Genomic DNA, 72089 nt, shown 5'->3' on the forward strand with positions numbered 1-72089 from the left:
CCTAGACTATATGTACCGTCACCGTAGTTCAGATACCACTTGCAATTTGGAAAAATGGTATAAAGGAGACTTTAATCTTACAAAATGCAAAAACCCTAGGTGTTCAAACCATGAAACAACTTACAAAAAAGGGGGCTTTTTATTTGAAGAATAAGAACTTAAATCAGATCGGATAAACAAGAGGTATTGAAATAAAATCCAAGTAAAAAAGATACTGTAAACTTAGTCCACACCAAACCCTGGAGAAAATCCATTAATCTATTCATTTAAAGAAGAAGAAGATGTAACTGAAAAGCCAAACTTACAAATGCATACTAATAGCATTACCATTAACACCTATGATAAACTTCCCAAATTAAGCATCAAAGCTGAATAGGAAGGCAAAAGAAATTGAGCAATCCATTGAAACTAACCTTCCCTGACTGAGCAAGGAGGACAGACGTATTAGTCTTCTGACCATGGTGCTGTTGAATGGTCTCTAACCCTGCAATTTTTAATGGAGATCTCATAAGAAATTTGGGGAAATTTCAAACCTAGGGCAAATCACAGGGTATAAAATTACCTGAAATCAAAGATCCTTCTCTTCTCGATTGTTGAATACACACATATATGAGAAGGGCTACGCCTATCGCTCGTCACCCGTCAAATTGCTCAGTACCTCATCGCCCGTCGTCCGTAGCCTGAGAGGATAAGGGCTCTCAGAACTTCCATCTCAGAATAACGGGAGAGGAGAGGAGCCATCGATAGTCATCCTTCGCGTTCCAAGTAGTCGTCGTCGGAGAGGAGAACCGTCGTTGGAGAAGAGGACCTTCGTCGGAGAGGAGAACCTTCGTCGGAGAGTTCATCTTCGTTGCTCGCGGCTTGCATACCCAAAACTAAAACATATGAAAGGGGCAAATAGGCTATTTTGGAATAAAGGTATGTGAGGGCTTTTTGGGGTTTTCAAATTGTTTCAATGAAACTAACGGCTTAACCCAAATAAAATGCTAACGATGTCAACTTTTTGGGTTTAAATGTAATTTTTCGATTTTCAAGGAGGATTATGTAATTACGGCAAACGACAAGGGAGGTTGATGTAAAAAATCCTTTTATAAAAGAACAAGTTTTCAGAACAGAATCGTTACCAAACGGGCTCTTACTCAAGCTTATGATTTATAAAATCTCCTTTTTATCCCCCATTTTCCTCATCAAGGACACGAGTCAACTCAACAATAAACCGAGATCGTTGAGTTGTCGAGTCGACTCGTACAAATCAAAGTGTTGGGTAATCAATTTCCGGTTTTACCCTTTCTTGATGGGTCGTTAGAGAACGTGGCGTTATCTGCTTCAGTCGTCAATAAATAAAGCGATTTTTCCTTTTCTGTTTTTTCACCTTTGTTTTGGCGCTACCCATTGAGATTACAGAGACCGTTTAAACTCTCTCTCTCTCTCTCTCATGTTCACAGGGTTTTCTTCTCTTCTTCATGCCTTGAAAAGCCTTAGCCTGGTTGTGTTAAGTCCCTGAGAGTTCCTAATTCTCAGGTTCATTGATGCACAGAGTTCTGCAATTCCTGCAAATCTCTTTGCCTTCATTCTTTATTTAGACCTTTTTTAAAGAGATTGCTTGTTCTTGGGATTGAAGGGCCCCTTTTCCCAAATTTGGGCGAAAATGGGGTCCAATCCGGTGTCTAATTACGATTGGGTTAACGATGTTGGAGGTTCTGACGCAGAATTCAATTGGGCTCTTGACGGTTTTAACGATCTTCCCAATGTCGGGTACAATTCGACCTCATATATCTCTCAACTCCAAGAAAAGATTTTCCGCTATTTTTTTGTTTTTCATTTGGTTAAATGTTGTGTTGTCTTCTGTAATTACTAGTAAGTGCTTGTTCCTGCACAAAATAGTATATTGCAATATTTAAAATAGTTGACGACTTCATAACCTTTGATTGATTTTGCTAATGACTGAGGCAGTGTGGAGATTGCGGATGGATACGGAGATTTTGGTGGGGGTGTCGAGAACAACAACTCCAGGAAAAGGTGAATATGTTCTGTACCCATTAACCCTGTTCTTTTTGTTTAATTATTATGAGTTTTACTTTCATTCTAGTGTTCTAATCAAAAAGTGGGGTAGCTTTATTTTTTTCAAATTTTGCCCAAAATTTATGTTCGGTTTTGGGTGAGTAGAATCATTGTTCATTGGCTTATGCTGCTAGTCAGTTCAGTTCCTGTCATTACATTTAATAGGAGGAAAAAGGGGAAAGGGAAGGAAGAAATTGCTACTCTTTATGGTCGTAGATCAGCTCAGCTGTTCCTTCTGCGACCTAAATTTATCCAGGGCACAAATTAAGTGAGCAACAGCTTAACTTTACTCCACCCTAGTGGGTGCTAGCACGCGGTGTTGTTTTCCAGCTTGTTTTGGCACGATTATGTCTCTTGATTTGCTAGTCTTTTTTGAAGTCATAGTTCTGAAATGGGGTTTGAATTCAAGCAAGAAGCCAAGATTTGAGGCTTTGGATTAGGTTAGAATCTGGGATCTGCTAGTACATTCCGAAAAAGACTGTTATGGGAACCCTCGGCCTAAATTCTTCTGCCTTTGGATTGCTGCTCATTGTCGCACTTGAAGATGTTTGGTGTGTTTTTTTTCCTCAAAGTTTTGCTTCTTTGGATGGTACACAACTTACTCCTGAAAATTACTTCTTTAGAGATTTTTGGTCCAAGTCATCTTCATCTCATGTGTAATTGGACAACAGCTCTTTGGTATTGTATAGGTATTTTTACAATTTTCATGTAAGCTTTTGACATTTTGAAATTCAATTTCATCTAGGCTGTTGGTATTGGGTATGAATGTATGATGACATCGTATTTCACTTTTAGTTATTCAAGAGATCAATGGTTTTTGATTCCTTCTTGCAGACTTCTTGGGAACTGGTTACCTGTATAATATATTTCTGGCACTTTATTTTTTCTAATTGATCTCTGCTGTGTTATGACTGGTATAAACAGTAATCTTGAAGCTGATTACTTTATATATTATAGAATTAAATTGAAAGTAGAGTTTTTGCAAAACCATTAAATTATGTCATCTATCACTTCATACAGCGAGTCACTTGATCGATGACTGATTGATTAGGATGTGGTACTGCATTTCGAGAACAGGTCCTCTTTACCTGGATGGTGCTCTTTCTTCATGACATGGATCATTCTCATTGAAGTAATTTTGAAGAATTTATATGTTCTTGTGTCATACCCTATTGCTATGGTATTCTATAGGGAGAATGTTTATTTTCCCCTTACCCATCAGAAATTTATTTTACCTTGAATAGCTTGTTATTCTGTGGTGGATGGCTTTGCCATAGATGCTTTTATGAAATTTTTACATGAGGTGAAGAACTTCCTCTTTTTTTCTTTTTTTTCTTTTCTAGCATTCTAAGAGACTTTTTCCCGAGCTATCTTACCCTGATTTATAACTGACAGGTGTGGTTTATTACTTGCTTCTTCTATTGTCTACTGAAGCTTTGAAGTCACTGGTAGGCTGTCCTTATCTTAGAGACATTATCTAAAGTCTGTGAAGTAGTTATTTGATGTTCTACACGAGTGCAAATGGAGCTATGGATTATCTGTAGTGTAACTAGGTTTCTTTCTTAACGCTGAGTACCAAGGGCAAAAGGACAAACGAAGTGGAAGGTTTTAAACTTGATTTTTTTGGAGATCAGTGTTCAAGAAGTTCAAAGGGATCTGAAGCTGATAAGATTGTCCAATTAGGTCTCAGAAGACTTTAAGTTGGCCCATGGATGGTTTGTATGGGCCTTGGGCTTTTTATTTTTAGATTATTAATGTAATGGGCCTTTTTTATAAGTCTACTATTAGGGTCTTAATTCCATACACAGGATTAAGTATATAGATAAAAGGGTGCCATGTGCTGTGAAGTAAGTTAGTTTAATCTAGAAAGAGTCACTTTTAGTTAAGTGAAATTTTATGTGTTATTGTTGGTAGTTTATGTTTGTTTGGAGTCTTCCATAGCATGTATTTGGTCAGTTTTAGTTAGTTTTTGTTTGGGTAGCTTGAAAGTTGAAATGACAATTGTTTATTTGGTTTAAGAGTCCTAAAGTCAGTTTATTTAGTCTTTACTAAAGGGTTTTAATCCTACACGAATTTTGATGGATGGACTGATTTGATTTGAATTATTTGGTTGTTACCAATTTATTGTTTTCTCTCTCCTCCCCACGATTTCTCTTATTCTCTTTTCTCTATATTGAGATCTCCCATCTTCTTTTTTGTTCCTTACCTACAGTATTCTGGTTACAGGTTTCTTTTCTGGATTAGGAGTTATTTGACTCCAGCTTATATTTTAATTGTGTGTTAGACTCCTAGATGGATTAGGATGCCAATTAAAGCAGTTCAATAGCTTTAGAGTTGTTTTTAAACTTTGTTTTCAGTTTCAGACCAGGAGATGGTCGAAGTCATTCCAATTCCAGCCCTATATGTTCTTTCCAGTACTTTCCAATTTTTATTGTTGAAATTAAGTGGTGATGATGTTTAGCAACTATGGTGACAGTTAACTAGTCATGGTGATGTTTAGTCATTGCTATTGTTTATACTATTAAAGCTGGCTGTGGGTTATTAAGCCAGCTGGGGTACTCATGTTATGTACTTAAAATGACCTTTATCCTAATTTTCTCTGTTATGTTGTTATTATTAATATAATGGCAGAGCTCACAGTTAGATCACTAGTGTAACAGTGAGCCGGGTTTCTCCTCTTCGACTTTTTCCTCTTCTTCTTCTTCTTCTTTCGCTCTTTCTTTCTATCTTCTCACAGGTACTGGTTTTACTTTTCTGATTTGTCACATTTATGAATAGGTGTAATGGCATATGGAGCCCCCACCCCCAGTGATTTGAGAAGTTACACAATTTAGATTTTCTGAAAATTCCGAGTGGATTTATCAGGCTATAATTGGTGGATTCCAAGGGGTTTAGGTGGATTCTTGGTCTGCTCTATCTCTATCATCATTCTACTTTATTCTTTTAGTAAACACGTCAGCTTATTCCTTCTGTCTAGTACCTGCGGCACTCTTGTTCTGTGAAGTATTTCCTGCTAGTTTTCAGTGATATTTGTGAGGCTCATTCAGCTATTACAGAAGACAACTTGACTAGGAAATCCTACCTGTCTGTTCTCTTTGCTTCGAGTTATCAGTTTTCTCCTTTAAGCTTTGGTGATGCTGGTTCTGCTAGTCAGTTATAGTTTCTACGTTTGGAACTACATTTGCATTGCATTATTTGGTATCAGACCTATGACCACTAACGTAGGTGATGGGGGGGATGGAAATAATGATATTGAAAATCTTCAAAACTCCATTAACTAACTGTTTGAGATGGTTCAAAAACTGTCAGAAGATGTTTATGTTCTGAAGCAACAAAGGAAGCTACTCTTGAAGCTCTAAGCGAAGATGAATATGAACAATCAGCCACCAACAACTCTAGAATACTGGGTCGAGCAACTTATAGACCACCACCTCAATAGATATCCTTGGAAGATGCCATACAAACGATTGTTGAGCCTGGTAATTACAATAGGAGGGTGGATGATTTGAAGAAACTCAAACTTGACATTAATGAATAGAATGGAACCTAAACCCTCAGGTGCTTAATGATTTGTTTGTCTCTCTCGATGACTATCACTAGTATGATCTGACTGAAGAAAGGAAACTGAAATTTGCTCGGGCCAAGCTTACCAGTCATGCCAAAGAGTGGTGGAAAAGTCACAAACAACGCCTATGTGTTTGCCAGTCTCAGCCTACTATGTTGGAGGAGATAGGAAGAACTGAAGATCAAGTATCTCCGAGAGACATTCAATGCCATAATACGTGATAAATTCAACACCTTGCGGCAAGGCAAATTATTTGTGGCTGATTACATGGAACATTTTGATGCTCTTAGCTCCCATGCTGGACCTAATAAGAATGAGCTGCAGCTGATTTCATGCTTCAAATTAGGTCTGAATCTGATACTCAAAGGGAGATTAATGTTCACAACCTCTGTGACATTTACGATTGCTTGCAGAAAGCACTATGAGCTGAAGAGAACTTAAAGCAGCCCTTTATGAGGTTTGTTTCTCAAGCTGAGGATATTGGAAAGTATCTACTGCATACTAACAAAGGAATACTTTTGAGCATTAACAAAGGGAAGGGAAAAACATCTATGAACATTAGCAATGGCATTGAATGCTATTACTATTACAAGATTGGGCATACAGCCAAGTTTCTTCCTATGAAGTGGAAGACCAATGCATACCCTACTATAACTGAAGAAGAGGATAATTCAGCTAAAGAATTTGATGGCTATCCTCCAGATGAAGAATGAGAATATGAAGATGATGATGAAGAAGAGGATACCAATGGAGTTGACGTGGTGACAAGGATTCTAGTGGCTGAAACCAAAGGTGAAGATTGGATGCATCATTTCATCTCCTATGCATGCATGGCGAGTGGAACTAAAACAGCTGCATTCGTTGTGGACAGTGGAAGTAGCATTAATGGGGTATCTAAGGCCTTCATTGGTTGGGCCAAGTTACCGATAAAAAAAGCCCTACAAAATCTCACTGCTTAATGGAAACAACTTAGAAGTAAATCAAAGCTGTATGGTTCCACTGAAGGTTCATGATATGAAGAAGAAGTTTGATGTGATTTGATCTCGATGAAGCTCATAGATCGTTTACTGGGAATTCCATGGATATATGTTAATGATGTGATCGTTGGAGGATCAATAATCTATGCATATTCAAGTTCAAAGGAAGGTCCATTAAATTCAATCCTATCAAGATACTGGCAAAAATAGCAAGGAAGAAATCTCTTAAGGCTACAGTCAAGAAGCCAGAAGGCAATGATAGGAAGATACATGCAGTACCTCAGAAGAAAATTACTGAGACCAGCCAAAATAGATTTATTCTGGCCTTACAAAAGCACCCAGCGCTTTCATGCGAGTTATGACTCAGGAATTACGCCCTCTCATTTGTAAATTTCTGGTTGCCTTGATATTCTGATCTACAGCAAGCAGGAGGACGAACATATTGACCCTTTGATACAAGTGATGATTAGAGTATTAAGGGTTCATCATATCCTCTCCTCTAAGTGTGTGGAAGCTGATCCCTGGAAGGTCGAAAGCATCCTAGATTGGCCCATTCCTAAAACTCTTTTTGAAGTTAGAAACTTCCACGGGTTACCATCCTTCTTCAGAAGACTTATACAGAACTTCAGTGCAATTATGGCCTTCATCACATAATGTTCGAAGAAAAACTAAGGGAATTTGAGTTTATCAAGAAGAAGATGGCTAAAGCATTTGGAACTACATTTGCTATAATGTGTCTCTAGGTGTTTTAACTTTGAAAAGGTGTGTAATACAGTGACTTGAAAAACCAGGGACCCGGACATGTCTATTTTTATTGTAGACGATCTTTTATGTCTTATCTTCATGGCACTACATATAGTATGCTCTCTCTTCTCTCTCCTTTCTCGTTCTCATTTTTCTTTTTAAAAAAAAAATAATGTGTTCTTTCTGCTATTTTAAAGAAACCTTCTACGTACATAGGTTGTGCTTTATGTGAACATGAGAAGTAGGAGATATGCTTTGCTTAATCGGCCCCATGACCCTCAAATCTAACTATCAGCGGAATATGTTTTACAAGAAGAAGATTTTCAACCAGCACTGTATCAACATATTGTTAACATGAACGATGGAGGCCCCACCATTCATCCGATATCTCTCTCATTCAAAATATTTGATAGCTTTGATGGTTAACATGAAGGATCCTAGCCTTCTTTATGTATGCTCAATATTCTCATTTTATGATTACAAGATCAGTTGATTCATTGGCTGTGTGCAAGGTTTGCATCAGAAAGTGCTATATTTTGAATGTTGTCCAAGTTTTTTTTCTTATGTATTAGTCCTTACATATGTAAAATTTGCAGAATGAGGGATGAATCATGCACAGGAATTAGGTCTAAAGCATCTCGGGAGAAAATGAGGAGAGACAGATTGAATGACAGGCATTTATTTCTCTTTACCCTAACTGTTTCCCATATTCAAACTTGTTAATTGTTTTTAAGTTCGATAGCAGAAAACTCTCTGCTACTTTTTTTTCCCCTTAATTTTCCTCTAATTTTTTTCTTTGATGTTTGCATTATTTATCATGAACCAATATTAGGTTTTTGGAATTGGGTACTGTTCTTGATCCTGGCAGATCTCCTAAGAGTGATAAAGCTACTATTTTAAGTGATGCCTCTCGTGCTCTGGTACAGCTTAGGACCGAAGCACAGCAGCTGAAAGAGGCAAATGAAAAGCTTCAGGAGACAATTAAAGATCTTAAGGTATCTGTCTCTTCTTTGATTCTCTTTACTCTTTTATTTATTTATTTTTTAAGATATGAAAGTAAAGTATCTTAGAACATTAGAGTTTAAATTTTCCTCTTAAATTACCACCTGAATTTGAAAAAATAAAAAATAAAAAAGGTAAGAAACTGTCCTGGCAAGTAGAAATGTCTAGTCTCTTTAGGGTTTTTTTTTTTTTTTTTTTTTTTTTTTTAAGATATGAAAGTAAAGTATCTTAGAACCATAGTTGTCAAAGCGTCGCCTAGGCATACAGGCTCCTTTTTTCAGATAGGTGCTTTGTTGGTGTCACCTTAATTTTTGACCCCCTCCAACGCCTTGGGTCGCCTAGCTCTTTGATAACTATGCTTAGAACATTAAATTTGAAATTTCCTTAAATTACCACCTGAAATTAAAACTCAAAATAAAAAGGAAAGGGAAGGGAAGAAAGAAGGAATGTCCTAGTAAGTAAAAATGTCGAGTATCAATATCTGTAAGCAGTTGATAATGGTCTTAAGTCTGATTCAGCTCAACTAAGCTTTGTCCCGCATACTTAAGTTGGCTAGATGTTTTATGTTCCACCATTTAATGCAAGAGTAGATTACAAGTAACTAACTCCGCAATTTATAACCCCAAAAATACAAATAGGAACAAAAAACAAAGAAATAATACCATCAAATAAACCCCCAAGGATACAATACCCATATAGGAGCAAAACCAGCCCGATAGGAGAGAGAAAGACCTTCTATAGAGCTGGAGAGAGAAAGGTGAGGCTATGTCTATGGGAGTCCGATTGAGCTGCACTTTTGGGTGTAGATAGTCCCTAGGGAGGGTACAAAAACCCCCTAAATATGAAGGGCTTCTGACGGTTGGTTATGGAGTTATGCACTTTCTTGATTTTCAGACCTAGGAGAGAGAATGTGAAGAATTCTGCAGGAACAACAACTAGTCTTCTTCAGATAACCTTCAAGAGAGGATCGATTGATCTTTTTAGAGTATAGAACCAGTCCTCCAAAGGTTCTGCAGATCAGATCTCAAACTTGGGCAGCAATGAGGGTCGATTGGCTTCAAGAACAAGAACTCTTTGGCTGTCTGATTCTGATTTTGTATGCTTTAACAGGTCTGAACTTCTAATAACAATAAACAGAAAATAAAAATAGAAAAAGAAGAATCGATGGAGGGTTGAGAAGGGTGAAAGAGAATAAAGTTATGGGTATCTCACCCCTCAGGTTTTGGGTATCACACCCCTCAAAGGTTTAGGCAGCTCACCTCTCAATAACAGTTTTTTTAACTAAAGAGTAATTACTCAATAATTCATTCATTCAAATCTCCAATTATGAGTACATAGGCTCCTCTATTTATAGAGGGCAGAATAGCAATCAAACTACTTAAGAGCTAGTTTCCCAATAGGACTAGACACTCCTACTACGACTAGGAATTTAAAATAGGACTAGGACTTGACTTTATGACTCCAACATGGAGTAGGACTAACTAACTAATAGTCCATATAGGACTTTACAACCGACCAATGGCCTAATGGGCCTTTATTGAATTAAATAGCAACTAACTAAACTAATGAATTAAATCCCGTTTTTCTACCTTCTACCCATATTTTAGGCCCATTAAAGTGGTCCATGTCAAAGAAAACCTATGGGATCAAAGGCCCAACACATATATAACACAACCCAAGGCTTATTTGCAACAAAATAAGCCCAAGTGACTTATCTACGTCACCATTCCTCTCCATTTGTGGGCGTATCTTCTGTAATATATGTCCCTGATGAAGACCATTCTAACGAAGTTCTCTTCAGTTTACGTATGTAACTGCACCATTTCCCACTCGAGTTGGCTACCTCAATTCAGAAACCAGCAATTCCTTGATTTGTAAGTTGCGTGTAATAGTTTATACTTGTCATTGGGTTCTCTATATAGTAAATAGCTGAGATAGTAGCAGCCTTCGTAGTTTTGAACATTACCGCCCTTCATTTTATCCTTCCTCCGAGTAATCCAAATAAACTATTTTATTCCTTTTTACATATTTTTCTTCCATTCTTTAACTCAGTTTACGTTTCTTTTGATTTGAGGTATTTTTTTTTTTTTTTTTTTATCATGAATTCATCTATTGAAAGTCAAATGGACTGCAAAGTAGACCTTAGAAGAGCTCTGATATGGATTGATTCCATGGTATTCCATACAGCCGCAGGAATCAGTCTAGGGGTGGTCCATCACCCTAAATTGTGGACCCACCAGCTATGTGGGCCAGCCTCCATCGGGTGGGGGTTTTTCTGGTTCTCTCAAAACCAGTTCGTGGGGTTTTATTCTGCCTTGGACAGCAAGCTTCTAGTAGACTTTTGTTTCCTTTTTGCTTAAAACAACTTTGTTTCCCTTTTTTGGTTATTTAGTCTAGGACAAGCAAGCTTTAGTTACTTGTGTTACAAGTCTCAGTTGTTTTAGGGACTTTCCTTTTCTCTTTCTTTCTATTTTTGGGTTCAATCCTTGAGCCTAAATAATGTAACAGACCCAGGAGGTCTTCCCCATGCTTTAATGAAGTTGAATGGCTATTGTTTTGAGCAAACATTGTCCTGACAGAGGCTGTGAGGAGAGAGAGTCCTTGTGGGTGATGCCCGGGCTGAGATAGCCACCTATACCCATCCCTTACTATCCCATTGATTCTTTCTCTTCTCCCATTTTTAGTTTTTGTTTCTTTTTTTTGTTTTTTTTTTTTTTTTTTTTTTTTTTGTTTTTTGCTATAAGTCTATAACTGAGGCTAACCGAGTCCTGTTGAAACCATCCTTGAAGACTACCAGAGGCTGCTGTCTTTGCTGCTATCCTGAGAAGGTATACACACCTGTGGTTCCCAGACATCGGAGTTTTCTTCCAAAACCTTGGTTGATGAGTTGATCTCCCCCTCCTTGAAGCTGTTCAGTCTGTTCTTTTGGGGGCTTATTCCTCAACCCAAGAGCGGCACTTGACCTATAGTGGGGCCTGATCCATGGCCAGTTTGTGAGATCTGAGAAATCTCCCAGTTTGACCTAATTCAAGAACTCAGGTAATCTGTATTCTGTCCAGTGACTTGTTCTGATATTTGGCGGATTGTTTCACATTATTAAGACCTAATTTCAATTGGGATTTGAGCCTCATTCTGTTGGCTGTTATGGTCATTCTGTTTTCATTCAGGTTTCTGGGTTTGTTCCTATTTTGAGCGCAGCCGATTTTGAGTTTTGGGGTGCTACTTTTATGCCTATTTAGGCAGGGTTTTAAACCACCATTGTAAGGTGTTATTGGGGGTTAATGAGAGGATAGTTTACCTACTGTTATTGACTGTTGCATATACTGATAAAAAAAAAAAAAAAAGAGCAACCCAGTGCACGAGGCTCCTGCTACTGCAAGGTCTAGGAGGGGCAAGTGTGTATGCAGCCTTACTCCCTGGCTTCACAGAAGAGGCTGTTTCCAAGTTTTGAACCTGGAAACAGAAAAGAGCAACCCAGTGCACGAGGCTTCTGCTACTGCAAGGTCTGGGAGGGGCAAGTTGCATATACTGATATCAGTACCTAAATCAGCACTTCATTTGAAGTTGTTTAGTGATCCTAACTGGGGTTGGGTAGTTCCTATCTAGCCTTACATTAAGCTTTATATCCACAACAGTGGTTTGTCCATTGTGTCAATTTCCCAAATGAGATTCACCCCTTTCATTGTTTCATGCCCAAGACAGTACTGATCCTAAATGTCTGGTTACATGTTTTTTAACATACAATAATATTGATGTCACTTATCTCAATAGTCTAAAAGAAGGCAGGTCATTAGGTATCGGCATCTTTCAAGAATTGAATATTTTCATTCCATCAAGTGTAATGTAATCTCCAGCCTAGCTAATAGCTAGTGGATACCTAGATCAAAGTTCATCTGGATTTGTGAAAGCTTCTTTTGATTCAGATATTGATATTCACTTTGACATCCACAGGTGGAGAAAAATGAACTCAGGAATGAAAAGATAAATCTGAAGGCAGAGAAGGAGAAATTAGAGGAGAAGGTTAAAGCAATGAGTCTACCACCAGTTGGATTCATGCCACACCCTATGGCATTTTCTGCAGCTGCATTGGCTGCACAGAGTCAAGCTGCCTCAAACAAGACAGCAGCCCCCTTCCCTGGATTTCCTGGTGCAGCCATGTGGCAGTGGATGCCTCCTGCTGTTGTGGACACCTCACAAGACCACAAATTACGACCTCCTGTTGCCTGATGAATCAATGGGTATTAAATTCCTCCCCCTCCCCACCCCCCCCCCCCCCCCCGCCTTAATGGAACTTGGTGGCTCTTGTTGCTATCATGATTTTTTCGCCCCGGATAAATATTCTAATGTCATTGCTGAAGCTGTGAGACACTGGCACACTGCAAAAACATTTTTATGTGAGACATTCTGTAGTTTCCGTGCTATTGTGTTTTTTGTTCTCTCTCTCTCTCTCTCTCTCTCTCTCTCTCTCTCTCTCTCCTCTTCAAATGACAAGGAAGTATATTTGCATATGGGGGACTTGGGGGTGGGTTTGATCAAATAATAGGGTGGTGTCCTACGCCACGGGTGGCGATGTTATGATTGGCCAAGGTACATCAACAATTTCATGAAGCCTTCACATATGGGAGCTGATCCATTTAGAGGAGCATCTGTGAAAGAGAAAAAAAGAACACATTTTCATGAAACCATATATTTACTCTTCACATGCGGGGAGCTGGCACATGTAACGTTCTTTGACCATGGCACCATCTACCCCGTGCTAAAGATGCGCCAATGCGGCCTCCCATTAGTGCACATATTGGCATGTACTTGTGCTAACTGGGTAGCATTATCTTGCCCAAGAAAATTATGAGAGCAGAGACGGAGATAGATTGAGCTCCTCTGTGGCGCAACACAGTGTCCGGTGCACATCCAACGATCAGAAACGCCTTGTCACGAAACCCAAGGTGGTCACACGCAGCCCAAGGAGTTGTTAGGCATTGGATACGTGCCGGACATTGTCTTGCTCCACAAAGGAGCCAAATCCAGAGGGAGAGTGGGTTAACAGATGTAAGTACGGGTCGTGGGTCGGTAAGATGGGAAAACCTTTTTGTAAATTTACACTCAACCCGACTGGCGACTGTCGCGGTTTTCTTTCTTTTTTTTTTAGGGGGGGTGGGGGTGGCGGGGTCTGTGGGGCGTGGGTGGTTAGTTGGGGCAAAAGACTTTAATTTATAACTACTGCCCTCGTTCTCCATACAATCCCAGCTAAATGCTTGCGACCGCAGCCAGTAGGCTCACCATCTTACTATCAAATTGTCAAACCGTAAAGCACCTCAAGCAGATTCACTCTCTCTTCATCACCAAAGGCCTCTCACAAAACTTCTTGAGAAGCAAGCTCCTCCTTTTTATTGCAAGCTCTCTACCACAAGACCATCTTGCCTACGTTCTTTCCCTCTTCAATCAAATCGAAGCTCCCAATACCTACCTATGGAATACCATGATCAGAGGTTTCTCTGCAAGTTCCAAACCCGAAATGTCGTCCGTTTTCTTTGCAAAAATGCGAAGAGAAGGTGTACTTCCGGACAGACACACTTACCCTCTACTTCTCAAAGCCTTTTCCAAGTCAAAAAATGGAAACCCAAATCAGATTCATGGTCAAGTTGTGAAATTTGGTTTGGACTGTGATCGTTTTGTGCAGAATTCACTGATTTCTTCTTATGCAAATGGTGGGTTCGTTGATTTTGCATGCCAGATGTTTGGTGAAATTCCTGAGAAAGATTCGATTGCTTAGACGGCGATGATTGATGGGTTTGTTAAGAACAATCGAGCTAAGGAAGGGATTGAATTTTTCATGAAGATGAGATCTGAGGGTGTAAGGGTTGATGAGGTAACTATTGTTAGTGTTCTCTGTGCTGTTAGGATGGTAGGAGATGTTTGGCTTGGGAGATGGATTCATGGGTTTTACATAGAATCAGGGAGAGTGAACTGGGATGTCTATGTTGGTAGTGCCCTTTTGGATATGTATGCCAAATGTGGTTGTTGCGATGATGCCCGCGAAGTGTTTGATGATATGTCTAAGAGAAACGTGGTTTCTTGGAGTTCTCTGATTGCAGGTTATGTGCAATGTAATAGATTTAAGGACGCTTTGTTTGTCTTTCAAGATATGCTTCTAGAGCATGTTAAGCCTAACCAAGCCACACTTACGAGTGTTCTCACCGCTTGTGCACAATTGGGAGCATTGGATCAAGGCAGATGGGTCCATTCATATATTGATAAGAATAAGGTTGAAATGAATATTACCTTGGGGACATCACTGGTAGACATGTATGCAAAGTGTGGATGTATAGATGTGGCATTTACCATTTTTGAGAAGCTACCTCATAAGGATTTGTACCCTTGGACTGCTATGATTAATGGGTTGGCAATGCATGGGCATGCCTTGAGCTCCTTGAATCTCTTCTCTCAAATGTTAATGGATGGTGTTCAACCCAATGCTGTCACCTTTATAGGTATTCTTTGTGCATGTTCTCATGGAGGTCTTGTAGATGAAGGCCACAGGCACTTCCGTTCGATGAGTCAAGTTTATGGTATTGAGCCTAATGTTGATCACTACGGTTGTCTTGTTGATCTCTTGGGCCGTGCAGGCCAGTTGGAGGAAGGATTGAAGTTTATTAAGAACATGCCAATTCAACCCAGCCCTGGTGTATGGGGAGCTCTCTTTGGTGCCTGTATGATTCATAAGGATTATGATCTAGGTGAAAGCATAGGAAAACATCTAATTGAGCTGCAGCCTGATCATTCTGGTAGGTATGCACTTCTAGCTAACTTATACTCCATATCTCACAAGTGGGATGAAGCAGCTTATGTTAGGATGCTAATGAAAGGGAAAGGGGTGGAGAAGAAACCTGGATGTAGTTGGATTGAAGTGAATGGTGAAATACATGAGTTTATAGCATTCGACGAGTTGCATTCTCGATCTAAGGATTTATACAGGATTTTAGATGACATTACCATACAAATGAAGCTTGTAGGATATGTGCCGAATACCGCACTGTTGGTACTTGAATCGATTATAGATTGAAATAAATCACTATATGCTTCCTCACTCTACTCTGAGTTTGATTTGGGACTTCAAATTCGTATCAAGTTTTCAGGACTAACCTAGTTTGGTTCTCCCATATGATACAGTTTGTATCTCATTCCATGGGCATATGTAAATTGCCCTTGTAAGATGGATAAGTTTTCCTTCTTGGTTTACCTCATTTATGGGATGATAGATCAAACATTCTTAATTTCTTAATGCCAACCTTAATTCCTTTCTAGAGATAAACTAATTGTTAGACATAAGTACCCAATGTTGAGAATTACAAGATCGATGTTGTTGAGATGCACTCATTGAATGAAGGAAGACGAACTGATGAAGAAGATCGACACCGATTGTTGAAGCCAACGAACTAAACAGGTTGAGTCGTATCAAGATAGACACTCTCCTTAAGGTTTGAAACGCCCCCCCACAGTAGTACAATTGGGGATTCTTACGTTTACCTTTAAGATAAAACAACCATTCATCTTTGTCTGATTGTACACAGACTATGATCCTTTGTGAGAGTAAGGCTAGGCCCAATAGTTCAGAAAAAACAAAACCAAACAATAATGGATAAAACCAAAAAACCTTATTTGAAATAGGATTGTCAAACTTTAGATAGGAGAGGAAGTGGCACCTCCAATGGGTGTTGCCAAAAGCTATGTCTCTTCCATAATACATGTTTGTTGACCATTCAGACATGCTTTCCAATAGTCACACCTATTAGTCGCCTAGGTGCCTATTAAAAAGAGACAAACCTCTCCAATACACACTTTGATGAAACAAAATAATATTTTGAATCTTTAATTTTTAAAATTATTAAAAGATTCCAACAATCCCCCACAAGATTCGAAATATTCAATACAACCAGTAAAAGCCCCCTAAAGTTTAAAAAATTGATGAATCTTTTATCGAACTATTAAGCGTATGAGACACAGTAGAACACTTCATTACAGGTGTCTCAGGATTTTAACCTACACTAGGTCTGATGAACTATGCTACAGAGTATAAATAAAGTCAGCTTACTTGAGCCTTTTCTCATCGTCGTAGCCGACTAGCCCATCAACCATATTATACCAGTCGATCTTAACTACGATCCCTTTATGAAATGGTCATTTTTTTTTTTTTTTAATAAAAGGTGGCCATGTCCCCTATCCTGGTTTTATGGATGTTTAGAGAGTTCGCCTATAAAACACTCATCGGTAGGCGGCCTAACCCCCTACATCCACTTTGGCCAGCCTATAGTGTGCACTACAGTTAACACCCCTCCACATTTCATGAGATTCGGTTTGATTAAGTGTTTGCAACTCATCCTCTTTTTCATTGTGGCAGTTCTACTTTCCCATCTAACCAGAATTAGAAAATATTTTAGAAGTATTAGACAATTCATCCAGTGACTTCGTTTTTACCCGTTGAACCTAATTCAGGAATTTACCTCTTCACATAGGTTGGGTGTCCATCACATGACCTATGACACAGGTCTTCTAAAGCTCATTCTTTTAAATGATATCACCTTAGTGATCTGAGGCATCTGAGGCTGTAAACAAATCCTAGTCAAGTTATTTTTCCTGACTACATAGAGTTGATAACTCTATCTCACTAGCCTCACCACATATATCCAAAACATATATGTGTTTTTCATATTTTTTTAATCTATCATTTAGATCCTTATCCTTTTTGACTTTTTGATCCCACATTCATACAAAGTCATAAACCAATACAAGAATGGTGAAATCTATAACCACAATTTATTTTACCAATTCCATGAATCACTTCACCAACACATGTTTGTCCATGCCACCTTTGAACCAAGGTAATGTTCCAAACACTTGCATAACCAAATCTAGGCACACCTATTAGATTCCATTTCCAAGTAGAGATTAATCATCCTACTTGTTTTATTTATCTCTTTAAAATATACTTATTGTACAAATATATGCATCTCATAATAACTCCCCCACATTTTTGGGTTTATCACATTTATACATATATATCCAAACAATATGAGTATGCACTTTTTGGGAAACCCACACCACTATTGCATCATATATCATAATAATCAAGCACTATGAATTGCATATTACAATTTCATGTTGTGTAATCAAAGATATGAATGCACATGGCCAGAATTCAAAACCTCCATAATTTCACATTCACATATGAAATATACTCACTTGATATTTATTTTATGCAATCAAATACAACTTCTTGTATTTTTGCAAATATGCAAACATATTATCTCATCCATAAATATGGAACAGTGACTTCATTGTCAATTATACTACCACAACAGATACTGTACCAAAGAAATGCCTTAAACATTGCATCATAAACTTCTTGTCTTATCCATATAACAATACACATAAATATATGAAACCCAAGACAACAAAGATTGACTTAAGCCAAAATATGGGTAGTTATACATACTTATAATTAACATGATGCAACACATTAATATACACAATAGTAAATTTCTGATTTGATAACAAAGCCCTTGCATCATAATTATTTCAGTTTGAGTCTCCAATGAGTCACTACGTACCAACAGTCAAAAGATCTATGACATACTTAAACCCCAATTTTAATAATTGGATTTAGATATAAAATATCAATGCCTTTAGTATAACAAGCACACATGACTTGTCCCCCAATTGACCATAGTTTAAGAAACACATACACGATATCGGAACCAATCAAGGTTGATATGAATCGGATCCCACCAATTCAGGTTGACCCGATCAAATTTCTCAAACCATATCCACCCACCTCGAGCCGTGGGTAGGTGCCAATAAAGAGTACATTTACTAACATTCACATTGTTTACAAAGTGAAGAGATACACAACCAAACACAACCCAACAGACATGAAGATATTCCATGTGTATCCAACTAATTTATTTAATATATTAGTTTACCCACTAAATATTCATGACACCCGCTAAAAGAAAAATATATAAAAGGTTCGATATCAAAATAGAAGTCCATCTCACAAAGACTCCTAAATCATTATTTTACTATTATTATTATTATTATTATTATTATTATTATTATTATTATTTTTATATAGAAATGTGTTTTCCAAAAACAATGGGTTGATTCACTAATATCACTAATAACCAAGACATTTTCTCGGTCGTACCCAAAAGGTAAGACTCTTGGGTTAAAAAGCTTGAAACCGCTTTACCCATTGATAAAACACTCAACTACTTTAAAGACCAAACACAAGAAATGGTTTTCTTTTAAAAAGTACGAATTAAGGTTCTCAAACAGTAGCATATACTAATTGGTTCTCATGTGATTGCATGACTCATGCAATCTATATCAACTAATATGGCTATCCACTCAACCAACATGTTGCCACATGCCAAATCCAACTGCTACATGCCACACGTTCAACATGTACCTTTTGGCTTTATATCTGGTTTGTATAATTCAACAATCACATATTTTTTCTTTTTTTTTTGTGTAACAAAAAAAGGATGCTTCATAATAGTGATCATAATTCTCAGGACAAGTCTCCGTATGAGAATATTTTCACCACTAGACTACCAAGTGATCATAACTCTCAGGGTAAGCCCCCGTATGAGAACATTTTCACCACTAGACTACCAACCCTATTGTTTAAACCAACAACCACATGCCTATTGAGAGAACTGGTTTCAATTCCAACCATTGCAAATCCGACAAAACATATTTAATATCTGCAACGAAAAGAGATAGATGTGATCATAATTAGTGTGGCAAAGGGCAACCACTTTGGGGCATGCAAGAGTTTTTCCTACAACCGTATATGCGATATCAAGGAAAATCGTATCAAAAAGTCACAGGTGTCAAACAAAATGGTTTAAGTGGCAGTTCATATGTTGTCATTAATTTTCAGCCCTTTGTTTGTTTGCTTATCGGCCACACTCGCCATAGGTTTGTGGCCTTTCTATGGATCCACAATTTCAATCTGTTTTCATTCGAGTGAAAAGCCAGCACTAACTCTTTATGCACAGGATTCTTATTCTTACCATCAAATTCCAATGCTGGGAAAACAATGATTCATCGACCTATCCTTCTCAATGTATAACAAAACTGGCAACATCGGTAGAGGCACTAGGTGCATTCGATGCAGCCAGTCTTATACCCAATTATATTTCAAATCATGCTTTATAATTCAAATCAGTCATGCCTGATAACTCAAATCAGATAATAAATGTTCAGACCTTAAGATTATTAGAAATAAGTACCCAATGTTGAGAATTAGAAGACCAATATTGTTGAGATGCATTCCTTGATTGAAGTAAGATGAACCAATGAAGAAGATTGGCATCGATTGTTGAAGCTAACGGACTAAATAGGTTGAGTCGTACAAGATAGACACTCTCCTTAAGGTCTAAAACGCCCTCTACAGTAGTACGATTGGGGATTCTTGGGTTTTACCTATAAGATAAAACAACTATTGATCTTTGTCTAATTGTACACAAACTATGATTCTTTGCGAGAGTAAGGCTAGGTCCAATAGTTCAACAAAACAAAACCAAACAATAATGGATAAAGCCAAAAAACCTTATTTGAAGTAGGGATTGTCATACTTTATATATGAGAGGAAGTGGCACCTCCAATGGGTGTTGCCAGGAGCCATGTCTCTCCCATAATACATGTCTGTTGACCATTCAAACATTCTTTCCAATAGTCACACCTATTGGTCATTAGACGCTTATTAGAAAGAGACAAACCTCTCCAACACACACTTTGATGAGACAAAATAATATTTTGAATTTTAAATTTTAAAAACTATTAAATGATTCCAACACTAAGCCATTGCCTAAGCCTATAACCAATTTCTCATCTTCTATGAGTGTTACCTAAATATATTGAAAATGCTTGATAGTTTGAAAGTTATAGCGGCCACACCTAAATCCATCCTAACGATCAAAGAGACCGCCATTCAAAAATTCCATCCAATATAAACGAGAGAAAAATCCCATTAAGCAAATAGAAGTGAGTAAATAAAAACAAGTATGAGAGAGAAGAGAGTACTTGCCAGTGGGTTGCAATCGCTGTGGAAAAGAGAAGGAAGTAAGATTGGCTGGTAGATGGATGATAAAGGGAAAAGAATGCTACCTAGTTACACCTTCTACACCTAGACACAAGATGCCATGAAAAGACCCCTGCATGGTTGCCCTTCTAGTTGGAGGACTGTGCATGTATTCCCATTGGCTTATCTTCTATGCAGTGCAGTGTCATATCAGGGCTAAGACTAAGGCTTTAGCCTAAGCCTAGGCCCAGACCTAGACAAGCCCAAAAATCTCAATCTTGGTCCAACTAGGTCCTATTGCATTAGTGTGGCTGAGGCTCTCTGGCCAAATTTGCACCTCAATGTAGCATTGCATTTGACATCCAAATTGTGTACTCATGCAATTCCCTCATTTCCCCTTTTTTTTTTCTTTGGTAAACTGATTGCCTCAATTCCCAAGATTGATCATATATTTCCTCAACTTACCAAAATTATATATTCTCCTTCAGAGGTGGCAGCTCAGATCCAACGCCTTAGAACGCCTTGGCACAGAATCCAACACATGGGCATACGCCTCGAGGTGCTTCAGGCATTGAGTCTGAGCTGCCACCTCTACAATAGAGGAGCCTCGCTCCACAATGAGGAGAGATAGACAAAAGTGCTAACGTACGCTATACAGCCTGACAGGGCACCCGAACCCATTAAGCTTGCACCCAAGTTCTCTCTTTTGATTTCTACCAAAAACCAAAGGTTTTCTCTTTTGATAAACAAACATAAGCCAACATTTGGGGTTGAAATCGTCTGCAATTCCGATCTCGTACAATTCCATGCAATACCACCTTTAGACGATGACACGTGTATTGATACCAATACAATGGTCCAGATCTGATACAATTAATAAAACATTAAGTCATTGAAGAGACATTTAAATCAGATCTGGACCATTGTATTGGTATCAATACACGAGTCACCGCATGAAGGTGGTACTGCACGGAATTGTACGAGATCGGAATTGCAGACGATTTTTTTCCCAACATTTGCTATTCTCAGGTGGGCCCGACATTGTGACATGTCGAAAGATGAAAGGAGTTCCAGCGCTGTACCTCTACCCTCCGTCTCCTGCCACGCTGATTGATTCCAAGCATTTTTGAGTTGGAATTAGATTTCACCATCGAGGCCGGGTGATCACTCGACCCTTGGATCCGCCGGGAAATCGAGAAAACAATCGGATCTTCGTTCCTCCGGCAGGTACGGAGTATATGCAGCGTGAAGGGAACTGAAGCAAGAACGCAGAGCCTGCTACTTTCGATCCAACGTCGGTGATCCGAGGTGAAGGTCTCTCTCTCGCACGCTCTCTCTCTCTCTCTCCTTCCCTACTGATTTTCGTCTTCGTTTCCAGGTCGTTGTTCCAATAGGTAGAAGTTTGTTCCAGCCACCGTCTACGAAGACAACGCAGATCTGCCGTCGGAGAGGTAGGTCGATCTCTTTCCCTGTCTCTCTTTCACTCCCTCTACCCCCGATCTCTCTCTCCCCCTATTAACCCTTTTTTTTTTTTTTTTTTTTTTTTTTTTTTTTTTTTTAAATTTTGCAGCTTATCTTGTTGATCCAGCCAGGTCGAAGTTCGATTTTCCCAGGGAGAATATTTTTTTGAGACTCTGAGCACGAAGGTAAAAGTCGCCTCTCTCTCTCTTTCTCTCTGAAAAGGCATCGATATGTCTAGATCTGTGATTTGAATGTGTGAAGTATGGAATGCAGATATAGGGTTTCTTTCCTTGGTTGATTTGAATTTCTTTTCTATAAAATTTGAATGTCTCCTATGAAGCCTTGAATTTATTTTTGGGAGAGAAACCCTACAAAATTTGCTTTCTGTCTCTGTCGAACCAGGGATATAAGATTTCGCGGCTATCTGTGGCTTGATTGAGTTAATCTTAACGGATGGTGCCTGTATGGCTCCTGCAATCTAATCAGGTTTACTGTACCTTTAAATGCATTAGATCAATAGAGTTCTGCAGATGTTATCTTGTTCTCAATTCATATATTATGGTTGTTTTTATCCCTAGATATCTTAACAGTAATGATGGGTATCTTGAGACAGCCATAACATATGGTGTATGTATAGTGAGAACCTTCCTTTGTTCTCAATTCATATATTATGGATGTTATCTTGTTCTCAATTCATATCTTGTTTCCTTTGGAGCTAAAAAAATGCAGCGGCAAAGAGCTTTATGCAATATGGTTTGGAGTTAATGTTTTATGGCCATGTTGAAGTTGTAAAAAAAAATAATGAATAGATGTGGATTCCATATTTGAATACAAACCAAGAAGAGAAGATTATTCAGCACTTCTAGGCTATTAGGCAGTGCTTTTAACTCAGTTCTTGGCTGTAGAACAGTTCAGAATTCTATCCAGTGCCTTTAACTCCTGAATTGCAGGTCAGCCTTGAAATCATGTGTGTTAGTTGAGCTTTGTTGATTGTCATGCCAATCTTCCTTGGAGATACCTTACGGATTCTCTTAAAACAAGGCTGCCTTATTGGTAACCTCAGTTAAGCAAAACTAATGGGCCACTTTGGTATTATGGCCCTGCCAAGAATATCCAACAAAAGAAAGACCTCTGTGATATACAACCTTGGCTTCCACCTTCATGAACCAAGAAAGAAGTTGGGGTTGGGAGCCTCAGGTAGTCTTTGGGTGCACCCTCCCGTTTACCCTTAAATTTTGAAAGCTTTATTCTCCTAAGTGGTCTCTGTTTCGGGTAACATTTATTTTTGTGTATGTATATTTGTCTTTGTGTGGCTGTGTGGGTGTGAGAACCAACTAAAACAAGCTTGGTTTGGTTTCATGGATTCTTGCATTTTCATATTAATCAATTGCAACGAAACATGACAAAATATTTTATATTTGATGTGACAACCGTGTTGTTGATATGGAACTTGATCATATCAATTATTCTTGTTTATGTCTTATTTCGACTTTAGCTATTTGTGTAATAATGGTTTCCATAACTTAGAATTTATTCAAAAACCATTGACTATCCTTAGATTTTATTTAAAAATCACAACTTTGACACCCATGGTGAAGATGGCATTTTATGTAAATAATGGTTTTTGACAGAAACGATTCTGTTAAGTGCGAACCATACAGGTTTTTGTTTCTTCCAGGTTACAAAATCAAATTTTTTTGGGGGTTACCATACAACATTTAAGACGTATAATCACTCCAAAAAAATAGAAATGCAAAAAAGTGTGCCAGGCCTAGAATCATGTTTAAAAAACAAAATCGTTACAGTATAGAGCCTTAGGCACCTATTAGAAAGAGGCAAACCTCTTCAACACACACTTGGATGAAACAAAATAATATTTTGAATCTTTAATTTTTAAAATTAGTAAAAGATTCCAACACTAAGCCATTGCCTAAGCCTGTAACCAATTTCTCATCTTCTGTGAGTGTTACCTAAATATATTGTCCCCATCCCAATATATTGAAAATGCTTGACAGTTTGAAAGATATAGAGGCCGCACCTAAATCCATCCTAACGATCAAAGAGACCACCATTCAAAGATTCCATCCAATATAAACGAGAGAAAAATCCCAGGAAGCAAATAGAAGCAAGTCGATAAACACAAGTATGAGAGAGAAGAGAGAACTTGCCAGTGGGCTGCAACTGCTGTGGAAAAGAGAAGGAAGTAAGATTGGCTAGCGGATGGATGATAAGGGGAAAAGAATGCTACCTAGTTGCGCCTTCTACGCTTAGACACAAGATGCGAAAAGACCCCTGCATGGTTGCCCCTCTAGTTGGATTACTGTGCACGTATTCCCATTGGCTTATCTTGTATGCAATGCAGTATCAGATCGGGGCTAAGCCCAAGCCCAAGCCCAAGCCCAAGCCCATACCTAGACAAGCCCAAAAATCTCAACGTTCGTCCAACCAGGTCCTATTGGGTTAGTGTGGCTCAGGCATTCTGGCCAAATTTGCACATCAATGTAGCATTGCATTTGATACCTGAATTGTATACACATATGATTCCCTCATTTCCCTTTTTTTTCTTTGGTAAACTGATTGCCTCAATTCCCAAGATTGATCATATATTCCTCAACTTACCAAAATTATATATTTTCTCCCTGTTATGAAGTGACATAGCTTGGTCAAACGATAAAGTTACGAATGTTGCGACATGGTGGTCAAGTGGTCAAGTGGTCGAAACAACCTCTTGACATTCTCAGGGGAAGGTTGCGTAGTTCTGGTCCCCCGTACCTTGTAGATGTGGAAGCTTCGTGCAATAGCTATGCCCCCTTTTATTTTTTATTTTTATGAAGTGACATAGCTATTCCTATACCCTACAGTATGAGGAGAGATGGACGAAGGCGCTAACATACGCTACACAACCTGACAGGGAACCCAATCCCCTTAAACCTTGCACCCATAAACAAGCATAAGCCAACGTTTGCTTATTCTCAGGTGGGCCCTACCTTGTGACATGTCGAAAGGTGAAAGGAGTTACAGTGCTGTACCTCTATGCTCCGTCTCCTGCCGCGCTGATTGATTCCAAGCATTTTTGAGTTAGAATTAGATTTCACTATCGAGGCCGGGTGATCACTCGACCTTTAGATCTGCCGGGAAATCAAGAAAAAAAATCGTATCTTCGTTCCTCCGGCAGGTAAGATTCATCTCCTCTATCTTCTTTCTCCACCAAATCAAATTTCAAATCCCCAATTTTTCTTTGAACCAACTAATCCACGAACCTTTCTATTCTCAACAACAAATCCGTTGGGCTCTTGAACCGATCTCACTAGATCCTCTCTGCAGTCTGCATATCCAGCCACAAGCATTTTGAGTTTCATTTCTCTCTATCTCTCTCTGTGTGAGTATTTGTTTTCTGCTGATATTATTTCTATGACATTCAATGCTCACTGTGGCTTTCATTCTGCAAGAAAGTCATGGTTTGAATTTTTTAGATTGGCCATAATTTTTTTTTTTACACCAATTGGAATTGGATCTGTTATGTTGTTCTGTTTGTTTTCTTTATGATTTATGAAATAAGGGTCGATGTTCGTAATTCAAATCTCTGTTATAGAATAGTTGCAAGTTTCTGATTTGTAATTCTGGAAGCAATCTGTAGGTGTTGTACGTTGTTTATACATGGGACTTGAGATGCCCGAGTGGTTGTCATAATTTTGCATGGTACCCATTACATTTCAAATGTGTGCTCTCAATCAAGAGTTAGTATGAGTGATTCTTTGATGATGCAGAAAAACTGAGCATTTGACTATTGACTGTTTAGTTTCTCAAGTTTATTATCTTATTAATTTCGTAAGATTTTACTCTTAATGTACATAGATATAGAGCTATTCCTCTTCTATACACCAAATAAATACTAATATAAATATTTTTTGTGGGTGAAGAATACTAATATAAATTGTATGAATGAAGCAAGGTGAAATTGAATTTTTTTTAGTTTTGCAGTGTAAACTTATATATATTGGACTCTTTATGGGCTATATAGGGCAGAGCATACCAACTCCTGTCGTCATCGAAGGCCTGTTCTATTGGGTGAACATCTGAGCCAAAGCAATTCTGGCTTCACTTTGTTGAACTTAATTGACCAAAAAAAAAAAAAAAAAAGAGTCTGACTTAGTTTGGCCGTGATGGGTGACCCCGGTGTGTCATTTCATGGAGATTGTTCAGTCAGTATCCTGAGCTTTTTCATAGTATACATGATGGAATGACTATCCTTTTGCTTTTAGTTATTTCAAATACGTTCTCATGGAAATTGGAAACGGTTAAATTGAGTTCAATATTTAAGGCTAATTTTGTCCAACCTCGACTCCTAACAACTTCTATATCAGGCTAGTTTAGTATTTTCTCCCCCACCCCCCCTTCTCTTTTTCCTTTCATCTTTTGTTTTCACCCTTTGGGCTTTGGGTGGGTGCGGAGAGTTCTTGTATCGTCTCTAATATTTGGTTTGTTACTTCCAAAGTGTATAAGGAATATTGAGAAGAATTTTGAGAGGAATTGTAATATTTATTGATTTTTTTTCTTTGTTTTGGTGATTTGAAGTATCAAAGTTATTGAAATCTCCTTCCTTTGGGTCAGAACCCTGTATTTTAGTTACATCTTTCTGTAGTGTGTCACATTGACTCACTAAGGGAATAATCCTAGTATCCTACATTGGAAATCTTTGGGGACTTGGATGCCTTCATATACTAGTTGAGTCTCTCCATCTAATAGCTTAAGCTTTTGGGTTGGATACTTCAACATGATATTAAAGCCATTAGGTCCACTATGTTAATAATACATCTGCACACAAACACTTAAAAGAGGGAGCCACACATTCCATGTCTACTACTACCCAAAAGAGGGGCAACATGTGAGGGGGAGTGATGGGAATAATCCCACATTGGAAACTTTGGGACCTTGGATGCCTTCATTAACCAATTGGGCCCTTCTACCTAAATCTTAAGCTTTCGGGTTGGACACTTGAAGAAAATAACATGAGCCGGATCTAGAAAATATGAATGAAGCAAAACTATATTTAGATTATAGGATGCATTTTTAGTACCATTTTGAAACTGCTTTATCTTTATATTAGTTGTCTTACAATGGATTTTTTTTCCCAGCAGTATTATTTGTGATTTTTCCCCCCTTTCTTCCTTCGTTGAAGTGCTAGAAAATGGGCCTCTTTTATTTTTGCCTCTGCTAGCATTTTTCATATGTTCTCTATTCTGTTGTACTTTCTTTCTCATCCTTTAAACCACAAAAGCAGTTCTCGACATCTAAGGCAATGGCATCAAGGTATTGGGCGATTTCTCTTCCTGTTCAGATGTCTTCTTCATCTCTATGGAACCGTTTGCAAGAAGCAATCTCCAAGCACTCTTTTGATACTCCACTATACAGGGTAAACAAAACAGAGCATCTGCCGGGTTTTATTTTTTAATCACTTGTAGTAAACTTCATGTTTGGGTTAATGATTATCTGTCATCAACACTGCAGTTTAATATACCTAATCTGCGTGTTGGAACTCTAGATTCTCTTCTATCACTCAGTGATGATCTTTTAAAGGTAGAACTTTCTAAATTTCCATCATGATTAAATTTCGTTTTTTTCTTAGTCATGAGATTTTGCTAACTTTTGATCTGTGGAACATGCAGTCTAATAGCTTTGTTGAAGGAGTGTCTCAGAAGATAAGGCGCCAGATTGAGGAATTGGAGAGGATTACTGGAACAGAAAGCGGTGCTTTATCGGTTGATGGAGTTCCTGTTGATTCTTACCTAACAAGGTAGCGACTGTTGAGTGAATTTGGTTTGATATTGGATAATTTACTGTTCTTTAGTGGGTTTCCTGTAATTGAAACTGAATATGGTTGTGTAATGGAAGATTTGTGTGGGATGAAGCAAAGTACCCCACAATGTCTTCTCTCAGGGAAATTGTGGATGGCATCCATCATCAAGTGGCCAAAATTGAGGATGACCTCAAGGTACTTGTTCTTTTATGCTTATGTGACTTTGATTTTTTTCTACATCCATTACGGTGTTCTAGATCAATACAATTTTTTCATAATTTGGACATTAGGAATCAAGTTCTGCCATTTTATCTTCTTTTTATCCTTGAAAGTAAGCATATTTTGATAGGAATTGCCAAAGTGGTACAGCCTCAGATACCCTTGAAAAAAAAAACTACCTCAGATACCCTTGAAAAAGATTACTACTGTAAACCTGAACTCTTGATACTCTTCTTTGTGAAACTTTTTAATTTTGATAAAAGGGAAGTTCTGGGACTTCATGTCGAAATGTTGTTGGAAATTATGGGAGTGGATACTTATTAATAGTTGGTATTGTTAGATTATTCCATTCTTGAAATGAAGTAGCTGTTAATTATAACTTTGTATGAATTCATGCAATTAACAAATGCTTGGTAGGATGCATTTGCCACATTACAACTCCATATCATAATGACTACAAAGAAATAGGGGGTATTCATTTAGTGGAGCTCCGACGCAATCTAGCACAATGCTGTTATTAAAATCTGGAAGAGAAAAGAGTGGTATACCTTATTTCACCAAAGGATCAAATGGTGTGGGAATGGGAACTCAGGTCCTGAACTTTTGTTTCTGTATGAGTTTTTTTCCTTTAGGAAGTTCAATTAATTTATGGAAATATATTGAAATCCATGTGATGTACCGATGGCAAAGAATTCTCAACTGAAGAATCAATGGCTTGATTATTAAGCACCATCCATTGTGTTGATTTTGGAGTTTGAAAGCCTTGTATTAAGGACACAGTATGTTACTCTCATAACATTTCTTTAGGGTTATTTTTGGAAGCTCAAACTTTATAGAATGTGTTGTTTAGGTGTGTTGGAGAGTGTATCCGATTACTTTTCCAATGAGACCAAAATCTTGAAAATTTTAGCTACATTCAGAAATTTATGACCAAATTACTATTAGGATGAGAATTTGTGATGGGATTTCTATATTAGGATGTGAGGATTATTTAGTTTTGGTTTCTTAAGTTTATATTTTTATTAGTTTAGTTAAGGGTCTAGTACTGAAGAGAGTTGCTTAATACTAATTTATTTCATATTATGAATCTTCGTTATTAAAAGGTCAGTTACCTTGTTGAGTTAGGAACTATTTAAGGTCAAATATTAAATTCATAATTGGGGATAAGGGTTAGAAATCACTTATAACTATTGTGAACAGGTAGGCCCCATGCTTCCCTACTCACTAGTCAAGTTTCAGCCATGATGGAGTTGTCCAAGGGGCAAAATGAAGCTTTAAAAATCCATTGAAATAAAAAATTTCAAGAAGAAATAAATGGCTGAAAGTGCAAGGTAGGATGCAAATGTATGGACCCCAATTGGATCTCCAATTGAGACAAGTATTCTAACATATATGATGCTTCTTAACTGCCCAACATTCCGCATCATGCATTATAACCAGTCATATAACTGTCCTACAAAATTTCCTTTTAAGTTTTAAAGGAATATATCGATCACACAACACTCCGAATGCACCTCTCTACTTTATCCATCCTATTTTAATTCTCTGTGAAACATCCTCTATGTGACTTTCTTTATTTTTTATTGAGCCTAGATACCTAAAATAATCACTTTGTGGAGTCTCCCTCTTATCAATTTTTGCCACCTTATTATCCATCCTAGTGTAAATAAATTTACACTCCATATACTTTGTTTTCATTCTACTTATTTTAAAACATTTTGATTCCAAGTTTGCTCTCCATAACTTCAACTTGGCATTAATCCCTATTTTTTGTCTCATTCATCAAAACCATAGTTGTCAAGCCGCCAAGGCGACCCAATGCGGTGGAGGGGTTCCTAAGCACTTAGGTGACATGGCGCCTAAGTGTTATTTTTTATTTTCCTTCTTTACTAACATTGTTTAATATGCTACATGTACCTTATATCATAAGAAATCAACATTAAGCCACATCAAATAATAAAAAATCAACCTTAAGCCACAAGAAGTCATCAAAAATCAACATTTAGAACAATGTTCTTGTTTTCTAATAAGTTTGACTGGTCAAATGATTTTATTTTTACATGAGACTTCTTTGTAATAGGTAGAGCACAAAATCAACTTTCCAAAAAGTCTAAGATTACTTAAATTTGAGTTATAATGACAAAGTTATATTCCGATCAAACTTATTTTAAAGTGCGCGGGTGCTATTAAAATCGCTTGAATGAAATTAATTTTATGGACTTTGAAACAAAAGATTATTTTATTGCACATTTGGTTTTTAGCAATGTTTTATCATGATAAGATCTATAAAATTTTTAAAATTGAGAAAAACCACAATATTTAACAGTTGAAAATCACCCCTAACAACCAGGATTCCAATTTTTGTTCTTGGACTAGGGGGGTTGACTTTTTATCCTTTTAGAATTTAATTTTGAAACTATTTTTATTGGATTCAAATAGCGGGTATATTCTTATTTATGAATTATATCTTAAGTAATTGAAATCACTTAAATGATATTTGACATAAATAAGTGCTAGACTAGAGCCTTGTTGTGAGGCTCTAGTCGCTTAAACAAACCGCCAGGACACCTAGGCAGCACTTAGGTGATGCCTTGACAACTATGACTAAAATAATATTATCAACAAAAATCATACACCAAGGAACCTAATCTTGAATGTTTCTGGTTTCATCTATGATAAGTGCAAACAAATAAGGGCTTAAAACTGATCCTTGATGTAATCCAATTGTAATTGAGAATTCACTACCTTGAGTTGACTTCCACAGTTCTTACACTAGTCACCACACTATTATTCATATTTTTAACTATATCTACATATTTACTTGAGACAATTCTCTTCTCTAGTAGTCACTAGATTAACCCTCTATGGACACTGTCATAAGTTTTTTCAAGGTCAATAAAGACCATATTGAGATCCTTTTTGCAATTTCTATTTCTTTCCATGAGTCTCATGAGTAAATAACTTCTGTCATGGACCTTTCTGTCATAAAATCAAATTGGTTCTCTGTAATAGTAGTTTCTTGTGTCAAAAGAATTTCAATAACTCTCTCCCATAATTTGATAGTATGACTCATTAGTTTTATGACTCTATATTTATTGTAGTTCTGAATATCTTCTTATTTTTATAAATTGGAACCACACTGCTTCTCCTACATTCGTCTAACATTTTTCTTGTGCTCATAATCTTATTAAAAACTTAGGTAGCCAACATAAACAAAAAATTCCTAAGCTCTTCCACACTTTTATCCCCACTAGGACTTTGTGTCTTGCCTACTTTCATCCTCCTTAAAAGCTTCTTTTACTTCAAGAACCCTAATTTTTCGTATATATCTACAACGTGTGGTATCTTGATGGGTAATGCAGCCTTCCGGGACACTATTACTCGAAATGTCTTCATTTAGTAGGCTCTAGAAATAATCTGTCCATCTCTCTTTTATGTCCTCATCCACTATTAGTACTTTATTGTCTTTACTTTTAATACATCTAACATGGTCGAAATCTCTACTTTTCCTTTCCCTCATTTTAGCTACCTTATAGATAGCTCGCCCCCCCCCCCCCCCCCCCCCCTTTGTGCTTAGATTGGTATAAAGATCTTCATATTTCTTTTTTGTTGCTCACAATCATCTTAGCTTCATTTTTGGCAACTTTATACCTTTTTAAAGTTCGAAATATGAAGTAAGATGGGGGAAATATGAAGAGAAGAAGAAGAAGAATACATTGAATGCTTGGGGAGAGAATTAGTTTCTCTTTATTCTCTCCCCTATTGATTTACTTGCTTATAATATGAGGAATTACATAAATACCCCCATACTAACGTAAGATAGCTAGGGAGGTAAAAGTAAAAAAATACAATACAAGATAATTGCAAAGTACCCTCAATATCCTTATTACATGAACTCTTAACACTCCCTCAAGCTAGAGAATAAATGTCATACATGCTTAGCTTGCTGAATAGGTACTGAATTGGTGAGAGTTGATCCCTTTGGTGAAGATATCCACCAACTAGTAGCCTGTCTTCACAAAAGGAGTACAGAAGTAGCCAGAGTCAATTTTCTCTTTAATGAAATGCTGATCCACTTCAATGTGCTTTGCCCGGTCATGCTGCACAGGATTGCGAGCTATGGTTATAGCAGCCTTGTTATCACAATAAAGCCATATAAATCTCTTAGTTTCAAAACCATAACTCATGGACCATCTTGTTTTCAACCATAGAAGGTCACATACTCCATAAGCTATGGTTCTAAATTCTGTCTTTGCACTTGATCACTTCCAACATGTCCATTTAGATTTCCCCCTATGCTAAGATATGTTGAAGATCAAGGATTAAAATATTGGTATCGGCTGCCGTATCGGTAGGCTAAATTTAAGATGCGTATCGGAGGGTATCGTTTCGGTATTGGAGATACTTTAAACCATGGGTGCAACCCATGCACCTCGCTTCCTTTGTGCCTTAGGCACATCACTTGGATCACCTTTGACAACACTGCCTGAGAAAGCAGCATAAAGATACAATCCCTCGAAATTTTTGATCTTGTAGTATAAAGAAAAAATGGGAGAAAACTTATTTACTAAAATAAAAATGAACTGGCCTTCTGAGCAACTTCCCTGCTTAATCGGTGATCCTAGTCACAAAAATATTTTGCTGATTCAGATATAGCCAATCAAGGTATTAGTTTCATATCTTGTATGTACTATTGAAGATCCACCCGTGGTTAACTTTGATAGTGGACGAAAGAATACGAGAGGGAGGATTTAGTCTATTTGTTACTATATGTATTGATTATATTTGTTTTTGCCTAATGAGCATGACGTTTTTTAGAATTAAATTCTAGGCAGTGGCTTGTGAGACCTGAGCACTACAAATAAAAATTTATTTCTTTTTTATCTCAACCCCAACACACCACACCACCCCCCCCCCCCCAAAAAAAAAAAAAAAAAAAAAGGACAAAGGACAATTGCATCTAGACTGTCTTTGGTTTCTCAGGTCTTTGAAGCAGTTGCATGAGGACAGTGAATATGCCTTTTACACTGGGTTTATATTTAGATGTATTGCTGATAATTAACCTTTTTTTATAGCTGATTAATAACTCCCTGGAATGAACCTATGCACTCTCCTTTACCAGGTAGAAGTTGGGTATTTTGTGGAAGGTTGGTGACTTTGACAGGTGTATGAGTCCATACACTGGACTGGTTGTTTGCAAGTTTGATCTCGATTGTTTAGTTAATCTTGTTTTGATTTGATTAAGATTTTTTATTTTATTTTAATTCATCATATCATTGTTTCACCTGAGTTTTATCTTGCAGCTGTTGTTATTATTTCACCAATTTGCTGCATGTCATCATGAGTTTGCATTAAAATATGCTGATTCTTATGATTAAGTCACAGATTTGAAATATTTAGTCTTGTGTGTTAGAATGCATATCAGTCACTGAATTCTCAAGGGACTGTTATTGGTTGTGGAGTGCCAGATCTGTACTATTCATTTGCATGCCTTGAACTTTAGAATATAAGCATTGTGTTGAGCTTTATATTTCCTAGGGTTATGTGCCTTTTGGATTCAACAACAATAATGCATTTAAGATTCTTCAGTCATTCAATGAACTCTCATATTTGGAATTTGTCCTTTTTTTTCTACTTGATTTGTAACAGGTTCGGGTTGCTGAGTATAATAATGTGCGCAGTCAGCTTAACGCAATAAATAGGAAGCAGAGTGGGAGGTATGAGTTCTAGGGTTCTTCAAATACTGCCCAATTTGGATGGAAATCTGAATAGAGTTTTTTATTTATTTATTTATTTATTTATTTATTTTTTATTGTACGACAGTACTTGGAAGTTTTAATGCAGTTGTCTCAATTAGGTTTGGAAGTTGGACATTTTATATATTTCGTTCTTGTGAATATTTCATTACTGATATATATTTCTCTTCTCTCCTCTCTGCAGTTTGGCTGTCCGTGATCTTTCCAATTTGGTGAAGCCTGAAGACGTTATTACATCAGAGAATTTGGTGACACTTCTTGCAGTTGTTTCCAAGTTTTCTCAGAAGGACTGGTTGTCAAGCTATGAAACGCTTGCTAACTATGTGGTAAGATTTGGCTATACTTTCTTTGTAGTTTTTTGCTGCTTGATCAACAAATATGATATGAATTGTGTACTGGCTATATGGTTATATATATATATATATATATATATATTTGATGTTCTATAATCATTTCTGCATAGTAATTAAGTCAGCTTCTTTTAGGTTCCCAGGTCTTCCAAGAAGTTGCATGAGGACAATGAATATGCCCTTTACACTGTAACCCTATTTAGACGGGTTGCAGATAATTTCAAAACAAGTGCAAGAGAAAAAGGATTTCAGGTATGTCATTAGCTATTGGGATAGACAGTAATGTCACAAAATAATGATTTTACCCCATGGATGGGACCCTGAAAAACTCATTTTCTGGATGGAATATTTACACGTGTGTAGGTAATTGGGAACTATTAGTAACACGTTAAATATGACACATTCTGATGCAAGGTCTCTTCATAATAAGAGTTTGTATGGTCTTTCTTGTGATTCAGATTCGAGATTTTGAATATAGCCCAGAGGCACAAGAAGGTCGAAAGAAAGAGTTGGAAAAATTGATGCAAGATCAGGAAACAATGAGATCCTCTCTTCTGCAGTGGTGTTATACTAGTTATGGAGAGGTACATTCCTGTTTCACTGTTTCTGTTGTTTGACCCCAAGTGTCTTTTATAGTTTCTAAAAACGATGGTATCTTCTTTCATAGAGGTACTGATTGGAATAACTAGATATGAAACAAGTGAAGGATATGCTTCACAGTGGTTGAATCTCCAAGGATTTGTAAGAACAAATGATAAACTGTAGGATTTAATGCAACAGTTTCAAAATTTGATGGGCATATTCAATGTCTTTATACAGCGCATGGATTGAGCAGAAGAATTGCAGCTGTTTATGATACCTAATGAGCTCCATTCAAAGAATAAGTTCGTACCTTTATTGGTTATGTTCATACCATCATAAGTTAAGTTCGTACCTTGGATAAGTTCATACATTCATAGGATAAAGGGTAGTTCCTTTAGTGGCGATTATAGCCTGCCCCAATAGGTCTACCTTTAGTGGCAGTTTTTATCTGCCCCAATAGGTAATATTTTGTCAGGAAAAATAGAGCCACAAAAGCTATATTTATTAGTGGCGTACAAAATCTACTTCTAAAGGTTTATTTTTTGGATTTTTTTATTGTCATAAATACATATAGTGGAGGTTATTTGTTGCCACCAAATGATATTTTTAGAGGCGGATAAGTAAAGTGCCGTTCAAGAGCCCCTACACGGGCAAATGTGAAAAACTGCCTCAAAGCAATAGCAACGCCATATTTAGTGTTTTTGTCACATGGACTGAACGGTCATTCTCGCCATTGGATGGATTGAGGTGTTATCTGGATGTGTCACATATCAACTTTTTTGGTCCATCATTATTATATGGCAAATTATGTGTTGGAATTCCCTATGAATTTTAATCAGTCTTTTTTTTTTTTTTTTTTTGGTGGTTGGATCAGCAGAATTGATTTGGAATTCCATGACACAATGGAGCTGTCGACAGTCGAGTGAAATCCAATACAAACTAGTGGGCTCCTAGGATGATTTTGGAATTCACTAATTTGGAATCCACAGATGTGGTACTATTTTTGTTGTCAACAAGGATTAAAGTATCGGTATCGGTCGGTCAAAATTAAGATACGTATCGGAGGGTATCGTATCGTATCGGAGATACACTAAGATACGCTAAAGATACACACATAAATGGATAAGAAACATTTTTTTAAACACTTTTGCATAAAGAATTTGTTAAAAAAAGCTATTGATAACATGTATTATGCATAAACACTTAATTGAGGGTATCGTACTAAGAATTCAAGGTTTGTAGTTGTCCCATAAATGTAAAATCCTTGTTCCCAACCTTAATTTCCACTTTAGTTAGAGAGAAATATGGCTGACAGCAACTTTGGAACAAAAACCCTTCAAAAAATCGTTTTTTTTTTGAAAAATTACCCATATTGGCCATTATATGACTGTAGCGCTGATACGTATCGATACTCACCGATACATACCGATATATATATATCGATACTCATCGATATGTGTTGATATATACCGATACGTACCGATTGATACATATCGATACTCACCGATACATACCAATACATACCGAAACGTACATTTTACCTCAATTTTATTTTTTTCATAGAGTCGTATCGAGGCATGTCGTATTGTATTGATGTGTATTAGTAGTGTATTGATGCATATCGGTATGTATTGTAGGATATATATCGATACGAAATGATTTAAAAAATTCAATGTATCGTATCGGTGTATATTGTATCGGCCGACTAAATTTAAGATACGTATCGGAGGGTATCGTATCGGTATCGGAGATACTTAAAACCATGGTTGTCAAAGTGTCCGTCACAATAGAGAATCTGAAAACCAGTCCCTACGTGGTCAAAAGAGGGAGAGAGAGGGAAGGAAGAAGATGAGAGAAAGAGGTCTTAGAGCCAAGGTAGGATTCTAAATGCTTCCTATTGTGGCCTAGGTCCACTTATAACATATAAAGAGTTAAATTACAAGAAGGCAAACTAAAGTAATTATAACTAAATTCATATAATAACAAAGACTTATACTCCCTACATGCTATACTATTTAACACTCCCTCCCTAAAGCTGGAGTATATATATCTCCCATTGGAACAACCAGTGAGAAATGCAAGCCTAAACAATGCCTTAGTGAATATATCACCAAATTGATTGCCTAAGTTAACAAATGAAATAGAGATTAGTTTTTTGCATAGCAACATTCCTCACAAAATGGCAGTCAACCTTAATGTGTTTAGTCTGCTCATGGAAAATCGGATTACTAACAATATAGATATCAACTTGATTATGGGAATACATCTCTATAGGTTTACTGGCTGAAAATCCCTACTCCTAAATGAGAGATGTCAGCCACATCAGTTCAGTTGCCATATGTGCCATAGCTCTATACTCAGCCTCTGCACTCGATTGAGCTACTGTAGTTTGCTTCTTACTCCTCCAGGTAACAAAATTCCCTCCAACAATTATACAATATCCAATAGTAGATCTGCGATCACTATAAGCACCAGTCTAGTCAGCATCAGAGTAACCTATAATATCAATGTGACCATGACACCAATAAATAAGGTCTTGCCCGGGTGCACCTTGCACCTTAAGATATCTCAAAATATGACATGCACCTCTTATGTCATATTCACAAACATAATTTTTATGGTTTTCTGATCATGAACTACATATATTTCATACTCTGCGACATTGCATTAATGATTTACTGTGCAGGTTTTCAGCTCTTGGATGCACTTCTGTGCTGTACGTGTTTTCACAGAGAGCATTCTGCGATATGGCTTGCCACCATCTTTCTTGGTACTTCTGTGTCTCACTTCTTTTTATTTCATTATTTTATTTTATTTTATTTTATTTTGGATCTTGAATCATGGATTGGCTTTTTGACAAAGCATTGATATATTGAATTGATTTCAGGCAGCAGTGTTAGCTCCATCAGTGAAAAGTGAGAAGAAAGTACGCTCTATAATTGAAGGGTTGTGTGACAGCACAAACAGGTCTGACTATTTGATTTTCTACGTTTATTGTCTATGATTTCATTTAGCTGTTGTGTAACTTGTATTGGATATGTAGTCTAAGGGTCACAATTCAATCAGCAGCCAGCATCAGATTGATGTCAAAAAGGGAACTCTTATTGAAATAGAGTCCTTGGAGGTGCTGGGTCGTGATAATTAGAGGAAAAATGAAAATAATTTAGGCAGTAAGAAAGAACTACATCTTGCTCGTGCATAATGGGAGACACAACACTATCTGAACAACAGACTCAACTGAAGGCCTTAAAACATATTTTACATTTTCCTTTTTAGTGATTTAAATTGTCTTTTCACATAATCTATATGATTGCAGATTTATATGTGCTGTGTGACTACTTTTATGCTATAGATAACATTATTGTCAGAAAAGGAAGAAACTGTTGAGAGGGTTCAAATTAACAATGGATTGCAAATGACTAAAAAAAAAAGCAACAGGGCCAAAAATCAGAAAAAAAGCTATGAAGATACCAAAGCAAACGACAATATGCAAAACTAGAATCCCAAGGAATCCATTTCAGCAATGTACTAAGGCATATGCCTTGCACTGTATAGGCAAGAATAGGAGAGTAAACAGAAATTTCCCCAGCTGGTAACACCAAGGGCATAGCACTAGGTAAATAAGTTCAAAGCAGTGCATGATGCAGTAGCGCTAGTGTGGTTGGACCGATACGACCGGATTTGGAAACCCAAGTCGAAATGGAACCACCCCAACCCAAGTTTTTGGACTGACAAGGGTTCGTAGGGGTTAATTAACTATTTAGGGATATCTTTGCAATTGCATTCTCTTTTGGTAGGAGTTAGATATATGTAGGAGTTGTTTCAAGTTTTACTATTTTGTTTAACATCTTAGTAGAGGTTTCTTTTTTGAGTAAGATTTCCTTTTTATGTATGTTGTTGAGGTATTGGGAGTTAATTGAGATAAAGTTCCACGTCGGTTATCTAGGACCTTATATGTGTCTTCATATAACATTGGGCTATCTTCACCTAATAGCTTAGACTTTTGGGTTGGACCCTTCAAGTGGTATTTTGTGGGTTATTCCACTATATGTAATATGGTATCATATCTAAAAGATGGGATGTTCGATTCCTGGTAAGTGTGAGGAGTTTCTGTAATGAGTTGTTGTGACCCTATGCTTGGTGCCCCGTGTAGAGCTCTGTGTGTGTGTGGGGAGGGGTTGCACGTGCAGGGGGTGTTGTGCGTTGATACACTGATAAACATTATTGTGGCCCTTGATGACTCTGAGCTTTTGGGATAAGCGGTTGTAACATGGTATCAGAGCCAGGAGGTTGGGTGTTCGATCCTTAGTAAGTGCGAGGGGTTTATCATGTATGTAATGTGTTGTTGTGCCCCTACGCATTGTGCCCACTTGGTGCTATGTGTAGGGCTGTGTATATGGGCCTACACTTGCCCCCGGGGGGGGGGGATATTGTGTTCTGATACACATTGTGTTGTGGCCCTTAATAGCTCGTGCTTTTGAGATAAGCGGTTGTAATATGGCATCAGAGCAAGGTCCATTTGTTGTCCTCCTTAAGTTGTCTGTCCATGTGTAGAACCGGGTATACTGAAGCTATATGTGAGGGGGAGTGTTGAGATGTTGGGAGTTATTGAGATATAGTTCCACATCGGTTATTTGGGACCTTAGATATGTCTTCTTATACCATTGGGTTATCTCCACCTAATAACTTAAGCTTTCGGGTTGGACCCCCAAGTGGTATATCATGGGCTGTCCCACTATATTTAATATGGTATCAGAGCCAGGTCGGGTGTTCAATCCCTGGTAAGTGCAAGAGATTTGCGTTATGTGTTGTGCCCCTACGCATTGTGCCCTCTTTGTGCCACATGTAGAAACATGTGTGTGTCTCGGCCTGCATTTGCTGGGGGTTGTTGTAATGGTGTTAATTTACATTGTTGCTGCCCTTGCAACTCGAGCTTTTAGGATAACCGGTTGTAAGATAAGCTATATAACCCAATAATTTGGATGGATGGAATGAATTGAAGGTAGTTGAGTTGCTGTGGTGTGATGTGTGGCTTCTGGCCATTTGTGTTCTTCTCTCTCATCTTCCCTCTTCCATATCTGAGGTTCGATCTGTCTTTTCTCTCTTTCTTTGTGTTCTTATTCTGGTATTCCATTCTAACCTTCTTCTTCTGTTCTTTTCTTCTCCTTGAGTTCTTAACCCTGTATGCCCAGTATGCACAGGACCCTGTTTTAGTGGTACTAACAGACCCTATTTTAAGGTTTGGTTCGTCTTGCCCCTCCTTTCTTCCTCATACTCTGGGAGATTGTTCACCCCTGCTGGGCACAATAGAGATATCCAGTTCAAAGTCCCTTGCTGGTTTCCTGTTTCCTGCTTAGGTCTGTTTACAGAAAATATATTATTTTATTAGCTGACCTTTTGACTCTGCAACTGGTCAATTCCAAGAGGTCCTTGGGTTAAGATTAAACTCCTAAGATTTCAGCTCAGTCGGATTCCTCTCGAAGGAGTTCTACCTCTCGTAATCAGCAAGAGTCTCTGCTGGTTTCAGAATCTCTATTGTGGGTGCAGGAATGACAGTGTTCATTTCTTTTGCACCCTACCTGCAAAACCCCTGCACGAAACCTTGTTACAGTACAGATATCCAGTTCAAAGTCCCATGCTGGTTTCCTGTTTCCTGCTTAGGTCTGTTTACAGAAAATATATTATTTTATTAGCTGACATTTTGACAATGCAACTGGTCAATTCCAAGAGGTCCTGGGGTTAAGATTAAACTCCTAAGATTTCAGCTCAATCAGATTCCTCTCAAAGGAGTTCTGCCTCTCGTAATCAGCAAGAGTCTCTGCTGGTTTCAGAATCTCTATTGTGGGTGCAGGAATGACACTGTTCATCTCTTTTGCTTAGCCTTAATTCATAAATTCCTACAATATCCCCTCTCTTTGTACCTATTTCAGCTTCCCTTTAATTATTTTCCTTCCAAGTTTTTGCTTGTTCTTTAATTCCCATTCCTATTTCATCCCTATCCTATATATCTTCCTAATTAGGCCTTTAAAAGTTTGGTTGTTTACCAAATTGCCATTACCTTTTTCGTTTGTATCATTAATCATCTGGGTGGGCCCTTAAGCTATCAGAACCGGACTTTAAGAACCCCGGATTGCATCAGTGGACATATATATATATTGTTGGTTTTATTAAGGGTTTTTTTTTCCCAACTTGTATTGGGGCTTCTATATATGAATGTATAAATAGGAGGCAATCTCTCCTCTCTCTCAAGTTCTCTCTTCTCTTGCAGGTTTGAGAGTCTCTCCCTCTCTCTCTCTCTCTCTCTCGTTCTGTCTCCTAAGTTTATGTTTGGGTAATTAAGTTCCAATGAGCACCTTAACATTATGCTTTTCATCAATTTTGAATGTAAGTGAAACCGCAAACAATGATTGTGTAACTTACTCAAAAACCTGCCAATTATAGTAATTGTACTTGCTCTTCAACCAAAATCCTTGGACAAAATCCTTGGACATGAATAGAGAAATAAATAATCCCCTACAAAATTTTAATTACCATATTTGGTAAGATTTTAAGTTGTTTGCACCATCATCATTGCAAAGGTTCCCATTTTCTTATTAATTTCACTTCCTTTCATTTCCCTTTTTGTGCCTATGTTGTGGCAAAATGTATATTCCGAAAAAAAAAAAGTACTCATTCAACAAAAGTTTCTTCGCTTACTTTGTGACAGTGACAGTAGACTGAAATTCACAAGTCTTAACCCAAACCTTATCCAACTCAAGTTTTCTAAACCTCAGACAAAGGCTCCTAGGACCCTAACTGACTGTGTGACAGTAAAGGAAGATGGTACAGGTTTTTATTGGCTGGTTTTGATTTCAATTTTTTATTCTGGTTCAGTATTGACACCCTTTTTTCTATCTGCTGTTATGATGTAGGATAATTACATAAATGGGCTTATTTTAGTCGCAATAATTGTTGGGTTGGATTATAAATATATTATGCTTATTGTCTTATGGTTTTTAATTGCAATAGGCTTTTTAATGGCTTAAATAACAGGTAGTAAGTAGGCAGACTAGATCTGTTTGAGTTTGGTTTTATTTTCTGAATTTTTTTTTAATAGGTCTAATTTTTAGCTAGACTAATTCTAGGAGCCTTTTTGTGTGGTGTTGTTGGATTCCTCAAGGTATGGGTGGATACCCAAGGCTATTTCTTGGTAGACTTGCAGTTCTGTTCCTTTCCAGTTTCCATTCTCTTCCTTTTTTTGCTAGTATAAAGCAACTCCTTAAAGTTTTCAGTGTCTAATCTGGTTCCATTTTTGAATTTCATATCAAGTTAGAACTTTCAATTTTTTAAATTCTTGGGTTTTTCGATTAAGTTCACTTTTGTTTGCATATGTTCTTATTAAATTCATATTTTATGAATCTTCGATTTTCCAATTTGTCTAACCTCAGCGGATATCAGTTTTTCAAATCCTAACCTAGGGTCAGGGTTCGATTTTGCATTCTTTGGTATAATAATGCTGAGACCCCAAGTCCTTGCCCTCAGTGGAATTTGATCTCCGGTAAGTTTAGGACAAAAGAGAGTTGAAGATTGATAATAAACATATATGATTTTATTTTTTTTGGGGGGGGGGGGACCTAAACAATAGTTGAAATTTGGTGCAACATTTAGACAGGAGAACTAGATTAAGCATGTAGGGAAAATTGGAAGGAATTGATTTAGAATAGCAACAATGAACAGGTAATGGAAGGAAGCAAACTTAGGAATCCACCTAAGCCTGGAAGAAGTTACCTCTTGCACGGACAATGAATCCACACCGACATTGAAACCAGAAGCATTGATTCTTAAATCATAAGATGTCATCTGCTGACAATTTAAAGGTTGATCTCTAATAGAGGCTAAGGCATTGGCTTGGCTTGACCTACTAATAATAAACTTTCCAAAACTAGATAATAGAAAATTTTCCTAATTCCTAATAACATGAAGACTAAAGAAAGTTGGGGGGGGGGGGGGGGAGGAATTAGACTGAAAATAGAAATTCTTCTAGCAGTTCCCCCATATTGAAATGGCTTCCACTCTGACCAATTTTTCAATTTGGTATGGCTACAAAAGCAACCAGAATTAGCCTAGCTAACAAAATAGAGACTACTTACTAAGCCGGATTTTGTTTTCCTACTTACTACGTATTTGTTGGGCACATTAAAGAAGCCTGTTACAAATAATACCTCAGTATAAATTTTGTTTTGGTGGCCATTTTGGTCTATGCATATATCATTTGTGTTCACTCATCCTGTTCAGGAACATCAGTTTAACTTTTCGGTCCCTATGTTTATAAATATATTTATGTACAGGCCAAGAGAAAACCTGAAAAGGGGATTATAATTGCAATATGGGCCCAAAATCCCATGGCTCAATAGCCAATCTGGTTGGATTACCATTTCGGCCAAAATTGAATATTGGAAAAGCCCAAAATATGCCCAAACTTTCATTTTTCTGGGAAAAAAAAATGATAACTATGATGAAGACTCCATTAGATCATGAGCCCAACTGTTTATAATGCAAACCAACCCTTATTTTTTTTCACTTAAATAAGCCCATTTGTAGTTTTCCTGCATTGTGGTCCTTTCGAATTCTCTGATCAGCCCAGTTGCTGCCTCTTCCTTCCATCAACTTCCATGAAACCAGCTTCCTTATATGTCCAACCAATCCAGTCAGATATCATAGACACGGGGAATGTGTGGAGCATAGATAAATGACTCATTGAGGAATGATCATAATGAGTTCATAGTGGTGAACAATTCTCTGCAGTAGAAGACTCAGTTTGGTAATCAGACTTATCTCACCTTCGTTTCATGATTCTGGATCTGCTCAACTGACCCTTGAAAATAGTTGCTGAAACCTCCCACACCAATGAAAGGTAGTGATTCCGACAACTCAAATATGGTACACAACTTATATATCACAAGTTGCAGACTTGTTTATTGAATCAAATTATTAAATAATTGGAGAAAATTATTCTAATTTTCGAGTAACTAACTTGCAAAACAGATGTTGCTTTATGTGCTATTAATGCATTATTAGACATCTATTGAGTGGAGACCATAATGGAGGATCCAACTCTTTCACGTAACATGTTTACTTGTTAATATACTTGGCATTTATTTTTATGGTTGTCTTTGTGGTTTAAGCACCTCATGATGATTGAATGTATCATTGCAGCACCTACTGGAAATCTGATGACGATTCCACTGGGATGGCTGGTTTGGGTGGCGATTCTGACACTCATCCATACGTCTCCTTTACAATCAATCTCATTTGATCTGGTTGGTGTCTAATCACCTACTCTTTTGGATTCCTAAGAATATAATTTTATTTTGCTATAATATTGGATGGGGATATTTATAATGTATATTAGCATAGATCAATTCTATTCCTTGGAAATTCAAAGATGTGTTGAAGGGGGTGAACATTTTTGTCTCTTGAGAATTTCGCACTTTTCCATATTCTATTTTGAAAACCTTGAGGTTCAAGTGTCAATCATCACTAATTTTTTAAATAATTTAGAAAATTCTAATTGACATGTATACTCCATTCAACAGTGGCAGTGCAGCATCGGACATAATTATATTTTTTGTTTATTTTATTTTTCACAAAATTCACAGGTGAAAGTTTTCTTTCATCGTTGATGAATCTATCACCATCATTTCCCCCCGCCCCCCATAAAATTCACAGGTGAAAGTTTTCCTTCATCATGTGGTAGAGAAGTTCAACAGCCATCAAATTGTTAAAATTTCAATTAAAACAAGTAGGCAAAGTGCCTGATAAGTGAATTCGAGGTGATCACTTTTGTTGTCAATGCATTCCAATACAATATATAAACCTTAAATTAATTTTTAAGCCTTTGTTCTTGCTTTAGGCTGAGACTTTAACCACTGAGATGAGTGTAACAAAGTGACCTTAGTGAAGGTTTTGTTTGGTATTCTTAATTGGAAAAGATTTTGGGTCTAGAACACTTGCTGAAATCCAATTCTTCTTTATTCTCTCACTGTAAATTGCGTTCTAGACTTTGAAATCAATTCTGAGAATGCATATCAAACAACAGCCCAAATTTTCCATTAAGTTATGGAAGCTACGCCACAATTGAAGTACCATTTATCAAAGATCATTGGCTCTTGGTTCCAATGCTTGCCCTCCTGTCATTCCAACCCTTCAAGGCTACCAAGACATGGAACCCATCTTAGGGAAATTGCTAGGGGTACTCCCAGTAAATTAAAAAAAAAATTGTTAGACCATCTTGTTTGAGTGACCTGCATTCTTGGACTCAAAAGTTTATGGGAAGGTAGTTAAGTCTAGGGGATGAGCTGTTTGACCCAGTTCCTTTTAATTTTTGTAAAAACCAACACATAATAAAATCTGAAAAGTTGAAATTCATGACTATGATGTCTTTCTTCAGCTAAAAACTATGGATTGCCAGAAATAATGGAGGATTGAATTTAAGACTCTCATCCCATACGAATTAAGCTCTATTGGCCAAACATGGTTGGCAGCTGCTCTCTCCTAATTTATCACTTTAGGGAAGATTAATGAAAATACATACTTTCCTCAATCCTCCTTCCTTCACGACACTTTCCCTTCTAGCCTCTTGGGGATGGAAGTCGATTCTTGAGGCTAGAGGTCTTCTTTCTCGAGGCCTTTTTATCCAAGTTGGTGATGGGTCCATGATTAACCCGTGAATTGATTTTTGGATTCCAAATTTACCTCCTCATTTGACTCCATTCCCCCTGCCCATGGATGCTCCTACTGTAGTTTCAGATCTGGTAATTTCGAATTCACGAAGCTGGAATTATAGTATCATTTTTCACTGGTGGCCTTCAGATGTTGCTTAGAGAATTATTTCGATTCATCTGCCTCAACACGATGCTCAGGATCAATACATTTGGCTTGGTATCGCATCGGGAAAATTTTGCTATTCAACTTAATATGCTTACTCTGGGCTCATCATGCAACACTCCAAACCCAGTTTGGTTAAGACTTTGGCATTCCAATACCATTCCTAAAATTCATATCTTCTCATGGAAGCTTCTTCTTGACAAGCTACCAACTCCTGATTTGCTTTAGAATAGAGGTTTCAACATTTCGAGTTCTTGTCCCTGGTGTTCTTTGAATAGGATTTCAGCGCGTCATCTCTTTATAGAGTGTCTTTGCCATAAACATTTGGAATTCGAGTGGAGCTCGCCAAGTTTTTCACCAACAAAGTACCTAATCATCATAGAAGGAGTACATATGTCATTTGGTCCCCTCCACCTCCGAATTATAGTAAGATCAATGTGGATGGTGCTTCCCGAGGCAGTCCAAGCCTCGCAGGTATTGGAGGTGTCTTTAGAGATTTTAATGGCTCCTTTCATCATGGGTGTCTTTTAGAATTGGATTCTCTCATGCTTGTGTAGCTGAAGCTTTGGCTATTCAACGTGCTCTGAGAATGGCAATGGTTTTGGGATATATAAATCAGTTTGGATTGAATGTGATAATCTTTTACTATTATCAACATTCTCAATCGCCTTTACCTTTCCATTCCCTGGAGAAATAAGCCCACATGCAGGCCCAGGCCCTGTATGTTTCCATTGTGAGTGGGCTCCACATGTTTTACAAGTAGCACATGTGTGGGTCTAATTCTGTTGCAAGTAGCTGATATTGAACGACATTTTTTACAGGTCATGAGTGGGTCCCATTCCATTGCAAGTGGGCTCCACAGTTCCACCTTTTCTTTAGCACTTGTTGTAGGGGTTTCAATCCATCGGTTTGGTTTGGTTTCAGTCGGGTTGAATCGGTTTCGTTCTAGGAATAATGAAGACCAAAATCAATCTGTTAAGGAACTTTAATTTTCGATTGGTCTCAATTTATTTTGGTTTATTATTAGGCTTGAACCATAATGAAATCTTACATTCATAACTTCTAGTGACAAGATTTGATGAAAAAAAAAAAAAACACTTTAAATTTTATGATTAAATCATGGTTTATCATTGTAAGGCATAACCTCATATTCAATGATTTGTAACAATTCTCCTTACAATAAAAAATATTCTCACTAATATTATAAAAAAAAATGGATAGTCAATTCACTAATTTATAATCTCATAATTATTTATTTTTTTTATTGATTTTATTCGGTTTGGTTTCGGGTGGTTATTGGTCGGTTTGGTTTGGACTGATTTTCAGTCGATCCCATAGTTAGCAAATTCGGATTTGGGAATTATTCGACCGAAGAATTATTCGGAATAATTGGTTTGGTTAATTTAAGGGTTCGGTCAAAAAAGCGGTCAAAAAAGCGGACAAAATAAAAATCGGATTCGGATTCGGATTCGAGAATTATTCGAGTACCAAAATAAAAGTCGGGCAAAAAATTCGGATGTTATTTTTTTTAATTTATTGTATCTATTTTATTTATTAAGTAATTAACTTGATATGTACACCTAAGAAGAGAAAATTATTGTAATTCAAATATACAATACAGTAAAAAAACTAGAAAAAAGTTGTCATTGAGTGATGAAAGCAATGGTTACAGTAATTCAATTTCTAATGCATGTTTTAATGCTTCTACCAATTATCCTGTAGGGACATAAAAGTTCAAAATGACTTCATTCAATCCATGAGTCCATGACTCACATAATTCCATCATTCATGCTTAAAAGGAAAAGCTATTCTAAATAAAGCAAAACATCCACAAAAACATAACAATAGTTATTACATCACCATAACTTAAGTACTCAGCTAAATCATTATATAATATCTGGGGGTTGAGTCTCGCTCTCAGTAAAACTAGCACTTGCACCAAATATCAAGTCTTCAGCAATGCTATCATCCACATCATCCAACAATCTCTCTAACTCTTTATCAACGTCCTCAATGCGCTGATCAAAATCATTGACACTAATATTGTCAAGATTAATGGGTAACATGTTTTTCTGTTCAAGTTCACCCCTTTTTTCCATCATCAATGAATTCATTCTCACATAGACTAAATCATCTAACATTGTTGCTGACAATCTATTCCTCCTTTTGGTTTGTGCTGCATCCCAGGCACTCCAATTTCTCTCACAAGCTGAAGAACTACATGGTTGGCTCAATATTCGAATGGCATACTTCTGTAAGATAGGAATAGCATCACCTTGTATATGCCACCAAACCCCTGTCATTGGCAAAAAAAAAATATATATATATATATAAATAAACAATTTTAAAAGACAAGTAATCTTTACATAAGAAACAATAAACTAAAAATTTTAAAAAGAAAATAATTATTACACTTACGAGGATGACTAGTTTCCATCATCATCTTGGCACTGGGAGTAAAAAGAGTGCTAGACTTCATGTGGTATACTGCCAGCTGTCCATAATATTCTCTCCTCTCATCTTGTGGAACCACTGTTTCACCAATGAAATCTATTGCATCTTTCATTTGAGGAATCTTTTTGAATCTTTCACTAAAAAAATAAGTGGGGTTGAAAACAGCAGCTGCATAGTGAATGATTCCCAAAATATTTTCATCTCTTCTCTTATTAAAGATTTTCAAAATTTGGTCATACCGGTGGTTTTCCTCATAATGCTTCTCCAATACCTCTCTTGCTCTTTCCATTGCTTCATACAAATACTCTGATGTAGCTCCATCACCATCAACCAAACGGAGAACTCGAATGATTGGTTCCATAAATCTCAAAATCTCTTTTGAATCATTCCAAAACGACTCCCTTTGAATGGTGTCCACTACTCGTTCTGCTTCTAAAGATCTCGAATTTCTTAGACTCCTCCACTCAGCTAATGCAACTAGGAGTCTAAGCTTCTCTTCCACTTCAACAATTGACTGAAGCATTAAAAAGTTTGAAGCAAATCTAGTTTTGCAAGGATATTTTAGATCCTTCTTTGTGAAACTCCTCATCAACTGTAAGACAATTATTGACTTGTACAAGTAGTCAATAATTCTTTTCGCCTCATCAAAAATTTCTTGAACCCAAAAAACATTTTCATAGATATCCTTCAACATTAGATTGATACCATGGGCTGCACATCGAGTCTTAAACAACCAACGATACTTTCCAGTAAGCATATCAAGTGCACTTGAATAATTGGATGCATTGTCTGAAATTAGCTGAACCACTAAATTTGGGCCAATACTTTCAATCTCTTTCTCAAGAATATCAAATATATAAAAAGCAGTCAATTTAGCATGAGAACACTCCTCTGACTTCAAAAAGAGAGCACCACCTGGGGAATAAGCAATCACATTAAGAAAAGACTGCTTCTTCAAGTCAGTCCATGAATCAGACATGAATGTACAACCAGTTTGCTTCCAAGAAAATTTTACTTCTTCAACATATTTTCCAAGGTCCTTTCTTGCTTCAGGAATTATTCTTCCACGAAGGGTTCCATAACTTGGAATAGGAACACTAGGACCATAACGGGCTGTGCACTTCACAAAATTGATGAAAGCATCCGATTGAACAACATTGAAAGAAATGTTATTTTTAATAAAAAGGTCACAAAGAGATTTCTCCCAAGTTGATTTGTCCATCTTAGGGATCATTTCCTCCATTGTGGACTGCCTTTGACTAGTTATAGCTAAAGGAGAAGAACCAACTATACTCTCACCACTGGTACAACTCTTCTGCTTTTTGCTACTTGATTCATAATTAATAGCAAGAAGAGCTTTTGCTTGGACATCATCTGATACTTTCTCACAAGAGGCAACATCATGACCACTAACCTTAGCTAAATGATACTTGAGTCGAGTGACCCCTCCATAAACTTGTTTTTCACAAAATTTGCATTTGAAATGTAAACTATCAAGTTGCTCAGCATGTTGCCAAAACTTTTCTTTTTGTCTTCCCATTTTTCCTATTTGTTAAAAGTTGAAACACAAAAAAAAAAAAAAAAAAAAACAACATAAATCATTTCATATAAACAAACAAATACATCTGATATTAATAACTACATTACATAAGCAAATAGCCTCTGAATAATTAAAGAATCAAGTTTTCAAGTCCCACTAACATGCATAGCCTTTTACAATGCATGACCAAAGGTACAATACAATCAACAGAGAAAAATAAGCATCAAACAGCTCTTCACTCAAAATTGCATTCTTTCCTTTAATTTTCCAACCCAAAGCTGTCAAAATAGTAGACCCAGCCCCTATGCCACATTCAATCTGCCCCTATTTTTTGTACAATGGCATGGAGATATTACTAGATTCACCCAGTTTGTACTGGCAAAGGGAAAGCACAAGAATGCAAATAGAGAGAAGTGCAACAGGTGCAAACAACAGTAAATTATCTTACATTTACTGCCATCTTTCAATAGAAGAAACAACAGTAAACAGACAGAGATTTCTACTCCTATCTTTCAATAGAAGAAACAACAGGTTCAAAACAACAGGTGCAAACAATAGTGAAGTTGGGATAACAGGTTCAGCACTAAGTCACTAACCAGTCCTCTCGAAGGAAAAATGTTCAGAATTTTTCAAATAACGCAATTCGGCACCCGTCGGCCGCCGCACCCTGGCCCAGAGTCCCTGTCTCCCTGACCTCACGAGGCAGGGAATGATGAACAAATGCTACAGTGACGTTAAGTTCTGCAGAAAAATTCTGTATCATCTACTCGTTGAAAAAACAAACAAAAAACAAACAAAGAAACTCAATATTGGTGCCCAAACAAAGACTTATAATTTTGCAATGCTCACCTGAGAGATGACACCAAGTACTCCGAAGGACACTTGTCTGGCACTAAGATCATCAGGTTGAGTAGTATCGATTACTCGGAGCTTAGCATAGTTGTCATTAGGTCCCGCGGGGGTGACGATTCGAAGTCCGACGACATAGTCATGGACAACACTTCCCTTCCCCCACAAGGAGCTGTCGTGGGCGCCGGTGGCCAAAAGTCCACCCACTGTTAATCCCCACCAGTAGGGCGAGTAAGGCTGTATAAGGCAAGATATATTTCGCCACTGTCGCACAGAGGGTCGGCGTTTACACGGCTGGTGAAAGCTGGAGAAACGAGAAACTAGAGGGTTTCAATAGTTGATCTTGACTCTTGAGTAGTAGTCTTCTACTCTTCTCTTGTTTCACGGTCCCAAGGTCGTTGCAATAGTAGACAGTCCCAAGGTCCCAAGGTCGTTGGGAAGGTTCAATCACAAGGATAAGTAATTTCGTTGGTTGATCTTTAGGAGAGAGAGATACCGCAGTGGAAGCTGGAGAAAGAGAAACTAGAGGGTTTCATGTCACCGACTCACCGGAGACATGGATTGGAAGAGACAGAGTCGCCGGTCGGAGTCTCGGAGATGGAGAGGATGCGCCGATCGGAGTCTCGGTCTCTCGGAGATGGAGAGGATGAGGGTTTGGGGGAAGAAAAAGAAAGAAACGAAAGTTCAGATTTCAGAAACCCTCTTTTTGGCTTTTGTATTTCGTTTTTTTTTTTTTTTTTAATAAAGTGTGTTTGAACCGAATTATTCGGTTTAAAACGGTTCGGTCCGATATAATCGCGATTTTAAATCTAATTAGAAAAAGGCACGATTTTTAAAGAATTTTATTTATAATTCGGATTCGGTCAGAATTATTCGTTTAATTCGGAAAAATTCTGTTCGCGCGAATTATTCGCGAATTATTCGGCGAATTTAATAACTCTGGTCGATCCTGACATATCTCAATCCAAAACCAATCCAATAAGAATCGGTTTGAATCGATCCAGGTTTTGTTTTTTTTTTTATCGATTTTGGTCAGTTTTATCGGTTTGAGCTAAGTTTTAACACCCTAACTTGTTATAAAATAAGGCCATTCTTATCCCCCAAAAAAAAAAAAGTTATAAGAGAAGGCCAGCCGCCAGCCTCATCCACTTTTACAGTTTTTTTTTTTTTTTTAAATGCAAATATATGAATTGATCTTTGCCCTAAATCTTATCCAATCATGAACTTTACAGATCAGTGGAAAATGAGTTACATCTGTTCAGTAACCCAGCACGGTTGCAACTAGAAAAACCCAACCGTCTTCAAGGTGAGGGTGTCAATTTCAAACCGAAATCAAATATTGAATCCAAAACCAAGCTGAGTCAACTAGATCAAATCGAATCGAATTGAATTTATTCGGTTCAAATTCGGTTTGAGTATGTGAGTATGCTCCTTGGTTTGGCTCGGTTTCAGTTTAGGGTGTAAGACCGTCGGTTTGAACCAAAATTGAACCAAATTGTTCTTAAAACAAAAAAAAAAAAAAAAAAAAAAAAAGGAAAAACCCCAGTATCATTAAGAGAGATGTTTTAGGTGGTAAGTGTTTTTTGCAATTTATCATCACATATTTACAAGGTAAGATAATTTTGGAGTTAGCAATGGCCATAAGTGGAACCATTTTCATAACTGAATTAAAACCGAGGTAAAAAATCAAATTAAACGCATTTTTGCTAACAGTGATCTGGACCGATCAGGGATCAGTCTCAATCGATACCGATCTAATATGGCCGATACCAGACCAATACTTGAAACCATGATTAGAAGTCTTTGGCACTCATGATGTGATTTCCTTCTCTGGTTTCGTAGTTTAGAGTTTCCTATTCATTCCTAGTGTGACTTATCTTCCATTTTGACGTTATTTGGTGCTCCGTTTGGGAGATGTTGCAATCCTAGCTTTACTAATATTTGGCTGCATGGACCTTTTGGATCTAATCTAGGACTGCCCTTTGATAATAATTATGATTAGGATAAATATAATCTAATTGCTTGTAATCAATTAATCTTTAATCTGTTATTATTAATTGAAAATTCAATTTTGATAACTTTAGTATAATATAGATTCAACGATTAAAAATATTATAATAAATCTTTAATTTATAAAAGTAGATGTGTCATCAAGGTATACTCATTTGTTTTTAATAAAATCAAGGTAGACTTGTCTCGATGGGACCGTAACATAAACTGTTTTTTTCCCCTTATTATTTTTATTCAAAATTCTCCAGCAAAGATGTGATATAGCTTATTTAAGCATTGGGCATGCCATTGGCTACACCCATAGGTGTACGTGGCAAGGTTCGGGGCTGATATACCCAAAAACATCATACCATTAGCGAGTCGACACGTGGCATGAGGGAATATACGAATCGCCTGAAGACAACTTTTAAAAGATGGGAAAACGTACTAGATCATGGAGTCCCCATAATCCCCACCACTTGCTCAGGATGCGCCCATCCCTCAACCTTAACTCCTCCTAAACGTGAGAATAAAGGTAATCCATTTTAGGGAGGACTCCCATGCTCAAGCAAGAAGATTGGTCAGGGAAGAAGCACGACCCCGCCATTCAGTTACCCAAGAAAGTGACTAACTATCTAAAAGGAACCCTATACTATAAATAGGAAAAGACCCCAAAGGTACAGACACTTCACTATCTCTCATACTATTATGATCTCTCCTCACCCCTTATTCATTGCTATTGCAAGGAAGACTGATTTGAGCGTCGGAGAGCACCCTTCTGGAGTAAGTTCTGGGACTCTCTTGACTTGATCTACTTGTGCAGGACGGAGATACCCACTGATCGATTTTTCGACGCAACAGATTGGCACTGTCCGTGGGAAAAGAGACGAGCGATAGACTTGATATGGTGAAAAAGACCTACCAAAGAAGGAAGATTGCTACCTCTGCACCTAACATGAATTTGAATTTTGCAGTTTCGCCTCCAGCCATGAGCCCTGCCGCTATAGAACAAGCCCATGAAGAGTCAAGTCGCAGAACCCAACAATCCTAGAGTCATTAGGCGAGCCATCATAAGGGTAATTAGAATAATGCACCACCTGACCCTCAAGTTTCGGCCAAAGATCAAGTCCTTGTCACAAGGGCACCATTCGTTGAGTTTCAACAACGATTTGAACGGTTGGAGGAGACCATTCGTGGCGTATCTAAGGCAGTCACCTAAGCGCATGACAAGGCGGCACCAAGCCGAAGTGTTCATATGGCATAGAGCCACGAGGAAGCAGATAGCAATGCCTCACAATCATATAAGAAAGGAGCCAGAAGGGGAGTAAAAACTACGGCTCTAGTAACTCAATGAGAAGAACCCCGTAACGGAGGGAATGACGAGTCATTAAAATGAATAATCCTAGATCTCCAGGAGGATATTAGAAAAGTCTCGTAGAATTGGGTGGGAGGTGTGGAGCTCGAGCTCACCAATGATATGGCCTTAGCCGATGAAGTGATGAGAGACCCACTCCCTGTGGGATTCAATATGCCAAAATACAATACGTATGATGGCACCACTAATCCGGTGGATCACCTGGATGGCTTTAAGACTGTGATACAATTCCATCATCTTTTCGATCATATTATGTGCTAAGCGCTCCCTCTCACTTTCAAGAAGGCGACCGAAACATGGTACTATTGACTTCCCCTGAAGTCTATCCATACTTTTCGAGAGTTGAGTCAGGTCTTTGTGAGGGGCTTCTCGAGTAGCAAAGCTCCAAAGACGTCTATAGATCTTATGGTCGTAAAGCAACGGAAGGATGAGTCTCTCCAAGCGTACATGAAATGTTTCAACCAAGAGAAGCTGGAAGTAAGAGACCTGGACAAAAACATGGAGTTTGCAGTTCTTTGGGTGTGGTCAAGGATAAAAGTTTAAAGTTGTCCTTCGCCAAAAGAACACCGCAGAATCTGTCCGACCTGAAGGCCCTTTGCAACAAGTACATCTGTGTAACGGAGGTTATGGAGGAAGGCGACGAGGAAGCAGGCGGAAAATTCAACAAAAAGAGAGGCGAAGATAAAGCGCCTCAGGAGAGGTGAAGCAAGAAACACCGGTCCGATAGAGACTCTGACCGACCCAAGAGCCCACCAAAAACATTTGAAAGTTACACTCCCCTCTCCCAAAAAAGGTCACAGATCTTGATGCAGATATAAGACCGAGACTATGTAAAGTGGCCAGGCAAACTCGGTGGTCATCCAGAAAGGAGAGATATGAACAAATTCTGTCATTTCCACAACGATCATGGTCATGACATTGATGACTACCGGCATCTCAAGAGGGATATTTAGAGCCTCATCCAGAGAGGGTACCTCAACCGATTCATAAAAAAGTAGAGCCACAGTAAGCAGAGTGGCCAAGCCAAATGAGATGGCCGAAGGCCCGATCGATGAAGCCAACAAGAAGAAAGGGAACTTGAAAGAAGGAGAAGTCGGGACAATAGAAGGCAAAATAGAGGAAGACAAGACAACCGTGATTCGAACCTTGCCCCGCAGGCTCCCCTACGTGAAGTTGTTACCATCTATAGGGGACTTGCCATCGGAGAAAGCTCGGCCTCAGCCCAAAAGGCCAAAGCCTATGCCAAGAGCGTTAATCAACCGAGTGGTTGAATAAGAGGAAGAAAACGGGGCAATCACAACTTTCTCGGATGAAGATCTAGCAGGAGTCAAAGTTCCACATGATAATTCCCTAGTTATCACTGTGCAGATCGCCAACTGCTGAATTCATCTCATGTTGGTGGACAATGGAAGCTCGACTGACATCATATTCCTCCATGCCTATAAGAAGATGGAGCTAAAGGACGAACACCTAAGGAGAGTTGATTATCCCCTATAGGGATTCTCAGGGAACTTGGTCAAAGTTGAGGGGTCAATCAGGTTGGCACTAACAGTAGGAACGGAGACCAAATGTCCACAGTCATGCTTAAATTCTTAGTAGTTGACATCCCATCTGCATATAATGGTATCCTTGGAAGAATTAGATTGAACAACCTTAGAGTGGTTGTCTCGAAAGCCCACCTTAAGATGAAGTTCCCGATAGAGAAGAGAATCAGAGAGTCTCGAGGAGATCAGGAGGATGCCCGAAAGTGCTATGCCACTAGCCTTTTGGGGAAGAGCAAATCAAGTGAAACCCTACCTATCACAATTGAGGATCTCCGAGATTATTCCATCCTAATGTGGGGCGTGCCGATAGAAGAACTTACCGTGGTGGACATCGTTGAAGGAGACCACAACAAGCAAGTCCAAATTAGAGCCTTTTTGAAGGTCACCCAGCGCGATAGGATGATAAACTTCCTAAAGGAAAACTGAATGTTTTTGCGGTCAGCATAAGGCATGTCAGGAATAACTCGAGAAGTCATTGAACATAGGCTGAATGTCGATTCTCTAAGGAAACCAATTCAATAGAAGAAGAGAATGTTCGCTCCTAAAAGACAATCAAAGATAGATGAGGAGGTGGATAGACTCCTAGCAGCAGGGTTTGTTAGGCCTATCTATTACCTCGAGGAAAATGGCAAATGGAAAATTTATGTAGATTTCACAGTTCTAAATAAACTATGCCCGAAGGACAGTTATCCTTTGCCGAGAATTGATCTTATGATTGATGCCACCTTAGGACATAAAATGCTAAGTTTCATGGATGCTTACTTGGGCTACAATCAAATAAAGATGTACAAGTTTGACATCCCAAAGGCAACATTCATCACTGAGAGAGGCCAATACTGCTATGAAGTGATGCCATTCGGGTTGAAGTTTTGGTTGAAAAATGCAAGAGCAACGTACCAAAGATTGGTGAACAAGCTTTTTAAGAACCAGATTGGACGCAACATGGAAGTTTACATCAATGATATGCTCGTTAAGAGCCTAAAGGAAGATGACCATATAGCTGACCTAGAAGAAGCCTTCGAGGTCTTAAAGAAATACAGCATGAAGTTGAACCTAGCTAAGTGCTCGTTTGGCATCACCTCAGGCAAATTCCTTGGGTATATGATCTCTAAGCGGGGAATTGAGGCCAACCTAGCCAAGATAAAAGCCATTCGGGACATGATCCCACCACAGATAATCAAAGAAGTCCAAGAGCTTACAGGGCGAGTGGCAACTTTGAGCTCTTCATGCCAAGGTCAGCCAAGAAGTACCAGTCGTTTTTTAAGAAGTTGAAAGACTACAAACGATTTGAATAGATCGAAGAATGTGCACTGGCCTTCGGCCAACTTAAAGCCTACTTGGAATCACCGCCACTGCTTCCGAAGCCAAAATCAGGAGATGACCTATAACTCTCTCTGGCAGTATCTCCAGTTACCGTGAGTGTTGTCCTAGTGAAACAAGAAAGAGAGCTTGAGGCTAGTGTACTATGTTAGCCGAGTACTGTTGGATGCGGAGACCAGGTATCCAGGGATTGAGGAGATAGCCTACACCTTGGTCATAGCGGCAAGGAAACTCAGGTCATATTTTCAAGCCCATACAATTGAAGTTCAGATAGTCCGACCACTGAAGAAAATCTTAAAGCTTGACATATCAGGAAGACTAGTCAATTGAGCCATCGAACTCGGAGAATTTGACATTAGATATAGGCCCCGAACTACCATCAAGGCACAGGCTCTTACATATTTCATGGTGGAATGCACCACTCCCGATGGCGAACAAGTAGAGAAGCTCGAAGAAGAAAGATTAAAAGCCACTTGGATACTCTATGTTGACGGATCCTCCAGCCTAGATGGGAGTGGTGCGGTCCTAATCTTAATAAGCTCAGAAGGATTCCAAATCGAGCATGCCCTACAATTTGATTTCTCGACACCAAATAATGAAGCAGAGTATGAGGTGCTCTTGGCAGGAGTGAGACTGGAAAAAGCCCTTGTTATGAGAAGCATAATAGACTACAGTGATTCCCAACTTGTCGTAAGACAAGTTAATGGAGAATATGAAACAAAAGAATCAAGGATGGTTGAATACCTCAAAAAGGTAAAGGAAGAAGCGAGCTTCGAAACTTTGAAGTACGAAAAATTCCCCAAGCTGAGAACACCAGCGTTGATGCCCTCTCCAAGTTAGCTACCTCTGAATTCGAGCAGTTGGGACAAACACTCTTCGCTGAGGTCCTCCAACAACCTAGTATAGAAAAAACCAAAGAAGTAATGCAGATTGACAACAAACCATACTAGATGGACCCAATTATCAACTACCTGGCCAGAGGTATACTACCCGAGCAAAAAGAAGAAGCCAGGAAAATCAAAATCAAGTCGGCAAGGTTTACCCTCATGGAAGGAGAACTTCATAAGAGAGGCTACACAATGCCATACTTAAAATTTTTGAGGCCCTCCAACGTGGAACTCGCTCTCCGAAATGTGCACGAAGGAATCTACAGTCAACATTTGGTGGGGCAGGGCCTTAGCCCAAAAGGTCATAAGAAGCGGATTTTATTGGTAAAAAATGCAACAAGAGGCCACGGGTTTTGTACGAAGATTTCAGAAGTGCTAGTAGTTTGCCCCTATGGCACGCCAACCCACAACCCATATTTCGAGCATTAGTAGCCCGCTACCATTTGCCATGTGGGGGATGGATATTCTCAGACCCTTCTCACTAGCAACTTGGCAGAGGAAGTTTTTCATAGTAGTTGTTCACTACTTCACCAAGTGGGTTGAAGCCGAACCATTGGCCAGGATAACGAGGAAAGGGGCTGAAGAGTTCTTCCATCATTCGGTCATCTACATGTATGGGATTCCCAGGATCCTCATAATGGATGATGGAAAACAGTTCGACTGTAAACAATTTAAAAGCTTCTGTGAATGGTTCGAGATAGACCACAAGAAGACATCAGAACGATATCCAGCCTCGAATGGGTAAACCGAGGTCATCAATAGGACCCTGCTCGATGGAATCAAGAACAAGTTGGAAGAAACCAAAGGACTCTGGGCTGACGAGCTACCAAACATCCTATGGGCATATAGGACTACTTGTAGGACCGCTACAGGGGAAACACCCTTCATGCTAGCGTATGGAGCAGAAGCGGTCATCCCAATATAAGTCGAACTAACCTCCCACAAAGTGCAACAATATGATGGGAAGGATAACGAGGTGGGACTTCAAGCCAATCTCGATCAGATAAATTAGGTCAAGGAATGAACCCAAGTTCACCTTGAGATTTTCCAATAGAAAGCTCCCAAGTACTACAATGCCAGAGTTAGAGAAAGATTATTCAGAGAAGGTGACTTAGTCCTCAAAAGGACCGAGGTCTCTGACCCGAAGAACCAAGGGAAGCTATCACCCAACTGGGAAGGGCCCATTGAGTTACCAAGACAATATGACGCTGGTCATATTATCTAGAGACTCTAGGGGGCAGGAAGATGGAATGGGCCTGGAACTCAGAGAATTTGAAAAAATACTACCAGTAATGTCTTTAAGCAGTTTTCTGTCTTTACATAGCTCTCTACTAGTACTTAGCATTTGATTTCAGTTACCTCATCTTTGTTTCAAGCTTAATTAGTGTTTCCATTCACACTTATTTTCACCTATAAAATTTTAAAAGCTGATTATTTTGACACACCATTCTTTGTTAGCACTCAATAATAAGTGGAGAAGCAAGCAAGCAAGCTAAGGAAAGCTAGAGCTCGCTCAAAAAAAAAGAACTGAGCATAATGGGCCGAGTAAAATCCAACCAAGGCACATGCTTAAAAGCCCGAAAGTAGCTTAACCCATTAAGACAAGCCACTTGAAGGAAAGAACACCAAACCGACCCATACTTGGAAACTTTTCAGTATCCAACTCAGTATAGAAGCCATTAACACAGAAGACTAAGAAAAAAAGAGAAAGAGAAAAGATCCCTTGTTACTCGGTAATCAAGTTTCTCACGAAGGAACTTCATTGAAAATTCTCTTCTTATAAAGAGAAAGCCTAAGGGATATTATAAGAGATAGTTGCAAGAAACACAAGAAAAGATCCCTGGCTACTCGGTTCGTGCTCACAGACTTTGGTGTCGAGCTCCTCCCCAAGGTCTTCATCATGCTCTTCGTCAGCTCCACCTTTGTCAGGGGTCACAAGCAAGGGTCGATTGTGAAGGCCTTCAACTTCAGCATCTTCGGCATCATCTTGGCATTGCCTACCTGTCTCCTTCCCCTCCTCGTCGTCAACACTTAAGGAGAAGGGGATATCACAAGTCAAAGAATTGACCTTGGGATAGCGTTGAAGTACCCAATTGCGGACATCGACCACGCCCGTCATAAATAAACCAGAGCCCACATCTGTAATGTCATCTTTGAAGGCCTTAGAAGCCTTATATTCGTGCACACCTTGAACCTTGGCGGCGGCAATGGCCTCGGCCTCATATTTATCAACTATAGATAGTTTCTTCGCCAATTTTTGCTCGACCTTCTCCTTCATCTTCCTTAGCTCAAACTCAAGCTCAGAAAACAGATTCTCAGTAGTGGCACGTTCCATTTCCACAACAACACAAGCATCATGGGCCTGGGAGAGCTCTTCTGTGGCCTTCTCGAGCCGAGTGAGGGTCTCAGCCACACAGTTCATGGTCTGCATCAAATTTATATGTGCATGACAACAAAGAATGACTAAAAAAAAATAAAAGGGAGGAATACAAAATAAAAGGGAGGAGATTTAGGAAGCGCCACTCACCCCAACGAAAGAACAAAAGGCGTTCTACACCAGGTGCCCGTTCATTAAGTCCACCACCAGTGCCCTGTCCTGAGGAAGGCGATCATCGACTATAAAAGCCTTAGCGACCCTAGGGTCACCAATGGCCATATCCTCCGTCTTACGCCCATAAGGGGGAACAAAGGGGACCTCTCCTGGAGGAGTCCTAGGAATGTTGATGCGAGTCTGAGTGGCCAAGCCCTCAGGTGGACTGTTCAAGTCCTCAACCTCTATAGGCTTAGAAGTACTGTGGACTGCGGCCAAAGCCTAAATAGCGATGGGATAAGAAGAAGAGTCACAAGCCCTCTTCCCCTTACAGACAGTGACGATGATGGGAGCCTTTCTCTTCGAGACACGATCTTGTGCCTCGCTTTGTCGTGCTAGTACTTTTTTAGCCTTCTTCTGGGTGATCCTCTCCTTATACACGGTAGAATCTATAACCACTATCGAAAAAAAAAGGAGAGTTAGTATTGGACAAATTCAAAGTTAGGCTTTACTTTCAGAAGATGGCTAAGGGGCTCACCCAAGCTAAGTCCTAAACCGTACAAAAGCCTCTCCTCCGTGAGTTCTTTTGCCTCAATGGGCGGATAAAGGCTCGATTTAGCCATCGTAAGGAACTCTTCCTCGGATGCGCTGAGAGGAAGTGCTTCATTAGCCGATTTAACGCCTGGGAGCAACCACGCCGTATAGAAAGGAAATTTTTCCTCACCCCCGAATCTAATAAAGAAGAACTTCTTCTTCCAATTTTTTATTGAGGATGGAGTGTTGCCTATGATTCAGACATCCTTATGATGCCAGAAGCTAAACCATCCATCCTCGGTAGGGTGAACAAATAAGGTGAACCAACTCACAAAAATATCAAGAGAAATCTCTCGATGAAGATGGTAAAAAAATATAATAAATGCCAAAATGGCATGGTAAGAGTTTGGCATGAGTTGTGCAGGGACTATTCCATAATGCTGAAATATCTCAACAAACAGATTATGAAGCGGAAGACAGAGACCTACCTTAAAGGACTCTACATAAAAGCAAGCCTCGCGAAAGTTCCTAAAGCTCGCATGCTCGGAAGCCAAGGGCAACCTAACTTCATAGGACTAGAAAATGCCATATAAGGCGGCAATATACTCTAGGTTACACTGCTTCAAAGTGTTAACTATGTGCAAAGCCTTGACCTATAAGGAGGGCTCAACTAAAGCAGTGGCTTGAGCTCGATTCTCAAGTCACGTTGCGGGGGACCATGTCCCCACAGCGATGACTTGGGGATGAGACCTCATCACCACTTTGTGTTCGAGAAGAGGAAGGGTTGGAAGAATAATCTGAAGAAGATGAGGTAGAGCCCCTGCGAGCATGGGTATTGTGCCCCGATGAGCTTGAGGGCGTTCGACTAGTAGCCCATTCCAGAATAAAAACTTTCTCGTAATCAAAGGGGGTTGCACCGAAAACAAAACCCAAACTGCCGACCTCACCAAAGGTGGAGATAGACGACTTGAGAGCCGAGGAGAAAACCTTCAGGATAAGTGAACCGAGTAGAGCTCTTCGTCTTAAAATATGAAGTATGGCTAGGGATTCAACCCCCTTATATAGAGCTCTCTCATTAAGATGAGAGGGAGGAGATGACCTTTCCAATCTTCGAGAAAGTGATGATGTGTCATCTCCTCATGGCGACGTCCTGACTTCCCATCACATCAACATTAAATGCACATTACCTTAGAATAAAGTTGTGTGAACAAGATATAGTTCATGAAAGACCTGGGTCCGCTCAACTTGATCTTCCCTTGAGGTTGACAGATGGAATATGGTGTCTCAAAGTAAGAGTAGAAAGCATTGAGATCGCCCTGGCACTGAGCTGAGATCTAAAAAGGAACTTCGTATGCAGGAGGACTACAAAGACACGAGGCAACCCTGAATTGAATGAACCAAATAGCCTCCCAAGAAGGCAAGACCCAAAAGGGAAAGGGCCAAGAAGAAAAGCCTGACTTGAATGGGCCGAGTAACCTCCCCAGAAAGCAAGGCCCAAAAGGGAAAGGGCTAAAAAGAAGGCCCGAATTGAATGAGCCGAATAGCCTCCCAAGAAGGCAAGGCCCAAAAGAGAAAGGGTTGAGAAGAAAAGCCTAACTTGAATGGCCGGAATAGCTTCCTAAGAAGGCAAGGCCCAAAAGGGAAAGGGCCGAGAAGGAAATCCTAACTTGAATGGGCCGAATAGTCTCCCAAGAAGGCAAGGTCCAAAAGGAAAGGGCCGAAAAGGAAATCCCGACTTGAATGGCCCGAATAGCCTCCCAAGAACCAAGGCCTAAAAGGAAAAGGGCTGAGAAGAAAAGCCCGATTGAATGGGTCGAGTAGCCTCCTAAGAAGGCAATGCCCAAAAGGGAAAGGGCCGAGATGAAAAGCTCGACTTAAATGAGCCGATTAGCCTCCAAGAAGGAAAGGTCCAAAAGGGCAATGGCCGAGAGGAAAATCCTAATGAAAAGCTTGACTTAAATGAGCCGATTAGGCTCCAAGAAGGAAAGGTCCAAAAGGGAAATGTCCGAGAGGAAAAGCATGATTTGAATGGGCCGAGTAGCCTCCCAAGAAGGCAAGGCCCAAAAGGAAAAGGGCCAAGAAGAAAAACCCAAATTGAATGGGCCGAGTACCCTCCCAGGAAGGAAAGGCCCAAAAGGAAAAGGGCCGAGAAGGAAATCCCGACTTGAATGGGCCGAATAGCCTCCTAAGAAGGCAAGGTCTAAAAGGGAAAGGGCCAAAAAGGAAATCTCGACTTGAATAGGCCGAATAGCTTCCCAAGAAGGCAAGACCCAAAAGGGAAAGGGCTGAGAAGAAAAGCTCGACTTGAAGGTCGAGTAGCCTCCAAAGAAGGTAAGACCCAAAAGGAAAAGGGTCAAGAAGAAAAACCCGACTTGAATGGGTTGAGCCCGATTTGAATGAGCTTAGCCTCCCAAGAAGGCAAGGCTGAAAAGGGAAAGGGCCGAGGAGGAAATCCTGACTTGAAAGCGCCAAATAGCCTCCCAAGAAGGCAAGGTCCAAAAGGGAAAGGGCCGAGAAGGAAGTTTCGAATTGAATGGGCCCAATAGCCTCTCAAGAAAGAAAAGTCCAAAAGGGAAAGAATAGCTTCCCAAAAAGGAAAAGTCCAAAAGGGAAAGGGCCGAAAAGGAAATCCCGATTTGAATGGGACGAATAGCCTCCCAAGAAGGCAAGGCCCAAAATGGATAGGGGCAAGAAGAAAAGCCTTACTTGAATGGGCCAAACAACCTCCTAAGAAGGCAAGAGCCAAGAGGGAAAGGGTTGAGAAGAAAAACCCGAATTGAATGGATCGAGAAGGCAAGAACAAAAAGGGAAGAGGTTGAGTTGAACGGGCCGAGTAGATGCCCAGAATGGCAAAATTAAGCTAGATAGGCTGAGTAGCCACCCAGAATGAAAAAAGGCCAAGTTGAACAGGCCGAATAGACACTCAAAAATGACAAAATCAAGCTGAAAAGACCAAGTAACCACCCAGAATAGAAGAGGCCGAGTAGATTCCTAGAATGGAAAATTCAAGCTGGATAGGCAGAGCATACTCCCAGAATGAAAAAATCAAGCTGAAAAGGCCAAGTAGCCAGCCAGAATGGAAAATCCATGCCAAATAATTCAAATAAATGCTAGAAATGGCAGAGTTAGAGAAAGTAGGACAAAAAAAAAAAAAAAGGAAAGTCAAGCTTTTACTCCTTCATGGCCTATAAAATGGCCAAAAGGAATAGGAGGCATATGATATACCCAAAAACATCATACCATTGGTGGGCAGACACATGGCATGAGAGAATATACGAACCGTCTAAAGACAACTGTCAAAAGATGGGAAAACACACTAGACCATGGGGTCCCCATAATCCCCACCACTTGCTCAGAACGTGCCCGTCCTCAACCATAACCCCTCCTAAATGTGAGAATGAGGGTAACCCATTTAGGGAGGATTCCCATGCTCTAGCAAGAAGATTGATTGGGAAAGAAGCATGACCCCACCATTCAGTTACCCAAGAAAGTGACTAACCGTCTAAAAGGAACCCTATACTATAAATAGGAAAAGACCCCAAAGGTACAGACACTTCACTATCTCTCATACTATTCTGCTCTCTCCTCACCCCTTATTCATTAATGTTGCAAGGAAGACTGATTTGAGTGTCGGAGAGCACCCTCTTGGAGTAAGCTCTGAGACTCTCTTGACTTGATTTACTTGTGCAAGACCGAGATATACACTGATCGATTTTTCGACCCAACAGGGGTAATCTAAGCTAAGCCCAAGCATAGACCACTTTGGACATAAATTGAATATATTTACCCCCACCACCCCCAAAAAAAGGGTAATTTACAGCGCCAACCCCTAGAGAATACCACTATTAGAGAAAAACCCCCTTTATCATACCAAATTATACTTAGATCCCTATCGTTAGTCGCTGTTAAGTGACGAGTTGAAGTGACTATTATACTCTTTTGACTAAAATACATGTCCAATTCATATTTTACCCAAGTCCCTCATTATCCATAACTTCCATCATTATCCTTCACCTCCACTCACCTTCAAATAAGAGATCTATAGAGCAAAACTTGCAGGGCCAATTCTCACGGTAGAAGTAGCAAACGATGCATTCGCTGGCCTTGATGGCATTAAAGAAATCTTTCCTGGAGGGGAGCTCGGAGTATTCTCCGTGGTTGAGAGAGATCCATCGGCTCCTCTCCATCACTCCGAACTTTATATCCCGTCACTAACGTCCTGAAAAACCCCACCTCCTCTCTGACTCTGCATCCTCTACATCGCCATGTACCCTCCTCCTCTAAGAAACCCCCTCCAAAAAGACACAACCCAAAACCGATCGGACCCCTGATTCCAATTCCATGATGGCATTCAAATCCCCAAGTTTCTTCGACGCCAAGAAGACGTGCAATTCGGATCTGGTACAATTTAGTGAAATACCACCTTCAGGGAATGACACGTGTATTGATACCAATGCAATGATCCAGATGTGATTTAAATGACTCTTCACTGATTTAAGATTTTATTAGTTGTACTAGATCTGGACCATTGTATTGGTATCAATACACGTGTCACCCCCTGAAGGTGGTATTTTACGGAATTGTACCAGATCGGAATTGCAGATGATTTCAACCCCAAGAAGACCTTCAATTCCATCCTTTCCACTTCCCCTGTGTAGCAACTCGATCCTTGTTTTCACAATGCACTCCTCAAATCCTTCTCCCTTGTTTCTTCCACCCCTCAAGATTCCCTCTCCTTCCTTGACTACATGACCAAAATCCACCCCTCCTTCATCCCTAATCGCTACACCTACCACATCCTTCTCTCCCACTCTTGCAAGCCCCCCTCCGATTCTAACCTATCCTCTCTCCGCAAAACCCTTGATCTCATGGCCCACAATGACTTTCCTCCCGACTAGAGCTCCGTCGACCTCGTCATTCGTTCTCTCTGCTCTGTTGGTTGCAAAGACCTCGCTGTCGAAATGGTCAAGGAATTCTCGCTCAAACACTCTCCACCCGATTCCTTCACCTACAATTTCTTCATTTGACATCCCTTCAAAACCAAGGTTTTAAGTAGCGTTTACTCTCTCATCGAAGATTTGCAAATTCAGTCAACTTGAAGCCTAATCTTGTCACTTACACCATGTGGATTAATTCAGTAAGTAAGAATCTTTGCGAGGCTTGGATCTAATAGTTGAAGACCGAAAGTAAGAGAACCAAGAAGACGACGATACACCAGAGTATCTCTTCTGCTCTGCCATTATGGACAAAACAATCAAAGAAAAATAGTAATTGGTTGTTACCCCCAAAGAACATAAAAAAAAGGGTAATTTGAGGGTATATTAGGTAGTTTCCCTTTTGCAAGGGTATTTTGGTATTTAAGAAAATATATACTAGCTGACATCAATATATAAGGTATATTCCATAATAGTGATTGATGGCAGGGGGTCTTAGTATAATTTGGTATTATGCAGGGCGTGTTTCTCTAAATGGCATTCTCTAGAGGGTGGCGTTGCAAATTACCAAAAAGAAAAAAAAAAGAGTCAAAATTAAGCCCGGTTTAATAATTATTCATTGGTCTGGCCCCTTGAACTAGAGCTCAACTCTATATTGATTTCACTATCACCCGAAAAAAAAAAAAACAAAAACTCTTTATTAGTTTCACTAGGTCTTAACCCCAAGTATGGAGTATGGCCTAATTGTAGATTTGTTTACAATAATAGGCCGAAGCTCAGCAGTTGTACATCTATAATCACAGTTGATTTCACTTTCATGTAGAGAGGAGAAAATTAAGATGACAATATATATTGCATTACTTTTACCACGTTAACATTTATTTGTAACCTCTACTATTTATTGAAATACCTGTGGTGGTCTTACCCCCCACCCCCCCCAAAAAAAATAAAAAAATAAAAAAATAAAAATTAAATGCCTTTTATGGATAGGTTATGAATCAAAATATTGTAAAAAATTTCGATTCTGCGTGGGTTGCAGCCACCATGGTGGCAGCCATGGGAATGGAATCCCAGGGATTAGATCTGAAAATACCCACCTTGAGTGAATTTTTCCACCACTATCCCTAAAGATTTCATTTCCCTGGCAGCTGCAACCCACCCAGGCAGCAGCCGAATTTCGTTCCAAGATATTATTGATGCAAAATAACATTTCATGTATTATTTACTTAATTCTATTATCAATAAGACTACAAACATAGTTGATATTCATACTTTGTGGATATATTATTTAGATCCTAGTCAACGAAAACGGGTTTATAAAATCGCTTTAAATGTGTTTTTCGTTTTTTACCATTTTAAACAGACTACCCAAGTGATTGGATGACTTCCAGTTGTTGTCGGTATAAGAGAGGCAAAAGCAAATGTTCGGGAGGTTCACAGCCAGTTGCTACCGACGAATCAGTGAAGCAATCGGTTCCTCGAAACTCTCGAGTGTTGGATACGGTGGCTAATCTGGTGAGCGAATAAAGCAATCGGATGCCTCTTAAAGGATAGTTTTGCTTCTAATTTTTACTAACTTAGATTCCACATTTTTTTTTTCCAGTATATTCCAAGTCAAAACCGCTTAATTTAGGTTAAGTTAATTCCTGAGTCGCATCCATCAAAAGGTCCTAAGTCAATGTATACTATTTTAGGTAAATTTTTATCTTTTGATTGTATCCGAAGTGTCTATGGTTTACACAGGATTTTGCAAAATGGCACAACTTAGAAAAAATCCTATTTCTAGAGATGTATTTGACTATGGTCCTTGATGAATGTATTCTCTAAAACTTTTGACCCACTGTTGGAATAGAACAGCTCCATCAAACTTGGTCTTACCTACACAAGACACATGTTCACCTTTCAATTGTCTGGCATGTATGGCAACGATTATGTTTTAAATTAGTATTTCTGAGTTAGACTTTAACAGATTTTATTTTTTGGTTAAAAGTAAATTACAAAAATCCTATTACAATTTCATACTTTTTGGAACATGATTTTGGTGTCATTATAGATAAACCCACTTATGTCAAGACAATGGTGAATAGATCCTGTAAATGTTATAGTAGACGGAGTACCAACAACGATGGCAGGGAGTACCAAGGGCAATCCTTTCAGGTGTTGAGGAGAGTAACTTCAACGAGGGGAGTAGCAGTGATGGGATGGAAGTTCGTCTAGTGAAGATAAAAGTAGTGGAGATATATATATATATATATAATTGTATGTGATAGACATTAACAGATTTTATTTTTTGGTTAAAAGTAAATTACAAAAATTCTATTACAAAGATGAGATGAAATCAGATGCAATCAGTTAGTGATAATGATATTTGGAAACTCATTTAAACTACCTAAGAGCTTTAAGGCGATTGGTTGTATGTATTTAAAACTAATCACGACTTGAAAGGTAATATTGAAAGATATAAAGCCAGACTAATTGTAAATATTTCACTTAGAAAAGAAAGAGGACATTGATTACCATGAAACCTTTTCTCTTGTTTTTAAGAAGGATTCTCTTAGGATCATTTTAGCATTGATGGCTTATTATGACTTGGAGCTTCACTAATGGATATAAAAAGTATATTCTTGAATAAAGACTTAAATGAGAAAATCTACATAAACCAGTATAAAGAATTTATGAATAAGAAAGATTCAATGTGCATGTACGAGAAATTTATATACAAAGTTAAACAAGCTTCCTAATAGTGGTATACATATCATTTTAACCACATTTTCTTTTATTTCCTTCAGATTTGTTGGTAACATCTTTATAGATGTATATATCTGAAACTCAGTGGGAGTATGTTTATATTTCTGATTTTGTATATGAGTAATCTTATTTAGATGAGCAATACGAAATTGTTTCTCTCAAGAACTTCTAAATGAGAGATATGGGTTTAGCCTCTTTTGTTACTAGCTTAAAGATATATTATCATATATCTCGCTAATTATCTAGGCTATTATAGGAAATCTAAATTGATAAAGTTTTAGAGGGATACAATATGTATATTTATTGATAAAGTGTTATATCTATAATCTAATGTGATAAAATTGATTTAAGGTAGTACACATAGAATATTTAGAATGTATGTAATATTTTTGACACTCGTCATGATATTAGTTTCGTATTAGTAACTATATGATGGAAAGTAATAAGATACCTTCAGGGAACTAAGAATTGCATGTTTACCTACAGAGAATCTGATTATTTGGAAGTGATCAGATATAAAGACTGATTATGTATGATACCTCGATGTAGAAAGTCTATATCTAGACATGAGTTTTTACTTAATTGTGAGGCGGTTTCTTTAAAGTTTAAGAAGCATTATTGACTATCTGCTTTTATCTTGAAAGCAGAGTTTGTGACATGCTTTGAGGCCACAACTATAGCAATATTGTCATTGTCTTAGGACTTTGGGTTGTCGATGCCATTTAGAGTCGCTAAGAATATATTGAGACAGTATTGTAGTTGTGAATAACTCCAAGAATGATAAGTATTTTTATAAAGCGAATCTTTTGGAATTTGATACAGTTTTATAAATATAATTCAGAAACAAGAGTATATATTATACATATCATGACCAATATGATGATTATGATTAAGGCATAAGCGTGACAAAGTTTTAAATGGATCTTATTGCAGACATGAGCCTACTTAAGAATTAATGTGTTTGATAATTTGTATTTGTATTTCGACAATTCTTTGTAGTGATCACATTATATTTGGTTTCTAAATGTTTCTTATTTTATCATTATGTGTACACATTTCTTTGATATAAATGAGATATCATTGTTTGGACAGTTTATTATTTGTTTCCCTACTTAAGAACGATTTGGGTGGGATTGTTGATACTGTGATTGCGGAAGGGAGTGTGTCGATTAATAAATGATGCATAACTGTTATAGTTCCTATCAATAGTTTCATTCATTCAATGTATTATTGAATGCGACCAACAGATAGGGTATTTTGTTAAAGTGACCACATTGAGTTGTTTTCTAAAATTGTTAGAATCCAAGAATTGTCATTTTAATAAACAAATCTTTTAACTTGTTTTTCATAAATAAAACTTGGATTGTTGTGAACTGGTCAAATGATTCATGTGGGAGATTGTAGGATTTATTTTCCTTATTTGTCCCAAATAACCATTGATTGGGTTATATTATGAAAATCCAATATTTGATTTTATTACAAATTTCTTGGATTCTATTGATGATACTCACCATGTTAGTTTGTTTGCAAATAGGGAAGACTTGATCTCTAATTGATTGGCCTACCTTAATGGGAGATAGACATTGTGTTATTAAATGAGACTAGGTCCCCCTTTTACAATGACGTACTAATCTCACCCATTAGAGAAGTGCATTGAGAAAATACTAAATGGAGAAACCAACCTCTAAGAAGAAGAAGAAGGTTACTCATTCGTGCAAGGATGGCATCAATGGTTGCATTAAGCTCCGTTGGAAACAACACGCCATTGATGGTGAACAGTATATCGTTTCCTCTCTCTTAAATTGAAATGGTTCATAATGTATTAGCAAGATCTTTATTATGATTTAGGAAAATGTTATAAATTCCATCATCAGCCTCCCTCCTCCCCACCATTCCTATGATTACCATCATGTCCTGTGCCATCGGCACCAACTCCTTCCCCATACCAAGCCCCTCCTAATTTGGCCCGGCGATCAAACCGGCTGCAGCAAAAGCTGGAGCACCCGTTGCCACAGGGGCCTCCTTTAGCCCACAGCCTAAACTTAACAATCATCCTTCTCTCCTGTAGAAAAAAATTGCAACGATCCGAAGATGGAATAGTTAGTAAAACGAACCAAACAGCATATTCTATATCGTGACAAAGAAGAAATTTGAAGATGGTGGTGGAGAAGATATTTAAAAACTCAAAAGAAAATCCAAAAATGAAAGAGACCTATAAAAGGGCAATCTTTGACTTCTTGCAAGGAGCATCCAAGTATGAATAGACGGAACTGAGAAGGCACGGAGACCTGTGCAATCCCCTCGGCGCTCCGAAGTAGGGCCACTGTTATACGTTGCAACCACATTTTCGAGGCAGAGGCTCTCTCTCTCTCTCTCTCTCTCTCTCACTGCATAGATAACAAAGAGTAAGAAATAGAGAAACAACTCTAGGCAGCGGCCCAGGTTTTTCCAAGGCTTTCCCCTCCAGGGTGTTCTTTTTCCCTTGGAAGAAGTTACAGTTGCAAGGGTTTAGGATTCCCCAAAGGGTTCTGGAGTGGCTTCACTGGTTTGTCGCCGAATACCGGTTTCATTTCCAATTTTGATCGAATAACATGAGGGTCATGAACAGGCTCTTCAACATGTGCCATCTTAGGCTATGGCAGCAACTCCTACTGTTCCATTATCTGATAGGTCACCTATTCCGACGCCTATAACAAGGTTGTGAGTGACTGAAATGAAAAAAGAAAGGGTAAGGGTAATTATGTATTTTTATATTTTAAAACTAACATTTCTCTTATGGTGTTAGTTTTGATGGATTTATTTGTAATAAATGAAATGCGAGGGGTTGTATATAATAAAGGCGAACACGAGGGGAGGTGGATGCAAATTTCTCTTATAATAATAATAGAATAGACATACCAAGATTATTTAAATATTTCAAAGAAAATCAAAGATTTCAATGGTGATAACTATATTGATCCAAAGTCAATGTTACTTGACGATTGTGGTGTTCTCATTTTGCAGGCTACAGTTCTTGGTGGTGGGAATACCAACTCCAAGTTACGATCCCAACAGATTGCATGTTGAAATAGAGATATACAAGGAAAAGAAATGGACGGTTGGGATTGCCTTCAAAACAGATCAACTATTGACATTTAATTGGTTTTTATAAGTTCCCAGCACTCAACCAAAACAAATTTGAAACAAGAATATTTTTCTTTTCTTTTCCTTTGATAAACAAACAGTGATAATCCTTTTTACGATTCATTTCTCGCGGTACAAACATGGCCGAAAGAAAATGACATTCTTTCCATGATAAAAGTTCCATGGAAAATATATACAATCGGCTGGAAAAATTCAAAGAAAGGCCAAACAGCAATTGAGAAGGAAGCTAGTCAGCTAGTCACAAGAGTCACAACAAAGGAACGTTGACCGGCGATCACTGGATGAACACCAACAATCAGCGACCCAAGCCATGTACACTTAACCACATCAAATCGCTGATCGGGAAATAAACCCTAGGGATACATCAGTCGAACGATAGACACATGAGCTGCCACCCTCAGTGAGTTGATCGGTCATCAGGACCCAACACTGTCCCTAGAAGAAACTCCCAAAGGGATGCTCGTTGCGGGTGGAAGACACGTGAATATGAACGATGGACATGTGAGTCCACAAAGGACTATCGAAGGAACCACGAATCCGCCTTTTAAGGGCATCTTACCCAGATCCCTCAGATCATGGTTAATACGCGAAGAGTTTTCATAATGACAATGATACGTGCATGGCTCGGTATTGTATTATCATGGCATGGGATGTATGGGAGTATTGTACACGTGGAGGTAGTTGTGATATTATGTAGGTTATGGGGGTAAGATGGAGTTGCTATATGGTGGGAAGTAGAAGTAGTTGTTTAAAATGATGGGAATGTGTGAGGTTGT

General features: G+C 38.5%; 5 protein-coding genes across 11 annotated transcripts; 3 read left to right on the top strand and 2 right to left on the bottom strand.

Moving 5' to 3' along the window:
- The first annotated feature begins 1368 nt into the window (after positions 1-1368).
- Positions 1369-12770, top strand: LOC122094274 (transcription factor ILR3-like). Of its 2 annotated transcripts, none has more exons than XM_042665029.1 (5): positions 1369-1755; positions 1954-2019; positions 7944-8021; positions 8180-8342; positions 12301-12770. In XM_042665029.1, the coding sequence occupies exons 1-5, from the start codon at positions 1649-1651 to the stop codon at positions 12574-12576; spliced, it is 690 nt and encodes a 229-aa protein (XP_042520963.1). In that variant the 5' UTR covers positions 1369-1648; the 3' UTR covers positions 12577-12770. The 2 variants fall into 2 exon arrangements, with proteins under 2 accessions (XP_042520963.1, XP_042520964.1); XM_042665030.1 differs by having other exon boundaries at positions 8216-8342.
- A 761-nt stretch (positions 12771-13531) lies between these two features.
- On the top strand, positions 13532-15433 carry LOC122093504 (pentatricopeptide repeat-containing protein At1g50270). Its single transcript, XM_042663850.1, is given in 1 exon segment — positions 13532-15433. A coding segment is annotated over 1 exon segment (1812 nt). The 5' UTR covers positions 13532-13597; the 3' UTR covers positions 15410-15433.
- A 6079-nt stretch (positions 15434-21512) lies between these two features.
- Positions 21513-44159, top strand: LOC122093682 (V-type proton ATPase subunit C). Of its 6 annotated transcripts, none has more exons than XM_042664073.1 (15): positions 21513-21748; positions 21813-21889; positions 22005-22080; positions 22298-22381; positions 27177-27308; positions 27404-27472; positions 27562-27689; positions 27788-27887; positions 33561-33628; positions 33852-33993; positions 34153-34269; positions 34476-34601; positions 37286-37369; positions 37487-37566; positions 43795-44159. In XM_042664073.1, exons 4-15 carry the CDS (start codon positions 22349-22351, stop codon positions 43892-43894), a joined length of 1179 nt encoding a protein of 392 aa, XP_042520007.1. In that variant the 5' UTR covers positions 21513-21748; positions 21813-21889; positions 22005-22080; positions 22298-22348; the 3' UTR covers positions 43895-44159. The 6 variants fall into 6 exon arrangements, with proteins under 6 accessions (XP_042520007.1, XP_042520006.1, XP_042520005.1 ...); XM_042664072.1 differs by having other exon boundaries at positions 21813-21885; XM_042664071.1 differs by having other exon boundaries at positions 21513-21742.
- A 3192-nt stretch (positions 44160-47351) lies between these two features.
- LOC122092925 lies at positions 47352-49459 on the bottom strand. The gene is made up of 2 exons (XM_042663224.1): positions 47884-49459; positions 47352-47761 (listed from the first exon to the last, which is right to left on the bottom strand). The coding sequence occupies exons 1-2, from the start codon at positions 49457-49459 to the stop codon at positions 47352-47354; spliced, it is 1986 nt and encodes a 661-aa protein (XP_042519158.1).
- Positions 49460-59160: 9701 nt separating this feature from the next.
- Positions 59161-61043, bottom strand: LOC122093132. Its single transcript, XM_042663389.1, has 3 exons — positions 60492-61043; positions 59951-60411; positions 59161-59848 (listed from the first exon to the last, which is right to left on the bottom strand). The coding sequence occupies exon 3, from the start codon at positions 59843-59845 to the stop codon at positions 59216-59218; it is 630 nt and encodes a 209-aa protein (XP_042519323.1). The 5' UTR covers positions 59846-59848; positions 59951-60411; positions 60492-61043; the 3' UTR covers positions 59161-59215.
- Positions 61044-72089: the final 11046 nt, after the last annotated feature.

This window comes from Macadamia integrifolia, chromosome 11 (assembly GCF_013358625.1).
Source record: "Macadamia integrifolia cultivar HAES 741 chromosome 11, SCU_Mint_v3, whole genome shotgun sequence".
NCBI lineage: Eukaryota > Viridiplantae > Streptophyta > Magnoliopsida > Proteales > Proteaceae > Macadamia > Macadamia integrifolia.

What these genes read in the sequence shown, in the direction of transcription:
- LOC122093132 (XM_042663389.1), bottom strand. Translation starts at nt 59,845, where the DNA reads ATGAACTGTGTGGCTGAGACCCTCACTCGGCTCGAGAAGGCCACAGAA.
- LOC122094274 (XM_042665029.1), top strand. Translation starts at nt 1,649, where the DNA reads ATGGGGTCCAATCCGGTGTCTAATTACGATTGGGTTAACGATGTTGGA. An exon ending in AACGATCTTCCCAATGTCGG is followed by an intron (nt 1,756 to 1,953) that starts GTACAATTCGAC and finishes TGACTGAGGCAG; the next exon opens with TGTGGAGATTGCGGATGGAT. An exon ending in AGAGACAGATTGAATGACAG is followed by an intron (nt 8,022 to 8,179) that starts GCATTTATTTCT and finishes AACCAATATTAG; the next exon opens with GTTTTTGGAATTGGGTACTG.
- LOC122093682 (XM_042664073.1), top strand. Translation starts at nt 22,349, where the DNA reads ATGGTGCCTGTATGGCTCCTGCAATCTAATCAG. An exon ending in GGCTCCTGCAATCTAATCAG is followed by an intron (nt 22,382 to 27,176) that starts GTTTACTGTACC and finishes CCACAAAAGCAG; the next exon opens with TTCTCGACATCTAAGGCAAT. An exon ending in AAACGCTTGCTAACTATGTG is followed by an intron (nt 33,994 to 34,152) that starts GTAAGATTTGGC and finishes AGCTTCTTTTAG; the next exon opens with GTTCCCAGGTCTTCCAAGAA.
- LOC122092925 (XM_042663224.1), bottom strand. Translation starts at nt 49,459, where the DNA reads ATGGGAAGACAAAAAGAAAAGTTTTGGCAACATGCTGAGCAACTTGAT. An exon ending in GATGGAAACTAGTCATCCTC is followed by an intron (nt 47,762 to 47,883) that starts GTAAGTGTAATA and finishes TGCCAATGACAG; the next exon opens with GGGTTTGGTGGCATATACAA.